Source organism: Myotis myotis, unplaced genomic scaffold, assembly GCF_014108235.1.
Source record: "Myotis myotis isolate mMyoMyo1 unplaced genomic scaffold, mMyoMyo1.p scaffold_m19_p_3, whole genome shotgun sequence".
NCBI classification, from domain to species: Eukaryota; Metazoa; Chordata; class Mammalia; order Chiroptera; family Vespertilionidae; genus Myotis; species Myotis myotis.
The window spans coordinates 112,694,291-112,766,379 of record NW_023416335.1 but is presented as its reverse complement, the minus strand read 5'-3'; the positions used below and the strand labels follow the sequence as shown (position 1 = coordinate 112,766,379).

The window sequence follows — 72,089 nt, the reverse complement described above, 5'->3', positions numbered from 1 at the left end:
AGTGCTTCACATAGTGATTTATAGTAGACACTCAAATGAACTTCATTAATTGAATTATAAGATAAACTGTCTCTCTGTTGCTATAAGAAAATTCTCACTTGGGGAGTCCATGTGGCTGAAGGCAACTTTGAAATCTTGTGAAAGAGCTGCTTTTCTCCATAAGTAATGAAGTCTGTCAGTTTCAAGCCTATAAGATAGTGCCTTAAAATTAATTTTCTAATACAGTATTGCCATACACCTAATAGGAGGCTAGTCAATGATAAAAAAAAATATAAGGAGTCACATTTAAAAGTGTGTGCCCAGAGGATAACAGGTGATGTGCTGCTTCTACTCTAAATATAGTAAAGACAGAAGCCCTGTAAGTCCTCTTCCACTAGTCATTTTTCTTACCACTATTCAAGGTCAACACTACTATCTTTCCTCTTAAACAAATTTTAGACATTTTTATATACTACATCTTCCTTTCCCCAAATGCATATAATGAAATTCTTAAGCTTCTTTCTCCACTTTAGTATAATTTTTCAACTTGGATCCACTTTTCAAATCCCACAATGATAGATTCACTTTGATATATTGTGAAAAGCACTGGATTGATGTCAAGAGGCTTGGAGACTTAAATTCTGGTTCTGTGGTCCCATTAGGCAATAAAATGCTATTAATTCTATGTTTTCTTGGATCACCTAAGAACACAAATATGACACACATGAGGCTGCAGGATCTGAGTGCTAACAATCCCTACTGCTTGAATTTCTTTGTTGTTTTTTTTTGTTTTAATATATTTTTATTGGTTTCAGAGAGGAAGGGAGAGGGAGAGGGAGAGAGAAACATCAATGATGAGAGAGAATCATTGATTGGCCGCCTCCTGCATGCCCCCTACTGGGTATCGAGCCCGCAACCTGGGCATATGCCCTTGGCTGGAATCGAACCTGGGTGCCCTTGGCCGGAATCGAACCTGGGACTCTTCAGTCTGCAGGCTGACACTCTATTCTCTGAGCCAAACCATCTAGGGCTTCTCTCTTTCTTTGTATTCAGGGATGAAGGTCTCTTATTTCTTAAGTGTCCCTGTTTTTCCATTTACCTCTTATTTTCCATGTTTGGCAGTGCCACCTCTTTTTTCCCCTCCACATAGTTTCTCTAGGTCAGTGGTTCTCAACCTGTGGGTCGCGACCCCTTTGGCGGTCGAACAACCCTTTCACAGGGGTCGCCTAAGACCATCCTGCATATCAGATATTTACATTACGATTCATAACAGTAGCAACATTACAGTTATGAAATAGCAACGAAAATAATTTTATGGTTGGGTCACAACATGAGGAACTGTATTAAAGGGCCAGAAGGTTGAGAACCACTGCTCTAAGTGATCAGACTCAAACTGTGGTTTAAACTGCTACTGCTACCTACGTGCTGATTCCTCATCTCACATCAGCAACTATCTCCTGAATGCTTTCTAGGGCCTTCTAATTTACTATAGCTCCAACTGAACTGTTCATCTCCCCAAATTGGCTCCTTTATGTCCTCTGTGAGAAACTCCAGAGCCATCCCAACCTCTTCCTTCTCCCTTGCATTCCACATCAAATAAATCACCAACTTGTGCTGATTTTATCTCCTAAATACTTTCTGGAATTGATGCTATGTGGACTGAATGTTCGTGTACACCAGCAAGGAAGTAACTAAGGTTAATTAGGGTGGGAGTCCTGATTTTAAAATTAGTGTCCCTATGAAGCATCAGAGAGCCTGCTTTCTCTCTCTAAATGCACACACACAGGGAAGGCTATGTGAAGGCCTAGGAATAGGCAGTCATCCACAAGCCAGACAGACAGCCCTCACGGAACACAACCCTGACCCTGACAGGACCTTGATCTTGGACTTTGAGCTTCCAGAGCCATGAGAAAATAAATTTCTGATAGGCCACCCAGTTTAGAGTATTTTGTTATGACAGCCCAAGCAGACTTTCCTCTGTCTGCTACCATTACCCCAGGGCAGCTCATCATAATTTCTTCCCCACATTTACCTTGTACCGTATCCCTGTAGATCTGCCACAAATGGTGTAAACTTGAGAAACAAGGCGACTAATGTGAAATGTTATAATAGTTGCTGAGAACATTATAAGCATCCAATGAAAGTTAATTATTATTCCTGATCCTTGGATAATGGCGAAGGTGGTGTGTTCCTGGCTCCAGGACTTTAGACAGTGGCATCCTATGCAGCTTCTAGAGTCACCGTCTTCTGACTGAACCAGAAATGCTCTCCTTGACAGGATCTATGGTCAGAAGAATATAAAATGGCGGCCGAATAGGCAGCAGTGTCATGCACCTCCTCCTAGGGCCAGGCCAGAAAAGCAACTAAATCAGAGAACATTCTGAATTAACAAATCAGACATGCTGAGGGGATAATTTTCAATAAGGAAGGGCAGAGGATGCCTAGAAAACACCGCTTGCCAGCCATAACCCGCGTGAAACCACCACCGGGTGTGGGCAGTAAGTAGTGCAGTACTTCCTGGCAGGCTCCCAGATGTCTGCAGGGAGCACACGCCACCAGAGTGAGCTCCCGCACCAGGCCTCCTCACCAGCCCCCTGGGACCCAGTGTCCTAGGATCTGGCTCCAAGACCCCACAGTGAGTGCAAGCCAGGGGGAGCCTGTGCTCCACCCCCGCCCTGGACCCCACAAGCGTGCTGCTAGCCTGACTCGGAGCCATCCAGCACCTGCTCCACCCTAAGCCCTCGGACCTGCTGCAGGGACAACTCAGAGCTACCCAGAGCACACCACACTCTGGGCCACAGGAGAGCATGGACTGTGCAACCCAGTGCAACCTGTGTGACTCAGAGAAACTGGTGCCTGTTGAACCCCGGCCCCCTGGACAGCCCTGCTGGGGTGACCCGAAGCAACCCATTCCCGCTTCACCCTGGCTAGGGAGGAGTGACCAGAGCAACCCAATGCACACCTCACTCAGGGCCACAGGGGAGCACTGACTGTGCAACCCACCCCCACTCCACCCTAGCCTCAGGACAGTGCTACTGGGGCCATGTGGAACAACCCAACGCGCACCTCACTCTGGGAGACAGGAGAGCATGGTCTGAGTGACCCAGGCAACCCTCCCCCACTTCACATTGAGGAGGGGTGAAGTGGAGCAACTCAGTGCGCACGTCCAGAGCAACCTGTGCCCACTTCACCCCAAGCCCAGGATCTTGCTGCCAGGGCAACCCAGAGTAACCCAGTGCACGCCCCACTCAGGCTACAGGGAGCTCTGACTGTGAAATGCAGGGCAACCCACACTGCTTCTCCCCGGCCCCAAGGACAGTCCTGCAGGGGCTACCTGGCGCAACCCAGCACACACCTCACTCCAGGCCACAGAAGAGAGCTGCAAGGGCGACTCGGGGCAAGCTGGTGTGCCCAGCCAGGGGCCAAAGGGCCATGCTGCAAGTGCGCTGCCAGAGGAACCTAGGGTACCACCCTGCCATAGGTGCCAGGGCCACATGGCGAATTACATGCCAGAGGGCTCTGGATCCTCACAGGGAGTCACACACCAGAGTTACTGTGCATGCGGTCCCACCACCCTGAGCAGCTGAAGCACACAATTGAGGGACCAGATCTGTGGGAAAGGGGAATACAACTCAGAGCAAAGACAATAAAGGTGTGAGACTCAAGACAGACCTAGCCGCTGGGCTAGCAATTTCCAGACCATTGCCCTGAGAGTGACTTCAACCTCTCAAACCCCATGCAGGGTGTCCAGGGCCAGAAAGAGACAACAAAAATGGGGAGACAAAGAAACAATCCCCAAAGCAAAGAAAAGGGGAGAAATCGCCAGGAAATGAACTAAATGAAACTGAGGCATGCAATATGTCAGAAAAATAATTCAGAGTAAGGGTCATACAGTTCATAAACCAGATGGATGAGAAAATAAACAAGTTATATAAGAATCAAGCAGAAGTAAAAAATGATACAGGTACAGTAAAAAACACAATGCAAAGTTTCAACAAAAGACTAAAAGAAGTGGAGGACTGAATTAGTAAGTTAGAAGACAGGGCAGAAAACACACCCAATCTGAACAGCTATTGGAGAAAAAACATTGGAAAGCAGGAGGAGAGCCTAAGAGAGCCTTGGGACAAGATGAAATGAAGTAACATACTTATAATAGGGATGCCAGAAGGACAAGTAGGGGAGCAAGTTTTAGAAAACCTATTTAAAGAAATAATGACAGAAAACTTCCCTGATTTGGAGAAGAAAAAAGTCACACAAACACAAGAGTCCCAAACAAGATGAACCCAAAAGACACACACCAACACGTCATAATTACAATGGAAAACATTAACGACCAAGAGAGAACTTAAAGGCTGCAAGAGAGAGACAGAGGGTTACCTATAAAGGATCTCCCATTAGATTATCAAACGATTTCTCAACAGAAACACATCAGGCCAAAAGGGAATGGAATGAAGTATACAACATGATGTAAAGCAAGTGAATGAACCCATGAATACTCTATCCAGCAAAGATATCATTCAAAATTGAAGGAGAAATCAGGAGCTTCACAGACAAAAAAAAAAGGCTAAGGGGATTTATCACTACCAAGCCAGCAATGCAAGAAATACTAAAGGGACTATTGTAAAAAGAAGAAATAGAAAGGAAAGAAGGAACACAGGCATAAAGAAAAATGGCTACGAATAAGTACCTATCAATAATAACCTTAAACTTAAATGGACTAAATGCTCTAATCAAAACACAGAGTGGCTGAATGGATAAGAAAACATGACCCATATATATATATATGCTGTCTTCAAGAGACCCACCTCAGAACAAGGGACTCACACAGACTGAAAGTGAAGGGAGGGAAAAATATTTTTTCGGGCAAATGGAAATGAATAAAAAGCTGGGGTAGAATATTTATATCTGAAAAAACAGACCTCAAAGTGAAGGCCATAGCAAGAGATAAGGAAGGGCACTTCATAATACTAAAAGGATTGATACAAGAGGATATATCTCTAGTAAACATATATGCACCCAATGCAGGAGCACCCAAATAGATAAAAAACCAAACTGCTGGGAGATGTCAAGGGATAGATGGACAGCAATACAATCATAGTAGAGAACTTTAATACCCAATTGACATCATTGGATAAAACCTCTAGACAAAAAAATCAGCAAAGAAACAGCAATCCTAAACAACTCACTAATCAGATGGACTTAATTGACATCTTCAGAACACTTCACCTCCAAGCTACAGAATAAACATTCCTCTCAAGTGCACATGGGACATTTTCAAAGATAGACCACATATTGGGACACAGGCAAAGTCTCTTCAAGTTCAAAAAGATGAAAATCACATCAAACATCTTATCAGATCACAATGGCATAATATTAAAAATAAACTACAATAAAAACAACCACAAAAATTCAAATACTTGGCCTTTGTTTGAAGTCTATTTTGTCTGCTGTGAGTATTGCTACCTCAGCTTTTTTTCCCTTTCCATTTGCATGGGATATATTTTTCCATCCCTTCACTCTCAGTCTGTGTGTATCTTTTGTTCTGAGGTGGGTCTCCTGCAGAAAACATATATATGAGTCATGTTTTCTTATCCATTCAGTCATTCTATGTCTTCTGACTAGAGCATTTAACCCATTTACATGTAAGGTTATTATTAATAGGTACTTATTTATTGCCACTTTTATTTTCTTTATGCCTATGATCCTCTCACTCTCCTTTTCTTCTTCTTAAAGCAGTCCCTTTCACATTTCTAGCATTGCTGGTTTGGTGTTAATATATTTCTTTAACCTTTTTTTGCCTGGAAAGCTTTATAACTTCAATTTAAATGATAGTATTGCTGGATATAGTAGTCTTAGATTTAGGCCCTTGATTTTTATTACTTTCAATACTTCATACCACTCCCTTCCGGCCTTAAGTGTTCTACTGAGAAGTCAACTGACATTCTAATGCAGCCGTGGGCAAACTATGGCCTGCGGGCCGGATCCGGCCCGTTTGAAATAAAACTAAAAAAAAAAAAAAAGACCATACCCTTTTATGTAATGATGTTTACTTTGAATTTATATTAGTTCACACAAACACTCCATCCATGCTTTTGTTCCGGCCCTCCGGTCCAGTTTAAGAACCCATTGTGGCCCTCGAGTCAAAAAGTTTGCCCACCCCTGTTCTAATGGGAACTCCTTAGTAGGTAATTTTCTCTCTCTTGCTGTCTTTAAGAGTCTTTGTCTTTAACGTTTGCTATTTTATTTTTTAACTAAATCTTTATTGTTCAGATTATTAGAGTTGTTCCTCTTTTTCCCCCCATAGCTCCCCTCCACCCAGTTCCCACCCCACCCTCTGCCCTTACCCCCCCCCCCCACTGTTCTCATCCATAGGTCTACGTTTTTTTCAGTCTCTTCCCTCACCCCCCACACCCCTTTCCCCCCGAGAATTGTCAGTCCACTCCCTTTCTATGCCCCTGATTCTATTATAATCACCAGTTTATTCTGTTCATCAGATAATTTATTCACTTGATTTTTAGATTCACTTGTTGATAGATACATATTTGTTGTTCATAACTTTTATCTTTACCTTTTTCTTCTTCTTCCTCTTCTTAAAGGATACCTTTCAGCATTTCATATAATACTGGTTTGGTGGTGATGAACTCCTTTAGCTTTTTCTTATCTGTGAAGCTCTTTATCTGACCTTCAATTCTGAATGATAGCTTTGCTGGGTAAAGTAATCTTGGTTGTAGGTTCTTGCTATTCATCACTTTGAATATTTCTTGCCACTCCCTTCTGGCCTGTATAGTTTCTATTGAGAAATCAGCTGACAGTCGTTTGGGTACTTCCTTGTAGGTAACTGTTTTTCTCTTGTTGCTTTTAAGATTCTCTCTTTGCCTTTTGCTCTTGGCACTTTAATTATGATGTGTCTTGGTGTGGTCCTCTTTTGATTCCTTTTATTTGGGGTTCTCTGCACATCCTGGACTTGTAAGTCTATTTCTTTCACCAGGTAAGGGAAGTTTTCTGTCATTATTTCTTCAAATAGGTTCTCAATATCTTGCTCTCTCTCTCTTCTTCTGGCACCCCCATAATTCGGATGTTGGTATGCTTGAAGTTGTCCCAGAGGCTCCTTAAACTATCTTCATATTTTTGGATTCTTTTTTCTTTTTGTTTTTCTGGTTGGGTGTTTTTTGCTTCTTGTATTTCAAATCTTTGACTTGATTCTTGCGATCTTCTAGTCTGCTGTTGGATCTCTGTATAATATTCTTTATTTCAGTCAGTGTATGCTTAATTTCTAGTTGGTTCTTTTTCATATCCTCAAGGGTCTCACTAGATTTATCAAGGGTCTCACTAAATTTATCGGTGGTTTCTAGAAAATTCTTGAAAAACCTTATAACTGTGGTTTTGAACTCTATATCCAATAGTTAGCTTTCCTCCATTTCTGTCATTTGTGACCTGTTTCTTTGTCTCCACATTTTTTATGCTTCCCTGCGTTGAGAGAGTGGCTTTCTGTGCTAGGTGTCCTATAGGGCCCAGTGGCTCAGCCTCCCTAATTACCTGAGGTGGACATTCTTGGTGCACCCCTTTGTGGGCTTTGTGCACAGCACAGTCTTGTTGTAGTTAAGCCTTGATTGTTGTAGGTATCCCTGGGAGGAATTGACCTCCAGGCCGATTGGCTGTGAGAATCAGCTGTGTCTACAGTGGGAGAACTTCTGTGCTAGAGACACCCTTATAAGGCAAGACTTGCTTCAGTGGGGCTTTAGTGCTCACTGAGTCTGCCCCCTGAATGTGTCCCTTATGGATCTGAGAAGTTGTAATCTGGATGGTTCCACTCTGACCACTGGGTACACTGGCTCTTGGATCTCTAAGGAGGTGCTAATCTAGCCTCTGCTAGAGACTACCCAGCAGGAGCTATGGAGAGATCTGCAGATTCCTTTTCTTTGTTTGGGGTTTGGAGGTGCCCAGATGAGGCCCAGCTGTGAAGCAATGCAAGCTGCTGTGGGGCCTTGGGCCTTCTTTTGGATGTTCTGGGTTTCTCTGACCCAGCTGCAGTTTGTTAGGTAATTTTAGATTGCAAAGGGCCAGGTCATTCATATGCAAAAGCCTCTGCGCACAGCTTGGGTGGGGTGGGGTCTCAGGGAATCAACAGGGCGGAGCAAACAGCTATGGCTGATCCTCAGCCCTGCCCTAAGAGACCCCGTGTCTCAGTGTCCCGTGGTAATCGCTGCAAGCACCTCTGAGAAAAAGCCTCCCTCAAATTCCGCCTGCTGCCAGAAAGTCCAGTTTCTCCCCGTATGAGTCTGGGTCCCCAGAGACTTGCCCAGAACTGGAGTTCAGAGCCATCGGGAGCTTGTGACTCCCTCCCGATTGAAAAAGACAACCACGTCCTCAGTTGCCAGCCCTTTCCACATGCGCCTCCATACCTCTGCACTTTACTTCCACACTTCCTCTGAGTCTCAATGTGCTTTTCTCTTTCCTTCTAGTTACAGAATTTCCACTCAGCCAGCCTTCCTGTGGTTCCGGATGATGTCCGTTTTGTCTTTTAGTTGTATTTTTGAAGTGGTTGAGCGAGGCAGAAATTTCAGGCGTTTACCTATGCCGCCATCTTGGTTTCTCAACGTTTGCCATTTTATATGTCTAGGTGTGGATCTCTTTGTGTTCATCTTGATTGGGGCTCTCTGTGTGCCTCCTGAACTTGTGTGACATTTTCCTTCAACAGGCTGGGGAAGTCTTCTGTCATTATTTCTTTTCTTAAAAAAATATTTTTATTGATTTTTACAGAGGAAGGAAGAGGGATAGTTAGAAACATCGATGAGAGAGAGAGGCATGATCCCTACTGGGTTCAAGGCCACAACCAAGGTACATGTGTTTGGCTGGAATTGACCCTTTAGTCTGCAGGCCAATGCTCTACCCACTGAGCCAAACCAGTTAGGGCTGTCATTATTTCTTTAAACAGATTTTCTTCTCCTGTCCACCATCTTCCCCTTCTGGCACTCCTATAATGCAGATGTTGTTATATGTTTCATGCTATTCCAGTGCTCCCTTATGCTATATTCCTGCTTTTTAACTCCTTTTTCTATTTGCTGCTCTAATTGGGTATTTATTTCTACCTTGTCTTCCAAGTTGCTAATTCTATCCTCTTCTTCATCCAATCTACTTTTAATACCTTCCAGTGTGTACTTGATGTCAGATATGTCATTCTTCATTTCTATCTGGTTCATGTTCATGGCCTTGATTTCCTTTTTTATGCTGTTGTAATTTGCATTAAATTTCTTAAGCATGTTTATAACCATTCCTTTGAACTCTATGTCTGATAAATTGCTAGTCTCCATTTCATTTAGTTCTTTTTCTAGTGATTCCTTTTCCCTCATTTGGGGGTTGTTTCTTTGTCTCCCCATTTTCGCTGTCTCTTTGTATTTGCTTCTATGTATTAGATAGAACTGGTATGCCTCCAGGTCTTTGTGGGAGGGACTTATATAGAGGGTGCCTTGAGGGGTCCAGTGGTGCAGTCTCTTTGTTCACCTGAGCTGGATGCTCTAGGAATTCCCCTGTGTGCGTTATTTGGGGTCTGCTGTTGTAATTGGGACTTTTGATTATTGGTGTCCCATTCGTGGGAGGGATCTTCCCTCTGCAGCTAGTGAGGTTCAACCCTAATGCTGTCATGCCAGCTCTTATACAAGGGGTGACAACAGAATAAAACACAATAGGGCCAAACTCAAAACACTATGAAAACCAAGCTACTCCATGCAACAACAAGATACACTAAGAAGGAAAAAGAAGAGAAAGCAAAGCAAAGAAAAAAATAAAAAGAATATATTTTTTTAAAAATATATTTTATTGATTTTTTACAGAGAGGAAGGGAGAGAGATAGAGAGCTAGAAACATCGATGAGAGAGAAACATCAATCAGCTGCCTCCTGCACATCTCCTACTGGGGATATGCCCGCAACCCAGGTACATGCCCCTGACCGGAATCGAACCTGGGACCCTTCAGTCCGCAGGCCAACGCTCTATCCACTGAGCCAAACCGGTTTCGGCAATAAAAAGAATATTAAAAAACAGATGATCAAAGACTTAGAGGGGATATAAAGAAAAAGGGAGAAAGAAGAAGATGAAAAAATGGCTATATGGAAGCAAGGAGGAAGATAAAAGAACGTTTAGGAGGAAAAAAGAGGAAACAGAAAAGAAATGAAATAATAATGAATTTGAAACATAGTAATAGTGGGGATATTAAGAAATAGACAGGAAAAGTAAAATCAATAAGAAAAAGGGAAAACAACAAAATAAGAAAAGTTAACAATAGACTAAAGTAGAATAGAACCAAAGGAAAGAAATCAGAGATATGCAATAAAAAAAAAAAGAAGAAGAAACAAAAGGGGTGGAAAGAAACAAACAATGAAAAACAAACAAAAAAAATCACTCACACACCAAAAAACAAAACCACACACACACACACACACACACACACCTTTGGGTTTGCTATTTGTGGGGCTCACCATATTTTGCTCTGTTGTTGAATCTGGTCCTTTGGTGTGTTTATCTATCCTGGGCCTCTTGGGAGCTTCTCTAGTGCAGGAGAATGTGAATCACTGCCCCTTTATAGCCCAGGGCAACCTGATTGAGGTCAGAGAGGTTGAAGCCCCTAGCAGTACAGTGGTCGGGGACTCCTTAGCCCAGATGCTGATTGTCCCTGTTCTGAGCTGTACTCCCTTCCCCCAAGGAGCTGGTCAGCTGCAGGTGCTTGAGGTCCTGCTGGCTTTTGCCTTGCTGCATGGTCCAGGGTGGTGTCTGTGGTGTTGGGTGGGAGAGGGGGGCGTACACGTGAGGTCCTGCTGGCATTCACCTCCCTGCAACATCTGGGACAGTGTCTGCCACGGGGACCCAAACACTATTTCTGGCTAATGACATCAGGCAAAAACTCAAAGCCTCCAAAGACCCACCTCTGCTGGCAGACTGATTGGATTCAGTCATGAGTAGCCTCAGGCAATGGTCCACAGGTGGGGTGAGGGTTTCCAATGGATGGGGCAATTGCTTCTGCCTGAAAGCTGATTGGTATTCTCAGTGTCTTAATGGATCTCAGGGACTCCACAGGGTAGGGCAAGGGGTTTTCCAACAGGGTGGAGCAACTGTCTTTCCCCCAGGCATAAACTGCCTGGATAGTAAAGGTCTGCCTGAGAAAGATGACCTCTGCAGCATGACAGAATGACTGAGCACAGGAAACCAAGGTATCTGCCTTTCTAGCTCTAACATCAGAGCCCTCAACCCTGGCATTTGCTTACATAGCTCCAGTCCACTCTATCCCCCTTCTGCCGGAGACAAGGTGAGTGGCTGCAAAGGAAATTTTGTGCATTGGCCTCTTAAAAGAGGCCAATTTCCAGCTCTCTCTTTCTGGCAGGCAGCAACCCTCCTGTTTTTCACAGCCAGATGTTATGTGGGCACCTCTCTCAGTTCTGCTGCTCTTTGCTGGGGGGCCAGCGTGGGGATTATACCCAAGTTCAGAGTGGCAACCCCCCACAGCTGAGATCTCTCTCCAGAACTTCAACTGCTGTCTGTGGGAACCTGGCCAGCCCTTTTGCACCTCCACCCTTCCTACCAGTACCTATGTAGTCTCCACTTTCTGTCCTTGGGTATCAGGGTTCTCTCCAGCTAGTCTTCAGTTGATTATTCAGGATGGGTTTTTTTTGTTTTGTTTTTTTTAGTTGTAATTCCAGTTTGGTTCTGGAAGCATGTCTATGTAGCATCCGTGTACTCCACTGCCATTTTCTTTCCAGTTTTTTATTTTTTCAAATCAGGACTTAATAAAAGTCTTTGCATTGCATTTGGTATCATGCTTCTTTTGTCTCTATAATGCCATTTTGAAAAAACCTGTCTTATAGAATGGAGCTGGACTGATTTTATCATGCCATTATTTAACTTGTTCTGTCCTAGAAGGAAAGCTTTTGAAGGTAGTAAATATATTCTTCCTGGCAAAATAGTCTAAAATTAACATTTCCCAACTTTCCTATATTTCTCTGCCCTTTAATTTTCAGAAAATCATTTGTCCTAAGTTTTTTTTCATTTAATTGCCAACTGAACAATTTTCATGGTTTATATACTCCATTTTCAGAAAAAAAAAATGTATTACCTTAGCTGGTTTGGCTCAGTGGATAGAGTGTCGACCTGTGGACTGAAAGGTCCTGGGTTCAATTCTGGTCAAGGGCATATGCCTGGGTTTGGGCTCAATCCCCAGTGTGGGGCATGCAGCAGGCAGCTGATCAATGATTCTCTCTCATCATTGATGTTTCTATCTCTCTCTCCCTCTCCCTTCCTCTCTGAAGTCAATAAAAATATATTTAAAGAAAAAATATATTACTACCTCTCATTTACTCTAAGAATTCATAGGAGATCTCATCTTAAAGCTAACCAGTACTCAAACCAAACATCATTTTATTGATTAATCATAGCAAATTACATTTGAAAAGTAAAATGAATTCTCTGAAATTTCTTTCCTGATTAGGAAAACAGTTCCTCCTAATACTTGAAGGTGAAAGGTGCTATCAAATATGCCTACATGACTGAAAATTATGACAACCAATGAGACCACTGGTCTGGTACTAGGTCACAAGCTCTATACGCTCTTCTGTCTGTGTAGGAAACAGTTTAAATACAGATAAAACATTTGCTCATTATTGCTTCTATAACTGGTCTTTCATGCATAATTTCTTTAAACAACTTAATGAACATTCTTTAGCAACTTAAAATTCAAATTGATCCAACAAATTTACGGCTAGAATTCCAAAGAACATTGAGGCAATGTCAGTTAAAATATTTGCTGCCATAATCTTCAAATTATTGTCTTTTCCACTATTGGAAAGTATTAAAAATAGAATTTTTTTTATATAAATGCTTTTTATATAAATCTTATATTCTGTATTTAATGAACATTTCAAGTTCCCCCTAAGTTATATTGCCTTTTTTTCTATCTTACAAAGCCTAAAATTATTTAGTAATGATATGAAGTCTAAAGTATAATGAAATAAATGAGTTCATCATATTTATGAGTTCAAATTAAATAAATGACTGAAATAAAAGGGTTCACCTCATATGATGAAATAAATGAGTAAAATAAAAATGGATACATTTTAAAAATTTTTATTAAGTACAGTTGGCATATAATATTAGTTTCAGGTGTCTAACCTAGTGATTCTATATTTTTATGCCTTACAATGTGATCACCATAATAAATCTAGTAATCATCTGTCACTGTATAAAGTTGCTACAATATTATTGATGATATTCCCTGTGTTGGAAGCATCATAAGTGTCCATCAATAGATGAATGGATAAAGATGTGGTATATAAATACAATGACTATTACTCAGAATAAAACCTTGCCATTTGCAACAACATGGATGGATCTAGTGGGTATTATGCTAAGTGAAAAAAGTCACACAGAGAAAGACAAATACCATATGTATATACGGAATCTAGAAAACAAAGGTTAATTATTTTTGACCATTTTATTTCACTTACTTGTACTTCTTTAGGTTTCTGGCATTAGAATTTTAATCAAACCACTGATGCTCGAGTGATTTTTCAATTCCTCTGGGCCTTGGACTACTGTAGTGAGGTAAATTACCTTCACTACTATCTAGTCCACCTAATTCTGATTATCACTGCAAAAAATCCTCACTTGACTAAACCAGATGCTGGAAGTCAGACTTTATAAAGCACCTCTCAGGAGACCAGAAGTAAATTATTAAATTATACTAAAATCAAAATTGTATCTATCACCCACTTTAGCATAAGGTACCTGTAGATCACCTGAACTTTTACAGACTATCTGAAGATCATGAAAATTAAGAGCAGTTCCTGATCACACTATGTAAATTTCTGATTTAGACACAGAGCTAGACAGGGAGGAGGGAGCATTAGTAGACAATCATCCTCTCAACTTATTTTCCAGCTAGGAAATTATACAATATATACAGAAAAATACAATTATCTCATAAAACTACCACTAACATTTCAATAATTTTAACAGGACACTAAACATCATTGAATTATTTGAAGCAATGCAAGGAAACAAAAATCAAACTAGCCCTAGCCAGTTTGGCTCAGTGGATAGAGCATTGGCCTGCAGACTGAAGCATCCCAGGTTTGATTCTGGTCAAGGGCACACACCTCAGTTTCAGGCTTGATCTCAGGCCCTGGTTGGGAGCGTGTGGAAGGCAACAAATCCATGTGTCATCGATGTTTCTCTGTCTCTCCCCTGTCCTTCCACTCTCTCTAAAAATCAGTGGGAAAGTATCCTCAGATGAGGATTAACCTAAAAAAAATTCAAACCAACTTGCTGTATAATTGTGGTAGCAGCCTCCATGATGGTCTCCAATGACCCCTGCCTCCCAGTAACCATTGTGTAGGTCCCTCCCATATTAAGTCAGAGTGGGTTTGTACAACAGAGTGATGCTATGTCACTTCTGAGGCTATAATAAAAGACACTGTGGTCTTTGCCTCTCTCAGTGCACTTGCTCTGGTGGAAAGCCAGCTGCCATGTTGTGAGGCCACTCACACAGCCTTCATATGACTGCAGCTACATGAAATGCCCTGAATTGGAACTACCCAGCTGAATCCACTCCCAGACTCCTGACCATCAGAAACTGTGTGAAATAATAAATGTTTGTGTTTTAAGCCATTTGGGAGTAATTTCTTACATAGTAAATGATAAAACAATTATATACACTAATTTAGCTGGTTAAAGCTGTAACTTTATAACTTCTCATTTAGGTATTAAAAATCACAGCATGCTGATTTAATGCAAGCAAGGTATTAAAAGAGCCATTAACAAATAACTACTCAGTACCTTTGAAAGCAAGAAAACTCATACTCCACACGAAACTTCTTTAAAGTAATATTTACAGCTGATCTCACTAACCCCTTCCTTGAGTAGAAGAAAGTAAATGGTCTGACAATTTTGAGAAGAAATTCTGAGGCTCAGCCACTTGCATTATCATTTCCATTTGGGATTTGTCTGACTGAAGAGAGCTATTTGTTCTGGTCTGCTCTCTGATACACTGTAAATGTAGTGGGACAAGCTCTATTCTTGTAGATAGAGAAAGGTAAGGTTTACATCTGCCTAATTCTAGAGTGTAATACAAGGAAGCTCATTGTGGCTGCAAACCTTAGCTACATTTTCCAAACAACTTTCTCAGTAATTAAACTCACATTTGAATCTTTACCTATGTGACTTCTGCATCTTATTTTTTAACTGTATCCAAACTTCAGCAGAGGAAAGAAAAAGGACATTACTTATCCTTTAACCTCTAAACTAAGTACAAAATAAAGTACTATGTAGTATTTTGCATCCTTGTAGAGTTTAAAGTGTATCTTGGGTGCAAACTAAAATACCTGAAGGGTTACTAATATTACAAGAATTACCTAACAAATATAAACTAGAAGAAGCACAGAATTATTAACAGTAAGCATCAGAAAATCTAAAGGAGAAAGATAAAAACACTAATGTCCAGACCCTATGCTGACCTCACAGAACCAGGAATGGGACCCGAGCAACTGCATTTTTAATATGTTCACAATATAATACTAACCCATGCCAATTTAAGACCCCAAGGTATATGTGATGAGTGCAACCACTTCAGAAAAAAGAGACTGCTATGAGCTAGCAAAGGAAAGATGATAGCAGACAGAACTTCAAGTAAATTTTGAAGGACAGATGAGATTTAGATGAGATGGGAGAGAGTCAGGGGAAACCAGTATTTGCTAAAGGCTTATTAACTGCCAGATACTGTTCTATATATTAGTATAACCTCATTTAAGATAATTTCATATATGAAAAAACTGAAGCTCAGACAAATTAAATAACTGACCTGAGCTCACAAAACTAGTTAAATGACAGTGTGAAATTTGTAAATATTTTCATTTTATAGATGAAATCGAGCCTCAGGGAGGTTACATATTTTGTTGGGGGTAACAAAATTGGAAAGTGGCAGAACTGTGATTAATAAGTGGCCAAGTTGAAATCATGTCTGTGAATATAAAGCTGCTTCTTTTCTTTTCTTTTTTTTTTAGTAAGAGGGGAAGGAGAAGGTCTATATTGCTTAGGAAAATACACAAGGTAGAAAAAAAAAGTAAACTTAAAGAAGAAACCAAACTGAACCATCCAAAAAATAGTGTACATTTTAACCTGTGACACAGCCTGAGAACCAAATGTTAAAAACCACCAATCGCTTAAAAATCACTTTTTACAAAATCATTCAACAGTTTGTCTTGATTAGTTTACTAAATAATTACTAATTTAAATTAGCAATCAATTAGAATACTATTATTAGATTAAACCAATAACTTAGCAACTAGTTGGAAAGCACCAACCTAGTCAAAACAGTCGAGTTGGTTTTATGGTTAGTCTCAATTTTAGAAGTGTAATGTTTAAGGCCAGAGTAATTTTATAACTGAAATTTTTAAAGGTTGCTTTATTTTTTTTTTAATGCTAGGTGTTTATTTTTCTTTATTAAGGTATTACATATGTGTCCGTATCTCCCCATTGCCCCCTCATCCCCCCACTCATGCCCTCACACCCCTGTTGTCTGTGTCCATTGGTTAGGCTTATATGCATGCATACAAGTCTTTTGGTTGATTTCTCCCCCTTACCCCCCACCCTCCCCTAAACTTCCCTCTGAAGTTTGAGCATCTGATTGATTCTTCTCTGTCTCTGGATCTGTTTTTGTTCATCAATTTAAGTTGTTCATTATATTCCACAAATGAGTGAGATCATGTGATATTTATCTTTCTCTGACTGGCTTATTTCGCTTAGCATAATGCTCTCCAGTTCCATCCATGCTGTTGAAAATGGTAAGAATTCCTTCTTTTTTACTGCAGCATAGTATCCCATTGTGTAGATGTACCAGTTTTTTAATCCACTCATCTGCTGATGGGCACTTAGACTGTTTCCAAATCTTAGCTATGGTAAATTGTGCTGCTATGAACATAGGGGAGCAATATCCTTTCTGATTGGTGTTTCTAGTTTCTTGGAATATATTCCTAGAAGTGGGATCACTGGGTCAAATGGGAGTTCCATTTTTAGTTTTTTGAGGAAACTCCATACTGTTCTTCACAGTGGCTGCACCAGTCTGCATTCCCACCAGCAATGCATGAGGGTTCTTTTTTCTCCACATCCTCACCAGCACTTGTCATTTGTTGATTTGTTGATAATACATTCTGACAGGTGTGAGATGGTACCTCATTGTTGTTTTGATTTGCATCTCTTGGATTAGTGACTTTGAGCATGTTTTCATATATCTCATGGCCTTCCTTATGTCCTCTTTCGAAAAGTATCTATTTAGGTGCATTGCCCATTTTTTGATTGGGTTGTTTATCTTCCTTTTGTTAAGCTGTATGAGTTCCCTATAAATGTTGGAGATTAAGCCCTTATTGGTGATAAAGATCGCTTTATGACAATGCTTTGTAAGATTTCTTTGTGGTCAATATTACTATATTAAGGACTTTTTTTTTTTTTTTAAGGGAAGCTAAACATTCCTTTCTATTCTGCATATAGAGACTTCAGTTCTATTTTTCTATCTTCAAGACCAAAGTTAAAATCAACTCCAATAGGGCCCTCCTATAATTAAAATTAATCATTACTTCTTCATTACTGCCACAGAACATTGCTTCTCTATATACCATTTACTTCATTTTGCCTTATATGAAAGCTATTTGTTTACAATGTTTCTACTTCTTTTTAGGAATAATGATTATGCATTATTCACCTTTGTATTTACCTGGCATTTAGAATACTGCTTTGGCATATTCATGAATAAGTTAATATTTTTCTCAATAAGATGAGCATGTAAGTTACATAACATCTTCCACCAAACCAACCCCGAAGTAACAAATTTAAGTACATGGGGTAATATACTCTTAAAAATCTTTCATTTTAAAAGTTTGGTGAGCCACCTAAATTGGGGATTGGGAACCACTAAGATCATTCACTCATTAACAAATATGTGCTATGTACTAAATGCATATGTAATGGTGAACGACATAGATGTAGTCTATGTGCTCAAGAATAAAGCAGGTGGTAATAATAAGGAATTGGAATGGGAGTGGAGGGCAGAGGCTTGCTCATGTAGACTGGACAGATTGATAAGTCAGCAGAGTTAAGGACTCAAAAGTGTGCTGGGAGCTTCAGGTGCTTTAACGCCAATTTCAAGAGAATAGTTAACTAGCATAGTCTCTAATCTATCACCACTTGTCCTTTTCTGATGGTTTAGATTTTCCTGGCTAAATTAAGCGATGGCATGAACTCTGCAATGTAAGACTATCCATTTCCAAATAATTCTAATTTCCTTCCAGTCCTTATGACTGATAAACTCATCTGGAAGTGACAACTATGTCCCGATTAAGAGTGTTTCTCCATTTCAGCTTTAATTTCTTTGATTTGGAGACCTCCTGATGGCTAATCAATATGTTGTGTAAATACTTCAATGATTACTTATAGAATGTTATTTTGTCATCAGAAGAAAGAACTGCCGCTTCTGAACTCCAGATTGTTCTAACGCAGGAGTGGGGAATGCCTGGTCCGTGGGCCTTATTTGCTCTGGCCCTGTCAAGGCAGTAACAGGCTAATTTTTAAGTTGATAATTTTGTGTGACCCATGAATGATGTTATAAATATCCAAATGGCCATTGGCAGGAAAAAAGTTCCCCCCCACCCCTGCTCTAGAGCTTAGGCAAAGTAAATGTATCTAAAGTAGTTCCTAACCACTGGGCATTCTCAGATCTACTGCTAGAGCCACGTTAATTTATGAGAGCATGTGAAATACTGGAAAAAAGTCCTGCATTAGAAATTAGATATAGGTTCTAGTCCCCGGTCTGCCACTTTGTCATGCAAATCTGGGTAAATTGTTTACTTCTTTTAGGCTAAGTTTTCTTATCGGTAAACGGGGAGTATACAGAAATGACATCTTACACAAATTCAACTACAGGATATGTGCTTGGCAAAAAATCTAAAAGAAAAATATCAATTTAAATAGCATTTAATGAGCATATGCCATGAAGTGAGCATGAGCTGGCAAGCACAAACCTATTGTTACATCAATCAATCTCAGTTCTTACATGCCCCTCAATGAAAGTCTTGCTGTGTATGCTACATGATTTGAGTGTTTAAATATTAATATATTTATTTGTATGTTTAGGACAAGTTCCCTAAACATAAGCCACTTGCTTCATCTAAGGCTCAAATGAAGAGATATGATTTATTTCATGTTTACTTTAGAAACTAGTAGGGTGTTGACTCCCCTATACCACTCTATTATACTAGCATGGGGAACATGTAAGTCAAAGTTGATGGAATCCTAGAAACACACTGTTGAGAGCCTGATTTATCAGTCTGTTTATGTTATTGGTTATTAAATAACAGTTTATCAATATGTCACTACCCCAACTGAGCTATGCCACTGTCTTTGGCACAAATATATACACATATGTGGAAAATGATGGATACACAAAGTTACTCATTGCACAAAACTTTTAATAAGGACCAGAAAAAAATTAAATGTCTAAAAGAAGAGGACTGATGAAATGAAACATATACAATGAAATATTTTGCAGCCATAAAAAGGAATGAAGAACCATCTTATATAATGATAGAACAACTTCTAAAATCAGTGAAAAATTAAATTATGTACTATTTATGTAAAAAGGAGGGGAAAGAAAAATAAAAAATATATAGTATTTATTCCCTTGTATATACATAAATTTTTTGAAGGGAAAACTATATAACCAACTGTTGGCATTAGGTGTTCCCTAGGCAAGGAACTGGGTAGTTTAGGAACCCGAGTTGAAGAAAGACTTTTAACTGCATATCCTTTCTCCTTTTTGAATTTTGAACATGTGAATCTATTACCTAATCCAAAAGGAAACACAAAATTTAGATCAGCAAGAAAGTACTTTGAGATGAAATAGGATCATGTTCTTAATGGGAAACATTTATAAAAAGTAGGTATAGCCCTGCTGGCAGAGCTCAGTGGTTGTGTCAACCCATGAACCAGGAGGTCACAGTTCAACTCCCGATCAGGGCACATACTTAGGTTGCAGGCTTGATGGTGGTGGTGGTGGTGGTGGTGGTGGTGGTGGTGGTGGTGGTGGTGTGTGTGTGTGTGCAGGAGGCAGCCAATCAGTGATTCTCTCTCATTATTGATGTTTCTATTTCTCCCTCCCTCCCTCTTCCTTTCTGAAATCAATACAAATGTATATATATGGCTTAAAGGAAAATAAATGCCTGCAGGTAGAATGTTTGGATTATAAGGGACCTTCCTTAAGAGACCCATCTATCCCAAACTTCTCAAAGATCTATAAACCAAGGTCTTGAAATTTAAGTGATTTGTGTAAAGTCACATAGCAGAAGAGTTAGGAATAAAAATCAGATATTCCAATATCTACTCTAAGACACTTCTTTATCATACTGTCTTCTAATTTCATATGGGCAAAACAGAGCCAGGTAAGTTTAGGCTAAAAAATAGGTTGTCATGTTCTATCTAAATTTTAGAGTTTAAAGTACAAAATAATCTTAAACCCTTGGACTACCAATTTCTTACGTAGTTTCTACATGGCTACACTAATAAGCTGTGCGTAGCTCTATCAGTGAACATATTACAGTATAAGTGTATTATTCTCTTTAAAAAATAGTTTATTGATTTCAGAGAAGAAGGGAGAGTGAGAGAGAGATAAAACATCAATGATGAGAGAGAATCACCAATCGGCTACCTCTTGCACGCCCTCCACTGGGGATCGAGCCCATAACCTGGATATGTGCCGTGACTGGGAATCAAATTGCGATCTCCTGGTTCATAGGTCGACTCTCAACCACTGAGCAACACCAGCCAGGCTAAATGTACTTTTTTCTATCCTTCTAACACAAGTGAATTCACTGAGGTAAAGAACTCAACTGTATTATGCTGTTTTAGTTTTTTAAATATACAAATGCCTAGCACAATTGTATTGCCCAAAACAATATCGGTTTTCATTCTTTAACCAAAACCTAGGGGATGGATATGTTTTAGAAGTAAATAATTTCTTGGAACTTTAAAAATGTTACAAGGTACACAAACCATTATGTAACACCTAACATACCAGGGGTCAAAGGACACATCCCATAATCAAACATAATCTTTCTTCAACAAAACATATGTGATACATGAAGACTATATATAACTTCTGGGTTTAGGTCATATTTTGCTACCAAATTAATTTTGTCCCCAAGCTTAAAAGGGTTTTGGTTTTTCAAAGCCTTCTGATGTTGGAATCAGGTGAGAGTTTATAGACTGTACTCACAAAGGTGCTGCTAGAAAATATGGTTAGACACTTCAACCAGCATTTTTTTGATGAGACTAAAACAAGCAGGCAGTTTTTACATCCTAGGTTCGGCCAAAGGCTTGTTTGTTATTAATGAATCTAACCTAGCAGAGGGGGCAAAAGCTGAAAAAAGAAAATTCTAATTGTACAACACTGTATTCCTATTGCAGCTGCTCATTGGTCATAAATTTAATAAAAGCTCCCTTTGATTAGATCATGCTATTTTTTAAATATAAATGAATAAAACTCTGTCCCACATTGCTGAAAAGAGACAGAAGCAATGAGCTTTAACCCTAGGAAGGTATCTGGACTCTTGCGGGGTCCAGTGTAATACACAGAAAGAGGCATTTAAAATACACTGGTAAGGAACAAGCAGAAATGTATATAATGTGTGTTTCTAACATGATACCATTCCTCTGATATAAATGAAAGGAGAATTTGTAGTTGACTTCTCTTGATTGACTGTTTATATATTAGTACCTTTCCTTTTATTTTATGAAGCCTTATGTGACTTTCTCTACCTTTTACAGGGGGAAAGCTGTGGAACATATACTAAAAATTCCTTCAATTCTTTTCACAATCCCAAGCTCCACCTTCATTTTGTTTGTTACAATTACATATTTTTTCCTGTAAAAAAAAAAAAAATCAACTTTACAGAAAACAATGTTTGATATAATTCAGTTTGGGAATGTTCATTTTTCAATCTTACAACTTCAGCTACACTTTAACTGAATCAATTATTTTGTTCAATTTATGAAGCTACTCAGCAAGTGTTTAATTACAAAAAAAGTGTACTCCATTCCAAAGAATGGAAATGGCAACGGTGAACAAGAAAAACCCTGAGTTTCAGCTACTAGTTCAGGAGGAAATACAACATTCTCATAATTCATTAAAAAAATCCTAACTAGCTGTTAGGTCGGAGAGAGCCCAGGATCGGATACATGCAGACATGACAAGATAATGGACTTCCCCTGGAATTTCTCACAGATCAAGGTGCCAGACACAGATACCAGCTTCTTCTCCCTGAATTCACATACCCCCACACAGATAAGAACTTCGTCCTGAATATTCCGCCCATTCCCTGCAGCAGAGAATTCCTCAGCTCATGTCCCCGCCCCTCACCCAACCGCAGTATAAAAAAGCGCCCCCCTCCCTGTTGGTGTGAATCCACGTGCCCTGTCCTTGGGGTACGTGGGTCTCCCGGGGACGCAGAATAAACCTTTTCCTTTCCTTTCTTTTCTGATTCACTGGACTCTATTTCTTGCGCCGCCTCCTGAGCCACCTAACCTAACACTAGCTAAATGTAATAATAAATATACCAACACATTAATAATCGTGCACAACAAAAAAGGTAAACACAAACTAACCTGCCTATATTTCAGTCTGGAAAAAGCAAAACAAACTTCCTGCTGGATTTCTTGACCATTTGCATTCAGAAGCACCAAAAACTAAAATGCTTTTTCACTTTAGAACTTCTCGGTGTACAGGACTCGGTCCCTCTGTGCCACCCTATCAACACGGTCAGCGTTCCTCCACAAGACCAGCTCGGGCGGCCATTCGGCCCGAGACCACGAAGAGAACCACAGCCCACACTGCCGCGGGTGCTCCGCGAAGAACCGGGCAGAACCTGCATATCGTTATTCTAGGACTAGAACCAATCGAACCACAGGACTGCGCTGCCCGCCAGGTTCGGAATGCAGGCTAGGAAGCAGCACACGCGGTCACGCTGCCCGGAACCACATGACCTTCCTACGAAAGCCGCCTGAACTCACAAAGGAGAGCTCTCCCGTTCTCCTCCGTTACAAGTCAGGAGACCGGAGTCGGCGTGGCAGGGACGGAGCCGAGGCTGACGGGCTGGAACCGGTCGTGGACAGGGTCCCTGTGCTTCTGCCCTTACCGTTAGAAGATCTGGGAGGGAGGGAAGGAGGAGAAACATCCCAGAATCCGGGCAGAAAAGCCCCTGGCCCCGAAGATGGGGCTTGGGGAGATAGGGAGGGGCAGCTCCGTGTGTGGTGACCTTTCTGAACACGCACTCGGGCAGCTCGAGTCTCACGGAGGCTTGAGCACGGCGGCCTATGCAGGCCTCGCGCGGCCCACAGTCGGAGAGACGGCGGTGCCGCGTGGACGCACCAGCCTAGAGCCTCCCGGGCACCCTCCGCCGCCCGGGAGCCCGCCCCTCGCCCGCCCACCAGGTCACTCAAGGGCGCGTCGGCTTCCGACTCGGGGTCTCGCGGGCCAGACCGCAGCAAAACACGTGCCACTCTCTTTCCTCAGCGAAATCCCTCCGCTGCCGGCCGCGAACTAGTTTTAATCACGCCCCACCCCCAGTGACGTCACCTCCGCCACTCGAGCGCTTTCCAGCAGCTTCCAGATCCTTCGCCTCCCCCAACGCAGCCATTCTCAGAGGGCGGGCTCTGCAGCCACCGGGCCCGCCCCCAGCCGCCGTCGCGGCTGAAACTGCGGTAGCGGAGGCCAGGCGTGGGGCTGAGCCTCAGCCGAGGCCGGACGGAAGTGCTGCGGGCCCCGCCTTCCGCCACGCTTACGGACCTAATCCTTTCGGGCCCCAGGCAGAGTCGGGAGGGGAACTCTTTGGCGGCGGACTGAAACCGGAAGCCGCTTTCCTAGCGGGAGGTCGGTGGGGGAGGAGCGGGCTGAGGTTGAACGTAGGGTAGACGTTGCTGTGTGCCGTGGAACAGGAATTCGGATCCAACGTGTGCGAAGAAGTACCCGCCTCAGGTAGGGAGAAGGAGTAGTGTTCTTCTGTGCCCCAAATAGGGAAAAGGGACAGAACTGGGTCGATCTGTGGAGCTTTGTGCGCGCTGAAAGGGCGGGCTGGTCCGGGAAGGAGCGGCTGGGACCAGGTTCAGATGGGAGGGTTTAAGGTGTCGAGTTAGAGGTGTAGGATCGTTTGGGCTCAGAGAGGTAAATGCTGAAGAGAAACCAGAGTTGTTCTCCCCTTTCCCGTGGAACGTGGAGATGGGGAGGGTGTACGGAACCCTGCGCCTCCTCGGGTTTCCAAGGTTGAGGTTTGAAACTGACCTCTTATGGGCCCTCTCCATTTCTGATTCATATCGGCTGGGTTTGGTATCCGACCCGGTTGGGCCCGAAAGCCGACCCTGTTCCTCGGTTTCAGTCTGTTGTGGCGTCGCCTTTGACAGTTCACGTGCTGAGCCCACTTGTTCTTGGAGGGCAAATAGGAATAAGGCTTCTCTTGGAACATTTTGTTCGCTGGGTTTTCCCATTTTGCACGTGGGACTGGGAATTAAGCTTAATTGCATCTTTTTCGCTTTTCCCAGGGCCAACTTGACACTATTCCCTGGGTCCATACTGGGTTAGTAGTTCACACTCGGGCTTCTGGAGTATCAGTGGCTCAGAGAAGTAATGAAAAAAGGGGCGTCAAAAGGACGATGCTGGAGGCGAAGAATAGAGGAGGGTCAGGCTGGGAGGTCACAATGCAGTGACCTTTCTTTTAGGTCATACCTTTAGGTCACACTGCGCTGTTATAATCAGCTGGTGTTAAGAGATGATTTTAAGCTGGGCAGGGACAAACTCAGACGTGGGCAGTGATACGGGGTGTAGATGGCCGGGAAAGAGGTGAGGATTTGAGACGCTTCCAAAGAACTGTCTACAGAACGTAGTGATTTATACTGGGTGAAGAAGAGGGAAGTGAAAGAGGAGAGAACCACTCAAATTTTCTAGTGTATGTGTTTGGAAGGATGGAGATGCCAAAATATAGATGATTCACAAAAGAGAGGAGCTGTTAGTTTTGAAGGGAGGACAAAAGAAATTGTATTTGGAAGACCTGAGTAGCCCAGTTCTGGTATTTTATTAAGTGAATTTGCTTCCGGGGGTTCTGCATATTTAAGATTTCAACCACCAGTCTACCTGCTATTTTCTTTGAAATGTTAGTGGTGGGATCAGGGGAGCAGGTTTGAAGGCTCCTCCTGTTTCAGTTTTATAATTGAGAGAGAGCCTACAAGAATCAGTGGAAAAAATGTTCTTGATCCCTCAAGCAAATGGAAATTTTCATTAAAAACAATTTACTCAAGATACATAGATTACCGATTTTTCTCTTGAATGATACAAGATGGGTTGCCTGCTTTCTACAGAATGAAGTGTAAAATTAGCACCAAATATAGCTAAAATTTACTGTGTCAGATGCTAAGCATTTTAAATGTATTAGTACATTTAATTCTTAGAACCACCAATTTTACAAAGAAATTGCTGGATCCAAATCTTCAGGTGTAAACCATGTCTTTAGCCACGCTGAAACCATAGAAGTTTGACTCTTTCCTATATACTTCCTTTTTGTAAGCAGATTATAAATAGAACCACCCAAAGATAATAAATTGGTATTGTGTGTGAGCAGCTTAAAAAGAAAACAATTTAGCACCAAACTCGTTTTTACCCCTTTGTCAGTGATTCTGGATAAGGCATTTTTACCGCCCAAGAGACACAATTGGGAATGCCTGGAGACATGTTTGATTGTCACAATTGAGTGGTGAGGGCTTTGGCATCAAGTAGGTAGAGGTCATAGATGCTGCTAAACATCATGTACAGCGCACAGGGAAGCCCTCACAACAAAGAATGAGTTGGTCCAAAATGTCTATAATACTATAGTTGAGAAATCTTGCCCTGTGGATATTTCTTCAGGAATAGGAAAATGTGATTCACTAACACTGGCTTTTAAAAAACACTTTATTTTTAAAAATTATTCATATCCACATCAACTCTACTTTTAACAATCACTTTTCTTATGCTGAGTTCCAGTCTCATAATTTTACTTCCCTGAGTGTGATTCTAGGCCGTGGGACTAACACTCGGAACAGGCTTGTTATACATGTAATTTGTACTGTAATAGTGTTTATGTTTTCTGTTATGGTACAGATCATTTACTTTAATAGGAAATAGTATTTTGTTGGCAACTTTTAAAAAGTGGCATTATTCTCAGTTGGTGAAGTATATTCTTGGTGGTTGAAAGTGCTAGGAATGTATGGGGTTCTTTGGTCCTTGTCAAGTAATGGCACAATGGATCTAAGATTTGTTTTTTTTTTTGTTTGTTTTAATTGATTTTAGAGAGAGGAAGGGAGAGAGAGAGAAAGAGAGAGAAACACCAATGTGAGAGAGAAACATCGACGGCTGCCTCTCACAGGCGCCAAACCACGAGACGGAACCTGCAACCAAGGTATGTGCCCTGACCAGGAATCAAACCCACAACCCTTCGGTGTACGGGATGGTGCTCCAACCAGCTGAGCCACACTAGCCATTACATTTCTTAATGTAATGCTGACATATTTGTTTCAAATTGTACATAGACTCTGAAAACTTAAGCTTTCAAATTCTGGTCAATAAAAATTGGCTTTAAATAATAGTTACCTCTGTTACAAGTTTTAATAAAGTTGCTTACAAATGAGTCTATGAAAACCCGTCCTGTTGCCAGTCTTCTCCCTCTCCCCACAAACTGTCTAGATTTATAAATGTAGTTAAGTATTTTTTTCACTTCCAGATTACAGTTTTATAATATGTTTATCCTAGGACATATAGTTCTCAAAGTATACTTAACACATCTTATAAAATAGCATTATTTCTAGTTAAGTAGGATTTTTGTTTAATTGTCTATTGACTTTTATTTTTCAGGATTCATTGAAAAAATCCTTAGTGATATTGACATGTTTCAAGTGACATAAATTAGCCAGTGACTCGGAATGATGGATTCCCCGAAGACTGGAAATGGTTTGCCAGTGATTGGACCAGGGACTGATATAGGGGTATCTTCACCCCACATAGTGGGGTATTTGGGAAAAGTTAGTCAATTTATTTTTTGCCTCAGTGCAAAGTTGGTATTTTTTCCTCCTGTTTTTGAAACTTGAATTCGGTTTTAATTTGACCAGTTAACTTATAAATAAATTGTATCATCTTCCACGGAAATCTTACAGTATTGGCGAAAGATTGTTTTAATGTATTTACCTCTCTGTGTTTTATTAACATACGAAAGTAGAAATTATACAGACTTTATGGTTTACTATTCTTTGAAAATATGGAACATGCATTTTCCCTTACAATTAACATTACCTTTTTTCTTGCAAGTAAAACATTATTTTTGACACTTAAAACTTAATATTTAAAATAACAATATATTCTTTTTGGATTAATAACTACATTTAAGGCCTGTATGCATTTTTTTTATTTGCCATGTTGAAAATATCATGCCAGGATACTTAGGGGTGAAAGTTGTAATTCTTTTCTGGTTGCTTTTCCACTTAACATTTTGTAATTTGGTATTATCTAGTAATGTCTATATTGTAATTTACTTTATTTCTCTTTTAGAATTATGATTCTGCTAACATCCTGTCAGATGGGTATTGCCCTGCTTGTAGAGAGAAGGGAAAGTTAAAAACCTTAAAGACTTACCGAATTAGTTTTCAGGAATCTGTCTATTTGTGTGAGGATCTACAGGTAAAGTATTAATTTTATCTTTTTTAAAAATTATTTTTATTGATTCCAGAGAGGAAGGGAGAGAGAGAGAGAGATAGAAACATCAATGATGAGAGAGAATCATTGATCAGCTGCCTCCTGCGTGCCCCACACTGGGGATCGAATCCGAAACCTGGGCCTGTGCCCTGACAGGGAATCGAACCATGATCTCCTGGTTCCTAGGTCTGATGCTCAACCACTGAGTCATGCCAGCTGGGGCTAAAGTATTAATATTAGAGTATTAATTTTATTTTTTATTTTTTAAAAATATATTTTTATTGATTTCAAAGAGGAAGGGAGAGGGAGAGAGATAGAAACATCAATGATGAAAGAGAATCATCAATCAGCTGCCTCCTACACGCCCCCCACTGGGGATCAAGCCCGCAGCCCTGGCATGTGCCCTTGACTGTAATTGAACCTGGGACCCTTCAGTTCGCAGGTCGACACTCTATCCACTGAAGCAAACCAGCTAGGGCAGTAGTCAGCAAACTGCAGCTCTCGAGCCATATGCAGCTCTTTGGCCCCTTGAGTGTGGCTCTTCCACAAAATACCGACTTCTGCGCATGAGCCACGAAGTTTCAGTTGCACTGTACGTGCGTGCCCGCACGTAGTATTTTGTGGAAGAGCCACACTCAAGGGGCCAAAGAGCCGCATGTGACTCTCGAGCCGCAGTTTGCCGAACACTGAGCTAGGGCAAAGTATTAATTTTAGATCGTATTGAGGTTTTGGCCTTTTGCTTTTTTTCTTCAATTTTACATTAGTGCTCATTTTATACTTTTTCTACTATACATTTTTAATGTTTAGATAATCAGAATTTCTAAATCTGTCTAGTACTCTTAAATATTTTCTATTTTAGGAAACCACTTGGTTTCTTGAATTATTGCAAGAAGATGTTTGTTTTTACTGTTACTAGACTTGTGAGAGGAAAAGAATATATTTCAAGATTTATTTTTTTTAACATTTGTGGGAGCTTGTTAGCTGTTGTAGTTAATCTCTCTTCACTTTGATTTATTAACTTTGGGACTTATTAAAAAAGTTATGAATCTCTACATGTTGTGTACTTAAGGTTCTAAATATCTTTTAGGATTAATTGTAATTTATATCTGTGGTACAACTTGAACTTGCTTAACTCCATAATACTCTATGTTTTATTGTATTTGACAGTTATGAAACTTATTACAAATTTAATTCTCAAAACTTTGCAAGGTAGGTGTTTCTATTTTGTGAATAAGAAAACAGGGGCTGAGAGTTTAGGAACTCAAGATCTCTGTAAAGCGGCAGAGCTGTGATTGGAACACAGTCTTCTATTTCAGATTCTTTTATTCCAGGTAAGCTAGCAGTCAGAATTACCTGGAGTGCTTTTTAGAAATTCCTGGGTCTCATCCCCAGATGCTTATAAAGTAGAATTGACCTAGAATTCTGTAGTTTTGTAACTTTTGAGGGTGAGTCTAAAGAATAGCCAATTTTGGAAAATACTAGATTAAGTCACACTTTTGGTGATAGATTCTTTGCTGGATACAACTTGAAAAAAATCCCAGGCATTCTTGCAATTAGGGATAAATAGTTTTTGCATTTATTTGATAAATATTTTTTCTGAGCATCACCTTGTTGGCATTGTTTCATATGCTAGGATACAATGAGTAAAACAGAACTTCTTGCTCTCAAGGAAGTTATGTTCTAGAGCGGGGAAGAAAATAAACAAGTAAAGTATATATTTTTTGTGTGAACTGATGAAAAGTGCTACAGAGAAGTTCCAGTTGGAGGCTTAGTTGGTTGGAGTGTCATCCCTTAAACCAAAAAGATTGCAGGGTCAGTTCCGGTCAGGGCACATACCTAGGTTGTGGGTTTGTTCCCTGGTTGGGCTGTGTATGGGAGGCAGCTGGTCCATGTTTTTGCTCTCATGTCATTGATGTTTCTTCTTTCTCTCCCTCTCCCTCCTTTTCTTTCTCTCTAAAATCAATAAATAAACCTATTCTCAGGTGAGGATTATTTATTATTTTTATTGATTTTAGAAAGGAAGGCGGGGGGGGGGGAGAGAGAGGGGGGGGGGGCATCAATGCTGAGAGAATCATTGATCAGCTTCCTCCTGCATGCCCCACACTGGGGATCGAGCCCAAAACCTGGGCATGTGCCCTGACTGGGAATCGAACTGTGATGCCCATCACTCAGCCATGCCAGATGGGCTTGGGTGAGAATCCTTTTTTAAAAAGAAGAAGAAAAGTGCTGTGGAGAAAAATAAAGCCACAGGGATTGAATTTCAAGGAATGGGGAGATCTCAATTTTAAATAGCATGGTAAAGGAAACTCTTTCTTGAGAACAAGTAACATTTGAGCAAAGACCTGAAAGATGAAGACGAACGAGCCTCATAGGCAGGGGAAGTCACAGGTATAAGGAAGGCCCAGAGAGTGGAGGCTGCCTGTCAATATTTGTGCCACTGCAAGGAAACACCAGAGCTGGATCTGAGTACATGAGCAGTCATAGGATATGGGTCTGAAAAATAATGGGGAGGGGGCTAGACCAAGTAAGGTCTTTATTGGCCATTTTAACATCTCTGGATGATAATCTGACTTACATGTTAAAAGGATCACAGTGGCTGCTGTGTTGAAAATAATAGGTCATGGGCAAGACCTGAAGCAGGGTGACTAGCTGGAAGGCAGGTGCAATATTTCAGGGGGACCAAGTATGACCAAGGTGATGAGGTATGATTGGATTCTGTATATGTTTAAAAGTGAAGCCAAAAGGAATTGCTGAAAGGTTGGATACATGATAGGAGAGGGAGAAATCATGGATGATTCCCAGAATTTTGGCTTAAATAATTGGAAGAATGGAGTTGCCAGTTACTAAGATGAGAAGGCTTTGGGGAGAGGAAAATTGGGGGGAAGACCAGGAGATTGGGACCAGTCAAATATGAAACATCCTACATAATAAAGAGGTAATATGCAAATTGACCATCACACCCTTACACAAGATGGTCGCCCTCAAATAGTCAAAAGATGACCACCACAAGATGGCTGGCAGGGGAGGGCAGTTGTGGGCGATCAGGCCAGCAGGGGAGGGCAGTTAGGAGCAAGCAGGCCAGCAGGGGAGGGCAGTTGAGGGGGACTGGGCCTGCAGGGGAGGGCAATTGGGAGTGACCCCAGATAGCAGGGGAGGGCAGTTGGGGGTAACTGAGCCTGCAGGGGAGGGCATTTGGGAGGGACTGGGCCTGCAGGAGAGGGCAGTTGGGGGGACCAGGCCTGCAGGGGAGGGCAGTTGGGGGCAGTCAGCTGTCAGGGGAGTGGTTAGGGGATGATCAGGCAGGCAGGCAGAAGCAGTTAAGGTTCAGGCAGGCAGGCAGGCAGGCTAGTGGTTAGGAGCCAGCGGTTCTGGATTGTGAGAGGGATGTCCGAGGGGCCCCAGATTGGAGAGGGTGCAGGCTGGGCTGAGGGACACCCCCGTCCAAGTGCATGAATTTCATGCACCGGACCTCTAGTTTGTCTAATAAAATACTTTGCTGGTTTTCAAACTTAGGGGAAATTCATTGGTTATTATAGTGGCTTGTTTACACTGTTGCTGTTTGGCTGAAATTGTGTTAATGTTCTGTGAGATTTAATGAAGTCATTAAAATCAGCCAGTTTGACCCTTAAACACAATAAGGATGTAAAATTGATGTTCTTATTACTCTCAGGTTAATATTCAGTTTCAAAATTAAGAAACAAATTACTCCATGCAACTTATATTTGAAAATACTTTTCTCATTTTTAGTGTTACTCAGTTTACCTGTCCCAAAAAGAATAACACTCATAATACACTGTTGAAATTTTTAAATTTACTTGACATTAGCTTTTTATTGAGACAAAAGAATACATATTTTCCTTATTAGTTTAACCTAAGAATAAGAAAAATTATTCTTTTGGGAACCAAAATTTTAATTAAATAGTTGTTTATCCCTAGTTCCTTAAAATTTAGATTGGTTATATTATACCCTCTCATATAAAATTAATGCTAAAGTTTTATACATAGTTTTCATGACTTAGAAACAGTAAAGTAAACTTTGAGCTTATTTGAATTTTTGTAGTTTTATCATTTTATTTTTTCTTCCTAGTGCATCTATCCTTTGGGCTCTAAATCGTTTAATAACTTAATTTCTCCTGAGTTGGAAGATCTTGCTTCAAATAAGCCTCAAAAAAGAAAGCTCTTGGAAATCAGCTATAAAGATTCACCTTCTTTAGCAAATTCCAAAAAGATTAAAAGTGATACTGTTATTGATGGTGAACAAGTTTTGAACAGCAAACATAATGGAGAAGCATACGAGGAAACCTCATCAGACTTACCTGACTCACTGCACAGTGGTCAGCAGAGCCCAGTTAAGGCTGCTGATTTCTTGGGACCGGATGAGATTTTGGAAGCTGCTGTTACTGACTTGGCTGCTGAAGAAGATGCTACTGCAGTTGATATTTCTGGAACTGGAGAGACTGCTCTTCAAAATGAAGGAGGCACATCTGAACTGGAAATGCCACTGGAGAACAGATGTATACCATTTTGTCAGACTTCATGTGTTCAATGGAAAAATTCTGATGCCCTCTGTTGGTTAGACTGTCTCCTGTCACTATTGGTGCACTTGGAAGTGGTAAAAAAGGCAGTGATGACGGACCTGTGCTCTAAAGAGGAATCTCTGTTCTGGCAGCTGTTCGCAAAGTATAATCAAGCTAGTAAGCTTCTGCACGCCAGTCACTTGGATGCAGTTAAAGGTTGGTAATAATATTTTATTTCCCTTTAATTTGTAAAGAGGTTCAAGTTGAGTTTTGTCTCACAGTTTGTGGAAAAGATGCCATCAGTGGCCTCTGTTGAGCATTGAGACCTGGGAGCATTGTGTCCTGTGATTGCTTTTTTTTTTTACAATTTTTAAAATTCAATTCTTCACAAGCATTTTTTCTTTTGTCTTTTCTCTGTTCCTGTTTTCTGTTATTACAGGAACCCCAATACTGACTCGGTGACCATTCTTCAATTAATTGTTACATAAGAGCAGCAACTCTTGTTTAAGTTTTGACTTAAATATTAAATTAATTATATTTTTATATTTTAATCTTGTATTACTCTTTTACAGAATAATTGTTTTTATAATATGGTTGTAATTAATTTGTTTGAGCTGCATTACTTTGAATTGTGTTTGAGGAAATATATGATATACCACAAAGAGGGGAGGAAGAAATTTTTGTGTTTTGCATTTTGTCTATGCAAAATTTATTTCCTGATAAACTTTCATTCTTGGCAATGTCTTAATTTTCTTGAAAAGATATAGGTTGATGAGAAATTGATAATCTTCTGTATTTTATTTTTAGATAGAGATTATACAAAACTTATTTCAGTATTTGCAGAGATAGAGACCTGTCTGAATGACGTCAGAAGTAAGATTTTTATCAGGCTTCAGCCTCAGCTTGGGTGCACATTAGGTAAGTAAATTTGTGTAATTTAACTGTGTAACTCATCTACCATAAAGAAAAACTTACATCATAAAGAAATATAATACTGTTTTATTACTTTAATGATCCAGATCCTTGGGGGAAAGAATCTGAGTGGTTTCATTTAGGAATTGACCACTGGTTAAATCATCGGGGCAGAGCTGGTCCATATAAATATGCAGGTTGTGTTCCACCATAGAGTGGATGCTGGTCTCAGAAACAGGTGAAGACTCGGGTACCCTGATTGTTTATTCAGTACTTTCCCCCAGTAGGCTGTTCAGCATTTTCAGCACTGTCTGTGCATTCAAAAGCACCTAAGGAATTTAACAGTAGTGTTAGGGGCCAATTAAATAATCTCAAGATGGAGCTCAGGAATCAGGAATTTTAGAACTCACATGACTCTTACAGGTGAACAAGGTTGAGAATCTGTGGTCTAAACCAACCAGACTAATTCTACTTTATCTGCCAGTGATTAGTTTAGAAATGGACAGATGGTACAGTTTTTGCCAGTGGAATATGAAGAGAAATATGCTGATGACCTTTTGGGGACACTCCCTTAACTTTAAAATAGGGTACAAGAATAAGACCTGCTTTGTCCTTTATTGGCTTTTGGCTCGGAGCAGTATGGAGCAAGGGCACTACTAGTACATCTCTGTCTGGGCTTTTCTAAATGTTTTTGTAAAGAGGAGCTGTAATGATTTGTTTGTTTGTTTGGGGGGGATATCTTTTATTTCTCTTTATCCTTGTTAAACTCCTTTATTGTATTATAGAAGCAGAATATATGGTTCCCCTATTTAGTATATTACCCATTATTAAATTATGTAAAACACCAATGACTTCAAGTTTTTCTCTCAGTAAGTACATTTATTTTATCAGAACCAGATATTGTATCTGAAGCAGTGCTTTTTTTGCATGATAGTATCTCCTGCTTCTTTGTTTCACAGTTTTGTCCCCTAGTTTTACTATCTCGTTTTTCATGAACTCATATAGATAAGAGTTTATTCTGTTTTAATAATAAACTGATTTTCAATATGCCAAGTCTTTGGTATTGCCTCCTCTAGACCTAAAGGGTTCTAATTTATCATTAGGTGGGGTCTCAGATGGGATGATTATTCTTTTCTCTTTTTATCAAAGTATAAGAGTAACACCCTTTTTATTTTTTATTTTTTATTGTTGACAGTATTACAGATGTCCTCTATTTTTCTCCCCTTGGTCCCCCTCCACCCAGCCCCTACCCATCTCAGGCCTTCACCACACTACTTTCTGTATCCAAGGGCTATGCATATATGTGTGCAAGTTTTTTGGTTAATCTCTTCCTATCCTCCCCTCTCTACCCCCCCCAATCTTCCTCCCCTTTGAGTTCTGTTAGTCTGTTCCATGCATCCATGCTTCTGGACTTATTTTGTCATATCATAGTTTTGTGGGTTTTTTAAAAAAACTTTATTGTTGAAGGTATTACATATGTCCTCTTTTTTTCCCCATTGACCCCTTCTAGTCCTCCCCACCACCCCCTAGGCCTTCACTACACTATTGTCTATGTCTGTATATGCATACAAGTTCTTTGGTTGATCTCTTTCCACCCACCCACCTACCCCAGTCTTTCCTCTGAGATTTAACAGCCTGTTCCACATTTCTATGTCTCTGGATCTGTTTTGTCATCAGTTTATTTTTTCATTAGGTTCCACATATGAATGACATCATGTGATACTTGTGTTTCTCTGACTGACTTATTTCGCTTAGCATAATACTCTCCAGGTGCCTCCATGCTGCTTCAAAGGGTAGGAGATCCTTCTTTTTTACAGTTGCATAGTATTCCATGGTATAAATGTACCATAGCTTTTTTAACCACTCATCTGCTGATGGGCACCTGGGCTGTTTCCAGATCATAGCTATTGTTAATTACGCTGCTATGAAGATAGGGCACATATATTCTTTCAGATTGGTGTTTTGTGTGTTTTTTTTTTTTTTTTTTAATATATTTTATTGATTTCAGAGAGGATGGGGAAAGGGAGAGAGAGTTAGAAACATCAGTGATGAGAATCACTGATCGGCTGCCTCCTGTACTCAGCCCACTAGGGATCGAGCCCATAACCAGGGCATGTACCCTTGCTGGAATCAAACCCAGGACCCTTCAGTCCACAGGCCAACGCTCTATCTACTGAGCCAAACTGGCTAGGGCTATTTTGGGGTTCTTAGGATATATTCCTAGAAGTGGGATCACTGAGTCAAATGGCAGTTCCATATTTAATTTTTTGAGGAAACTCCATACTGTTTTTCACAGTGGCTGCACCAGTCTGCATTCCCACCAGCAGTTCCCTTTTCTCCACATCCTCATCACCAATTGTCATTTGTTGATTTGTTGATCACTTTTTATATGTAAACAGTTGTGTAACCATGACAATAATCAAGATATGGAATGTTCTATCACCCTAACATTTTCCCCAGACTCCTTAGTAGTCAGCTGTCTTCTTCACCTCAAATACTGATCTGTTGGGTGAACACTCATTTCAAGGAGTCTTTCCTAAGATCACCAGAGTACAGACTTGTGGGGCTCCCATGTTGCATTTTGCAAGTATCATTTCCCTCCTAGCATGACCTGAGATGTTTTATTCAGGGTCCACACTCCAGGTTCCAGTTGAATTAAAGAGTGGCTTCTTCCCCAGTCTGAATCATCACCCTTATCCCTGATAATTATGTTTGGAACAAAGTTGAATCTTGCTCACCGCCACCTTGGGCCTGATTTTCTTTCTTACAGAGAAGGGATTTTTAAATGATTATTTGTGCAATCATAGCAATTAGGCGAGCCCCCTCTCATTTGTGATCCTACTACTCACTCATTAGTGCTAGGTGTTACATTAGAGTTCTGACCTTACTAATGAAATCTAATCTTTGCTTCAGAGAGTACTATAAAATCTTACCATGTGATTTCTCATTCTGAATATTAATGTGTATTTTAAAGTACCAAAGAAAGAATAGAATTTGTTCTGACCCTGAATTTTGTTTAAATTTTTAAGATTAGCCACATTATCACTTTCATTATTGTTTTTGAAAAACACACTGTAAATTATCCTCTGTTCTCCCTCCCCATAGTTTAAGAAATATAGCATTACAAATACAACTCAGGCCCCCCTGTACTCTTCCCCAGTTTTTCCTTACCTCCTCACAAAGGTAATTACTGTCTTCAGTTTAGTGTTTTCTTTCCCTCTAATGCAGCGGTTCTCAACCTGTGGATCGCGACCCCTTTGGCGGTCAAACGACCCTTTCACAGGGGTCGCCTAAGACCATCCTGCATATCAGATATTTACATTACGATTCCTAACAGTAGCAACATTACAGTTACAAAGTAGCAACGAAAATAATTTTATGGTTGGGTCACTGAGGAACTGTATTTAAAGGGCCAGAAGGTTGAGAACCACTGCTCTAATGTCTGTATTCCTTTTTTGTTGTTTGTTTCTAAGAAAAAGCTAATACTATGGTTTCTACTTACTTTTGTGTAAGTTAACAGAGTAATTTAGTCTGCATGTTCCAGCATAAGGATAGGCAGACCAATCTATACTAATAACCGATACTAATAAAAGGGTAATATGCTAATTAGACCGGGCATCTTCCGGACGTCCTTCTGGAAAAAGCCATGGTGGCAGGGGCAGAGGTAGGTGGTTAGGGGCGATCAGGCTGGCAAGGGAGGGCTGTGAGGGGTGATCAGGCCAGCAAGGGAGGGCAATTAGGGACGATCAGACTGGCAGGGGAGGGCAGTTAGGGGCAATCAGGTCGGCAGGGGAGGGCAGTTAGGGGCATCAGGCTGGCAGGCAGAGGCAATTAGGGGCAATCAGACAGGCAGGCAGGCAAGCAGTTAGGAGCCAGTGGTCCGGATTGTGAGAGGGATGTCCGAGAGGTCCCGGATTGGAGAGGGTACAGGCCAGGCTGAGGGACATCTTCCCCCCCACCCCCACCCCCCGCCTGCATGAATTTTGTGCACCAGGCCTCTAGTAGAACAGAATAGCCCAGATCAGGACCCTCTCCTTTTGGTTACTTGATACCGTTAGGGAGGCAGTGATGCAGATACGTAGGAAAGAAAAGGCATCAATTGGTTCTTGATACAGGGGAAAGTTGGATCCCTACTTGACACCATAATCAGAAAGAAACTTCAGCATGTTTAAAGAGCTAAACTTGAAAAGCGGAATTGTAAAACTTTGGAAAAATATATAGGCGAATATTTTATCATTCACTGGGGAAGCATCCTATCTAATAAAAGAAAAACATGGTAATTAGTGTACGACCGCTACCCTTCCCATTGGCTAATCAGGGCGATATGCAAATTAACTGCCAGCCAAGATGGCGGCCAGCAGCCAGGCAGCTTAAAGCGAACATGAGGCTTGCTTGCTTCAGTGACGGAGGACTCCTACGTTCCCTGCCTGCCACTGCCGGCCTCTGAGCTGCAACTCTAAGCAACTATGTTCCAAATATAGAAGCTAAACAAAACCCCAGAAACCTGCTTTAGTTGCTGGGCTTCAGCCAGCAGGATCACAGCATTGTTTCAAATACAGAAGGTAAACAAAGGCCAGAAACCTGCTTTCAGCAGCGGAGGCCTAAGAGCTGGAGCCTCAGAGCTAAAGCTGGCCCAGAATAAAAAAAGAAAAAGAAAAAAAGGAGCGGTTGGGAGCTTCCATCACCCACCAGCCTGAAAACAGCCCTCAGCCCCTCACCCAGACTTGCCAGGCACCCCAGTGGGGACCCCCCCCCTGAAGGGTGTGTGACCAGCTGCAAACAGCCATCATCCCCTCACCCAGGCTGGCCAGGCACCCCAGTGAGGACCCCTACCCTGATCCAGGACACCCTTCAGGGCAAACCAGCCGGCCCCCACACGTGCACCAGGCCTCTATCCTATATAGTAAAAGGGTAATATGCCTCCCGGCACCGGGATCAGCGTGACAGGGGGCAGCGCCCAAACCCCCTGATCGCCCTGCGGCTCTGTGTGTGACGGGGGGGGCCACAACCTCCCTATCGGCCCTGCTCTGTTCTTGACAGGGGAAGGCGCCCCAACCCCCTGATCAGCCCTGCTCTGTGCCTGATAGGGGGGAGCTCCCCAACCCCGTGATTGGCCTGCAGCTCTGTGTGTGACAGGCTGCAGTGCCCCAACCCCCTGATCGGCCCTGCTCTGTGTGTGACAGGGTGCGGCGCCCCAACCCACCCCCTCCCCCATGGGCCCTGCTCTGTGTGTGACAGGGTAGAGCCATAACCTCCCCATCGGCCCTGCCCCGAGTGTGACAGTGGCGGCGCCCCAGCCCCATGATCCGCCCTGCTCTGTGTGTGACAGGCGGCGGTGCCCCAACTCCCCTATGGGCCCTACTCTGGGAGTGACAGGGTGGAGCTCCCCAACCCCCTGTTCGGCCCTGCTCTTTGCGTGACAGGGTATGGAGCCCCAACCCCCCTGATGGGCCCTGCTGTGTGAGTGACAGGGGGCAGCGCCCCAACCCCCTGATTGGCCCTGCTCTGTGCGTGACAGGGGGTGGCGCTACAACCTCTCCATCGACCCTGCCTTGAGTGTGACAGGGAGCGGTGCCCCAACCCCCCAATGAGCCCTACCCTGAGCGTGACTGAGGGTGGTATCGCAACCTCCCATTCCACCCTGCTCTGTGCATGACAGGGGCGGCGCCCCAACTCCCCAATCGGCCTGCTCTGAGCCTGACCAGGGGCTGCACCTAGGGATTGGGCCTGCCCTCTGCCACCCAAGAGCAGGCCTAAGCCAGCAGGGCGTTATCTCCCGAGGGGTCCCAGACTGCAAGAGGGCACAGGCCGGGCTGAGGGACCCCCCTCTTCCCCCCGAGTGCACAAATTTTTGTGCACTGGGCCTCTAGTTTTTTAAATAAGATACATAAAAGATTGTAGATATGATTACATTAAAGTTTAAAGCCTCCGGTAAAAGATAGAGCAGAGAAACAATATCCAGCATATCTTATAAAGAACTCTTGTGCATTAGTTAAAAAAGTGATCAGAAGATGTTAATGACCAATTAACAGAAGAAAAAACTTGAATCCTTAGACAGCAAAGTCACTGAAAGGTTTGCATCACAGCAAATGAAATAGTTGGGTAGGAGTTGGTGTTAGGTTATTAAAGGCAAAGAAAAACCACTTAACTGATTTAGGCAGGAGGTTATAAAAATTGGAATTTTCACTGGTATTATGTGTTCTCTAGTAGGTTGCTTTATATTTCATTTCCATAAAATTTATAATCAAAGGAAAAATAAGATAAATTTAGAAGCTATAGAAATTACCTAAAATGATCTTTGACCCCACAACTTATTTAAGAATGTGTTTTGAGCTTTTTTGTATTTTGACTCATTGAGAACTTCATGTATTTTTAGATTTGAAGATTTTATGTTGTCATTATGAAATGTAAATTATTTATTTATTTATTTATTTATTTATTTATTTTTTTAATATATATTTTATTGATTTTTCACAGAGAGGAAGGGAGAGAGATAGAGAGAGTTAGAAACATCGATGAGAGAGAAACATCGATCAGCTGCCTCTTGCACATCCCCCACCGGGGATGTGCCCGCAACCCAGGTACATGCCCTTGACCGGAATCGAACCCGGGACCTCTCAGTCCACAGGCTGACGCTCCATCCACTGAGCCAAACCGGTTTCGGCTATTTTTTAAATTTATCTTTAGTTACAATAGAGTAAGGATTTAAAGGCTGAGAACGAATTACAGACTCATGCTATACGGCATACTGTTTACACGTGTAGTGTTGCATATGTTCATTTTAGGAGATTGATTTGTATTTATTTCTGTTTATAAAAGTACATTGTTTTGCCTGGCTGGTGCGGCGCAGTGGTTAAGTGTCGACCTATGAACCAGGGGGGGGTCATGGTTCAATTCCCGGACAGGGCCCATGCCCAGGTTTCAAACTCCACCCCCAGTGTGGGGCATGCCTGTGCCAGCTGATCAGTGATTCTCTCTCATCATTGATGTTTTCTATCCCTCTCGCCCTCTCCCTTCCTCTCTGAAATCAATTTAAAAAAATTTTGTTTTGACTGTTTTTGTGCAAAAATAGCAGCGGGACTATACCACAAAGGTGACTATTAATACAGCCTTTGTAACTTCTGATATTATAGATTATGTTTAGGCAATAACAGCTATTACTGTTCTGCCTTTTGGTCTTGCTAAAGTGACTCTTCCAGGTATGGTTCTAGGCTGAGAGGAGAACTGAATGTAAGACTGTCCCAGGGAAAGGAGGGGATGGAAGAACTCAGATTTTTTTCTAGCATCTAAACTACCCTGAGGACAAGCAGGATAAAAACCCATTGGAGAAGGAATGTAAGGGGAAATGTAAATCCTATTTAACTTGCTTGCTGATCTCCACATTGGAAGATAGTATTCATGGTTCAGTTTTTGTTTTAATGACAACAAAATTCAGATCTTTGCTAGTCTTTTTGTTTTTTATATATGCTTTTATTGATTTTGAGAGAGAGAGGAAGGGAGAGGTATAGAAAAATACACTGAGTGGCCAGATTATTATGACCACCCCATCAGTATTTCATGGACACTTCCCAAAATACTAAAATATTGAAAACTTCCTAAGCAAATATTCTCAAGGTTTTATTATTATTATTTGCATAACTAATTCACTTCATTGTACTGATGGGGTGGTCATAATATTCTGGCTGGTCATAATAACCTGGCCACTCAGTGTAGAAACATCAATGAGAGAAGATCATCATTGATCGGCTGCCTCCTGCACACACTGCTACTGGGGATTGAGCCTGCAACCCTGGGTATGTGCCCTGACTGGGAATCGAACCAGCAATCTCTTTGGTTCCTGGGTCGATCGTCAGAAGAGTGGTCAGTAAGGAGATTTGAGATTGGTCCTTTTACCCATGTATGTCATGCTCTTGCCACATGGAGAATAAGAAAATCAGAATAGAAATGGCTTCTAAATGCTTTTATCCAACTCTGACATTATTCTACCATGGTTTACCAGTTATATTATTTTTAATATTTGTAGCAAACCATTGACATATATTTATTTTGTTTTTATAATACTCTAGAGCAGCGGTTCTCAACCTATGGGTCACGAACAGTGAAAATACATCCTGCAAATCAAATGTTTACATTACGATTCATAACAGTAGCAAAATTACAGTTATGAAGTAGCAACAAAAATAATTTTATGGTTGGGGGTCACCACAACATGAGGAACTGTATTAAAGGGTCCTGGCATTAGAAAGGTTGAGAACCAATGCGTAGAGTAATTATAGCTCGGAGGAATTTTTTCTTCCTGAGAAAAGCTAAGGCGATTTGAGAAGATAGTGTGGATCTTTTGTGTCTTGCTTTAAGGAGTTTTCATACATGTCCACCAAGAAAAATGAAAGATACTGAAGTGATAATTAAATCTTTATTGTGGACTTTATTTATGTTTTTACTTTTTGGTTAATCCTCACCTGAGGGTATTTTTTCCATTGACTTTTTAGAGAGATGGAGGGGCGGGGAGAGAGAGAGAGAGAGAGAGAGAGAGAGAGAGAGAGAGAGAGAGAGAGAGAGTAAGAAATAGCAACATCAATGTGAGAGACACACATTGATTGGTTGTCTCCTGCACATGCCCCTGCCCGGGGATTGACCCTGCAACCAAGGTACATGCCCTTGACCCTGAATCAAACCCGAGGCCCTTAAGTGCTGGCGCTGACGCTCTAACCACGGAACCATACCAGCCAGGCTATTATGGACATTTTTTTAGAAAAATGCTTTAAAATCTTACCCTTGCCCAACTGAATAGCATACTCTGTCACATATGAATATGAATATATAGCAGAGTATGTATTCACAGTTGGGCCAGGTATAGTGAGAAAAGACAACAGGTTCATAATTTGGATTTACCATTTTGGGTTCATTATGAGCAATCATTTTTCCTTTTCTTTTTGAAGGTGACATGGAAAGCCCTGTGATTGCATTTCCCCTGCTCCTAAGAATAGAAGCCTGCATTGAAAAGCTCTTCACGTACTCTTTTTCTTGGAATTTTGAATGTTCACAGTGTGGACACAAGTATCAAAACGGGTTCGTTTTTCTTTTTTTTTAATGGATTCATTCTATTGAAAATGGTTTTAAGTAATCAAATTTGAATAGAGCTTGTTTCCACTTACAACACCTCTTTCTCGATGGCTCCTTCTACCCTTGATAAAACTTCCCACCCTATCTTGAAGTCTATCTACCACTAAGGTTAAAAGGAAGAATTCGAGCCCCAGAAACTGCAATTTGCTTGCTTCTTTAAACTGGAAGAAAACCCATGGTTTGATAGATTACGAGTGGGAGTTTGCTTAAGGTTTTCAGTGGTGAGTGGGACAAATGGGAAAAGTAGAACCACCCTCTCCAATCCTTTGTGAATTCCCTGCTGAGTAATACTACCTCTCAGAACCCCTTGAAACTTTGTTTTTGTTTACTCTTCTGATAGAGACCAGGTTTTTGTTTATGTTTTTAATATCATGGAAACTTATTTTGGTCTCCCAGAGTTTGGCAGCAGCTCTCAGAGGTAGTAGGTGCTTTCCTATACCTAACCTTAGTCCCTGAAAGACCAGCCAGCCCCCAGAATCCTCCATGTACTCTGTCAGCTATACTTTCCACTTCCCTGCCACCTATTGGAGGGGTCATGGTTGGTGTACATGTGATTAGTACTTAGGAGAGGCTGGAGAAGAAAGCAACTGCAGGATTCTTTTGCTTCCACACACGTACCAGATAATGCAGGAGATTAGGTTTTAGAAGAGGTGTTATAGGGAGAGAAAGTTTCCATCAGACAGGATACCCTCACTTTGTCAATATATAAGAAAGTTGCTAGCTGAAGGTTGAGAAGATTACCAAACTGGTTTTGTTAGTTATTTATTCAAAATTTTCTAATAGAGATAAATCCTTTCTTATTTCTTAAACTCACCTACTTGGTAAATTAGAAAATTTGAAGTCTTTCAAAATTATTTGTTAAAATGAGAAGAAAATGTTACTTAGATGTTTATTATCTAAATTGAGATTATTTTTATATATTTCAGGATCAGTTGAGAGTAAAGTCTATGAGAGAATGACCTAGGGCAGTGGTCGGCAAACTGCGGCTCACGAGCCACATGCGGCTCTTTGGCCCCTTGAATGTGGCTCGCCCACAAAACACCGACTTCTGTGCATGAGCCATGAAGTTTCAGTCGCACTGTACATGCGCGCCCGCACGTGGTATTTTGTGGAAGAGCCACACTCAAGGGGCCAAAGAGCCGCATGTGGCTCTCGAGCTGCAGTTTGCCGACCACTGACCTAGGGAATGCAAGCAACAGAACCAGAAAACTTTTTTTTTTTTTTTTACCAGTTAGCTCGAAAGTACTAGAATAGAATACGAATTAGCATTTCACTCATACCTAGGACTTAATATAATTTTGTGTAAGTGAATGAGTATGAGAACAAATATTTGTTTCCTGATCTTCTATCACTGATTATATAAATTATCTGATTTTCTTCCCATTTGGCAAATGCGGAAAGTGAAGCTTGAAAGCGGTTATTTAAACAGATGTCCAAGGGGACACACTAACTTGTAAGTGGTAGAATTCAGGCTTAAGTTTTCTTGCTCATTGTGGTAAACTCCCTAATCACAACCTGGATTTTACATAATATAAACAAGCTTGATTAAAATTAGCTCAGTTCTACTTTTCTAAAATCTACATCTCAGTTTGACAGTTTTTCATTGAATGTATTCTGTGTGCCAGGAATTCAACTTGGCTTGGCCAAATTCAGACTAGTTAGGGCAGGGGTGGGCAAACTTTTTGACTCGAGGGCCACAATGGGTTCTTAAACTGGACCGGAGGGCCAGAACAAAAGCATGGATGGAGTGTTTGTGTGAACTAATATAAATTCAAAGTAAACATCACTACATAAAAGGGTACGGTCTTTTTTTTTTTTTTTTAGTTTTATTCATTTCAAACGGGCCGGATCCGGCCCGCGGGCCGTAGTTTGCCCACGCTGGTAACCTATGAAAATTATTTCACAACTAATGTTCTAACTTTTTAAGGATCAAGAAAATTAAGTTACTGTCACATTATTTTTGGCTGCCAAAAAATACAATATCACCCTGAACTCAGTTGCTTGGAGTGTCATCCTGTAGATTGGAAGGTTGAGGGTTGTGGGTTACAGGAGGCAACCGATCAATGTTGCTCTCTAAAATCAATAAGAACAATATCCTTGGGTGAGGATTATAAAAAAAAGAAAATTAAGTTGTATTCCTGATTCTCTATGTGGAAATGCCCCTTTTGTTTTTGGGAGTCACAATCTGATAGACGGATTGTGAATTTTTTGAGTAAGGGATGCAGCTCTTTTTTTTTTAAATATATTTTATTGATTTTTCACAGAGAGGAAGGGAGAGGGACCGAGAGTTAGAAACATCGATGAGAGAGAAACACCAATCAGCTGCCTCCCGCACACTCCCCACTGGGGATGTGCCCGCAACCAAGGTACATGCCTTTGAACAATCGAACCCAGGACCCTTGAGTCCGCAGACCGACACTCTATCCACTGAGCCAAACTGGTTAGGGCCAGGGGTGCAGCTCTTAATAAATTTGAGAGCGTAGGACAGTGGGTCTGAACTAGGAATGACTTTGTGTGCCATGGGTGGGACAATCGGCAATGTCTGGAGATCGTGGGAACTGCAGCTGGGGGCTGTTACTGGCATGTAGTGTGCAGAGGTCAAGCATGGCACAGTGCTCAACATCCTACAGTGCACAGGACAGTCCCCACAACAGAGGAGTACGCAGTGCAAAATGTCAGTGGTAGTGCTCTTGAGAAACTCTCCCTGTCTCTAAAATGTTCTTGTAGCTAGAAAACGATAGGTAATTCATGTGGAGAGTCATAACAACGTGTTTTACCAGGGTTAGGAAGCAACATCAGTCTATTTATTAATGTTTTGGGGGATAAGTTAAATATGAATAAGCAAGTGAAGGAAAGTACCATCTATTTTAATAACCTTCTTTATTTAATTCTCACCCGAGAATATGTTTTTACTGATTTCTGAGAAAGAGGGAGGGAGATCTTTGTGAGAAAGAAACATTGAATTGGTTGCCTCCTGTATGCACCCTGACAGGGACTTGAACCCACAACCTTTTGGTGTATGAGACTGCACTCAAACTAACTAAGCCACCCGGCCAGGGCAGTACCTTCTATTTTAGACATTGATTTAAGTTAACATGAATGAATTTAATGTAAATGAATTTATGCCTTTTTTTTTTTTTTTTTTTTAGATGTATGAAGAATCTGGTCACCTTTACAGATCTTGTTCCTGAGTGGCACCCACTTAATGCTGCCCATTTTGGTCCCTGTAGCAATTGCAACAATAAGTCACAAATAAGAAAAATGGTATTGAAAAAGTGAGTTAAAATTAATTTACTAATTTTAAAATAAAATGAAGGCGGATTTACATATTTTTTTAATGTGTAGTATTGAAAGTGATGACTGCAAACTACTTCTCAGGAGTTTGAGTTAACACATATTTATGAATTGCTAAAATGCTTTTCTGTTAGGAACTTTGGCCAACAAGTAAGCTCTTTCCTAGGTGAAATGAAGAACACACTCAGGGTGATTATCTGACCCCACTCTCCTACTGTCTTTTGTTCTTTTGCCTTTTTCTCCCTTTAAGAATATTAAACATCATTTTTTCTCTCCTCTGCCAAGTGCCTGCAGTCACTAGAATTCTGGCATTTCCTTAATCTAATTTTAAGAACTCGTGATTCAGAGATGAGCTTACAGGCTCATCAGTCTGAATTTCCATTGCCCAGACCTTGGCCCGCTGATTCCTCATCCTCTTGTAAGCTTTCTGCTGCCCTTAAGCAGATGTCTTTTATTATGTTCTGCCAGCTTTTCTATTTATCCTCAGTGGGAGGACTGGTCAGAATTACCTTTTCCAGTGGCACCAGAAGCCCATGGCTTTAAACTCACAGGCTAATTCCATTTTAGGTAGTTTGTCTCTCTTGTCAGTATTCTCACGTAGGTGTACATCTCTTTAATCTTCATTTTCTGTTGCCTTTATCTCTAAGTCTACAATCAGGAAATGTTTTGAGATATAATTTGATGTAATAAAGAACTAATGATATTCTTACCTTTTCTGATGCCTTTGGATGTGCCAAGAAACCCCTCAGATTTTTTTTTTTAATTTATTGATTTTAAAGAGAGATGAAGGGAAGGAGGGGGAGAGAGAGAGAGAGAGAAAGAGAATCACTGATTTGTTGTTCCACTTATTTATACATTCATTAGTTGACTCTTGTATATGCCCTGACGGGGGATCAAACCTGCAACCTTAGGGTCTCAGGATGATGCTCTAAACAACTGAGCCACCTGATCAGGGCCTCTAAAGGTTTTTTTTCATCCAAGTAATAAATTCCCAATCAGATAGTGCCAAGACTTAAAAAGGAAAAAAAGAGCAGTGCCCCTCATATTCCATCTTCAGGCATCTACTTTAAACCTATTAGGTAGTATTTACTTTGACTTTTCAAAACAGTATGCTTATTCCACCTTTATACAGTCTTCTTTTATAGTAGTTAAGTATTAGGGCTTTTAACCGACATCTGGGCCCAGTTCTAACTTTTCCCTTTCTATGTGATTGCATTTTGGATAAAATGAGTACTCATTATTTATTATGAATATGCATATATTCCCTCCCTAGCCAAGCAGTATATTTGGTTCTGTTTTATTTCTTTTACAACTCTTTGTTTTTCCTGGAATTATTAATTGCCTTGTGTTTTTATTTGCTTTATGTATGCATTGTGATTTTTTCCCAAATTCTTCAAATGCCTATTAATACTTTTTTAAACACTCGAATGCTTCACAACTTTTGAGTCTTCCTCCCCTTTTTTTTCTTGGAAACCTCTCTTCTGCCTTTCATCCTTCTGCTCCAGTGTTTCAGTCTATACTGGTTCCTCTCTGGGCCTGGGCATGAGAGTGCTCTATACACTTTCTGTCACTGTTCCAGTTTTTAGTGCAGGGCCTTACCACCACTCTTACACATTGAGTCTTTTAGGGGTTCTCTTCTCATGAATATGCCTGCTCTGTTGCACTTGTGTCATAACTTCGTCCATTCTGCTGAGTTACCACTTTTCTGTTTGCTTTTTGTCTTCTAACTATTTATAGTCTCTTGTTTTGTTTTTTTCATGACTTTTTGTCCTTTCAGTTAATTACCTTTTTTCGTCCTTCACTATCATATGATAGCATTCACATGGGAGGGCAAATTGGGAAAGAAGAGACAGAAGGCCATAATCTGTCTTGGCTGTCTGCAGTGAAAGTTTTGAGATCTAAGTGTCGAAGGAGCCTCATTTCTTTTGTTTTCTTTCTTTTTTTTTTTTCTTTTAAGCCCTCTTCCTAGATGAGGTAGAAGGGCTGCAGGTGTAGGTGTGTGGCATCTGCAGTGGACCATTGAGTTACTTGAGGCTTCTGGTGTTTATAATTTCATCTAAGAGTTTATACATGCTTTTTTTCAAGCCCCAGCACTGAAGATAAACTCATATTACTATTTTGTTTGATCTGTTAATTGGTTGTATTGCAACATATTTTTTACATAAACATGTTGCTTTACTTACATTAAAGATTTGTGCTCTGATCTGGAAATGTATCTGCAGGGTGTAATGGTGTTTGAGCAAGAAATGTGCTTAGAGTTCTAGTGGGTCAGTTTATAAGCAAAATTTATAATTTGGACATTTATTGTATTAAAAAAAAAATGGAACTGGTGTGTAAATTTCACTTAAAACTTAAGTGACTAGGCCTTTATAAAGTTCTTCGTAGTTTTTTACTTTGAAATTTATATAACTTGATTTTTGGCATTTAATGGAATTTAGAAACAAACTTAATATAGTTTTTAGGGATGACTTAAAAGTAATTAGGTTGATCATGATATCATGCATAATTCAGTCTTATAACATTTTAAAAACTAATAGTGTTATTAAGTTCCCTGAACATCTTGTCTCAGGTAATTCACATCTCTAATATGTTCCCATTAGAAAAAGAATCCATTGGGAAATCAGATGAATGATAATTTAGTGGGTTCACATCTACTTTAAGTAACTTGTTTGGGAATTCCATTCAGAGCATGGTGGTGACATGGAGTACCAATTTAGAATCTGATTTAATTTTACTTCACCAACTCTAAAATTTTTTTTTAATCCTTATCTGAGGATATTTTTTTCAGAGAGGGTGGAAGGGAGGGAGGAAGGGGGGAGAGAGAGAGAGAGAGAGAGAGAGAGAGAGAGAGAGAGAGAGAGAGAGAGAGAGAGAAACATTGACTTAAGAAAGATGCATCGATTGGTTGCCTCCTGCAAGCGCCCTGAGTAAGGCTGGGGATCAAACCTGCAACCAAGGTACGTACCCTTGACCAGGAATCAAACCCGCAACTTTTTTTTTTTAAATATGTTCTTTTGATTTTTTACAGAGAGGAAGGGAGAGGGATAGAAAGTTAGAAACATCGATCAGCTGCCTCCTGCACATCCCCTACTGGGGATATGCCCACAACCAAGGTACATGCCCTTGACTGGAATCGAACCTGGGACCCTTCAGTCTGCAAGCTGATGCTCTATCCACTGAGCCAAACTGGTTAGGGCAGTGGGCGGCAAACTGCAGCTCTTTGGCCCCTTGAGTGTGGCTCTTCTGCAAAATACCACATGTGGGCGCGCAAGTACAGTGCGATTGAAACTTCGTGGCCTATGCGCAGAAGTCGGTTTTTGGCCTGGGCGAGTCTATTTTGAAGAAGTGGGGGGTGTCGGTCGACAGGAGACGCGGCACAGGTGGGCTGCGGGATACACAGCGCGGGGGAGGTACATTGTTTTGAGGTACGTTTGCTGAGGTTGACCCCTTCCAACTCTCCCATCCACACTCGTCTATCTGAAACAAGTATACAAGAGGAGTGTAGATGGGAGAGTTGGAAGGGGTCGACCTCAGCGAACGTACCTCAATCAGACTAAGGACATTTTTAGCAAAGGCCAGCTTAGAAGTAACCTAATCTACACTAATAAAAGACAAAGATGCTGTTTGGTTGCCCGGGCGATGAAAAAAGCCAAGCTTCCGGCCTGCCCTGAGCCGGCTGTGGCCTCCGCTCATGGCAACAAAGTTTCAATTATAGAAGAAAAATAAATCCCAGATATCTGCTTCTAGCAAGCCTCCACTGGGAGCTTGGGTGGCTGGGGGCTGTGGCCAGCCTGCAAACAGCCATCAGCCCCTCACCCAGGCTGGCCAGGCACTCCTATATAATAAAAGGGTAATATGCAAATTGACCCTAACAGCAGAACAACTGGGAATGACTGGTCACTATGACACACACTGACCACCAGGGGACAGGTGTTCAATGCAAGAGCTGCCCCCTGGTGGTCAGTGCGCTCCCATATTGGGAATTCTTCTCAGCCACAAGCCAGGCTGACGGCTGCCAGTACAGCGGTGGTGGTGGGAACCTCTCCCGCCTCCTCAGCAGCACTAAGAATGTCCGACTGCAGCTTAGGCCTATTCTCCACTGGCAAGTGGACATCCCCTGAGGACTCCTGGGCTGCCAGAGGGATGTCTGACTGCCAGCTTAGGCCCAATCCCCCCAGGGAGCGGGCCTAAGCCAGCAGGTGGTCATCCCCTGCGGGGTCCCAGACTGCGAGAGGGCACAGGCTGAGGGACCCCCCACCCCCCCGAGTGCACAAATTTTTGTGCACCGGGCCTCTTGTTAAGTTAATAACAGTTTACCTACCTATATGGTTTAAGTTTTAAAAATTTGGCTCTCAAAAAGAAATTTCAATCATTGTACTGTTGATATTTGGCTCTGTTGACTAATGAGTTTGCCGACCACTGGGTTAGGGCAAACCTGCAATTTTTTGTCCATGGCCTGACGCTCTAACCACTGAGCCATAGGCCACAGCTTCACCAACTCTTGAAATGACCATCTCATTTTCATTACTGCCACTATCTTTAGGAGTCTGGTCATACACTATCCTGGATTGTCATCTGAAAAGCATATTTATTTAAATTTCAATGGAACCACAAGGAAAATAAACTGGAAAAAGGGGAGGAGGCATATGGTTTATTTTATTGACTCCAAGATGCCATCATTTATAAGTTGTACTGTTTTTTAAATAATGCCATTAAGAAATGCTGCCTGTGTAACATTTTCCATGTGTAAACTCACACTACTGAGATTGCAAAAATCTAGGGATCAACAATAGTAACTAGCCTCAGAAGATAACTTGAAAAAGTATCATAAGACCAAGAGAGAACTAAATATTAGTACTTACAGAGTCAGGCAGGTGCCTATAGCCTGCCTTTCCAGCTGTGAAAATATATCTCTAGTTTTACTGTGGATGGTTGATTCAAAGATACACTCTTCATATTTTAACATACTTGAAATGGGAATACATCTAAATTGTATAATTTAATTGCAATATTATTTTATAGTGGTACATTTTACAATCTGTGGCATCTTAGATTGATGTAATAGGTCATTGGGAGTTGAGCGTTAGGATAGTTTTGCAGGACTTTTTATTTGTAGGTACTTAAATTTTGGAGATTTCATTATTTTCTAACAATGATTGACAACAGATAATTTACAAATTGTCCTTGTCAGTCTGAATAAGCGGTATTTTAGACATTGATTCAAGTGCATTTTCAACTGAAAAATTTTTACAAACTACATTTTGACAGCTGTTTAAATATTCCTTAAACTTTTCTTAAATCCTGAGAGCTTTGTTAAATTTAGTTATTTGAGGCTTATCTTGAGTTCTGTTTTCTGGCTAGTCATGTTTTTGTAATGATGTATTTTTGAAGTTATGCGTATCTTGAAGTTTATAGTAGATTAACCAGTATGTTGTATTTTCTTCTACTTAGTTATAAATTAAATTTTTCCTAAATAGAGATTTTAATTTCATGGGCCTCTCTACTTCCTGAGATAACGAAGTTGTTAGCATGTTGGGGTTTTTAAATGTATGTTTGAACATCTTGGGCTTGTTACTTTGTTTTACATATTACCTATCCCCTCTAACAAAAGCAGTTATTTGGGTACTCGATGCCAAGAAAATTCCAATAGGTCTGGATTTTTCCTTTGATTCTACAAAGTAGTTACCAGTAGATCATCTTCTTCTCCTTCTCCCTTCTTTTCTTCTTCCTCCTCCTCTTCTTCCTCTTCTTCCTCTTCATCTTCTTCCTTCTCCTTCCTCCTCCACCTTCTTCCTCGTCTTCCCTCCCTGGCCTCACTCCTCTTCCTCCGTTGTTGTCTTCTACCAGGATGGAGCCTGTAGCCTGGGCATGTACCCTGACTGGGAATCGAACCAGCAACTTTTTGATGCACAGGACTATGCCCGATCAACTGAGCCACACTGGACAGGGCCTAAGAGATCTTTAAGCTGAAGCAGCACCGTGGTTTACTGAGCAATTTTTGTTTAATGGTCTGTGGCCTTATTGCATGATAGCTTCCAACTGTCAGTGATCCCATTCTGAGATGGGTTTAAACATTACCCATGTCTTAGAGTGAGTTCTCCATTTTTAATTAAGGCTCAAGAAGAATTAGTGTGGTTTGCCTTGAAAGCACTGTGTGACTTACTAACACCAGACCGTCTTTTGTATTACCACAGCAGTTATCAACCTGTGGGTCACGACCCCTTTGGGGGTCGAATGACCCTTTCACAGGGGTCGCCTAAGACCATCGGAAAACACATATACAATTACATATTGTTTTTGTGATTAATCACTATGCTTTAATTCAATTAAAATAAAAATACATCCTGAATATCAGATATTTACATTATGATTCATAACAGTAGCAAAATTACAGTTATGAAGTAGCAACAAAAATAATTTTATGGTTGGGGGTCACCACAACATGAGGAGCTGTATTAAAGGGTTGCAGCATTAGGAAGGTTGAGAACCCCTGTATTACCAGGTACATTATTTGATCTCTTTTCTTTCTCTCCCACAGAGTGTCTCCCATATTCATGTTGCACTTCGTAGAAGGCTTACCACATAACGACTTGCAACACTACTCATTTCTTTTTGAAGGCTATCTTTACCAAATAACTTCTGTAATTCAGTACTATGCAAATAATCATTTTATAACATGGATTTTATGTGTTGATGGTAAGTGTTCAAAATTTTTTTCTTTTATGATAATTCTAGAGGCCCAGTGCACAAATTCATGCACGGATGGGGTCCGGCCAGCCTGCCCCAATTGGGTTAGGCCGGCTGGGGGGAGGGGCCATGGGTGGTTGGCGGGCCAGTCCCGCCCCCGATCGGGGGTTTTGGGGGTTGATCGGGGGCCAGGCCAGCTGAGGATGGGGCTGATCAGGGTCTGGATCAGGCTGGTTGGCTGCTGCAATGTGTGTCATAGCCACCGGTCATTCTGGTCGTTCAGCCGTTCCGGTTGCTGGGCTTTTATAGATATATAGATTCATAGAGAGTAAACTCTATTGTGTGCTGATGGTAAGAGTTAAAAAGTTTTTATTTTATGATAATATGTATAGAGTCTAAACTCTATTAAAAGACAAACTTTGCTTTGACTCTTCTTTCTTTCTTCTTGCCCTTGCCTTTATTTTTCTGCTCTTTCCTATACCCTGTCACTGTGGTTTAGAACCACTCCTAACTTTTCATTTGCTTATGTCAGCATATTTATGTGCACACATATGCATAAGCATGTTTCTTTTTTAGACAATGAGATCATATACTACCAGTGGTTTACAGTTTGCTATTTTCCACTTAATATCTTTATTTTTTTATTTTTTTATTATATGAGTAATATATGTTCAGTATAGAAAAATGAATGGTGGTAATTTGATTTTTTTGGTATATAACCTTGTATTTGTAAAGAAAGTGCAAGTAAAGGTTTTTAATTGAGAATGAACAAAAAGAACAGGTTTCGCTTACTTTGTAATTGTTAGTAATATAAATAAAAGTAAACATCTATTTCTGAAACTATTAGACCTTACAAACTATGTAGCCTTCTTTCACTGTGAAGTAGTTTGCTGAACAGTTTCAGTCAAGGTAAATAAAGCCTTTAGTTAAATAATTAAACTTTTTAATAGAAGGATAAATAGTACAACTCATGGATTTTGCCAATTTTCCCCTCTCATTTATCTAATGTAGTTTACTCTTGAGTTTTTTTCCTCGCAATGTTCACTTTGTCTTAGGCAAGACAACTCAGTTCCCTTAAAGTGTTCTATCGGGCCATTGATATTTTTTATTTTTCTATTTTTTATTGTTTTGATATTGTTTATATTTGATATTTTTCTTCTGGGATGGTTTGGATGGGTGAGACTATAATGTGTTATAAATGTACTTTGCAAACTAATACTTGCATTATCAATGTAATTAATTACCTTAAAGTTTTACCCTACTTCGGAATTGGGTGTAAGTTGTTCTCAATAGCAAACAAAAACTAAAAAAACCATTTATTTCAATTTATTAATGTATTCCAGGGAAGGAAAAATCCTCTTTAGGTAAAAGAGGTTAGATGCTTTCCATCCTTGGCAGCATATAAAAATCATGGTTAGCTTATTAAAAATGTCCTGGTTCTCCCCTAGACCCGTGGTCGGCAAACTGCAGCTCGTGAGCCACATGCGGCTCTTTGGCCCCTTGAGTGTGGCTCTTCCTAAGCCTCAGGAGTACCCTAATTAAGTTAACAACAAGGTACCTACCTGTATAGTTTAAGTTTAAAAAATTTGGCTCTCAAAAGAAATGTCAGTCGTTGTACTGTTGATATTTGGCTCTGTTGACTAATGAGTTTGCCGACTACTGCCCTAGACCAGTGGTCAGCAAACTGCGGCTCGCGAGCCACATGCGGCTCTTTGGTCCCTTGAGTGTGGCTCTTCCACAAAATACCGACTTCTGCTCATGGGCCACGAAGTTTCAATTTCACTGCACATGTGCACCCGCATGTGGTATTTTGTGGAAGAGCCACACTCAAGGGGCCATAGGGCCATATGTGGCTCGCGAGCCGCAGTTTGCTGACCGCTGACCACTGCCCCAGACCAATGGTTTGTCTCTGGGGATTGGGCCCAAATATTAATCAGGTGTTTCTTATGTGCACATGTGGTGGGGAACCACTGGCTAAGGCAAACAGAAGATTCTCAAAATTTTAATGGGTATAGATTGTGAAGCAATGTGTTCAGGTAGTTTATGAGGGTGTATTAGTATTCACATAAACTTAGTGAATGGTTTTGTTTGGGGTGGATTTGTGTGTTGAGGGGGTTAACCTCTTCTCTTATATTCATCATCCCATTCCCTCTTGACAAATGAGAAAACTTAGGTTCAGAAATAAAAAGTAGACACCTAACTTCCTAAGCTTTATTTTGTTAACCAAAAAGTAAAAGAGAAAATAAGAATTGGAACAAATGTTGGTACTTGAGGTAACAGCTTCATTTATCTTAAGGTCTCATATATATGGGAAAAGTCTGTTTTCTGATGTTGTTGGATAAATTAGGTGATATTGTATTCTAAGTTCCAAAAGTTAAATATGTCTATCTTGACTTTTGCATTTCAAGAAAGAGTAAAAATTCTTTTTCAAATTTCTGGATGTTAGTCCATAACTTTCATTATCCAGTAAGGACTTTAAGATTTGGCAGAGAAAAATGGTGACATGAGGATATGGTCATGATTTCTATTACTCTCTTCAGTGGATATTCAATGATATAGCAGTTTCAGTGGCCGGAAGAAAGTTAACCTAGGGTGGTGGTTTTAAATGTCTGATCTCTTTCACTTTCTCCCTCATTCCCCAGGAAGTTGGCTGGAATGTGATGACCTAAAAGGCCCGTGTTGTAAAAGGTATAAGAAATTTGAAGTTCCTGCTTCAGAGATACATATTGTTATTTGGGAAAGAAAAACAGCCCAAATGACAGATAAAGCATCTGCCTGTCTTTCACTTAAAAAGACTAATGATCAACATGCTTTCAGTGATGAGAAACAGCCACCTCCAGCATTGCGTTTTATGGGTGATGCTTCCTCAGCTGAAATACCTTCAGGAACGTACCCCCCAAATACATCAGTTACTACTAATACTCTTTCCCAGGATAAAGCTGTAGTTCATCAGCCTCATTTACTTTCAGTTCCAAAAGGTTTGATTGGCAATGATATTATACCTTTGACACTTGAAAAAGTACAGGTTAACTCTGAAGGTTTCCTATTAGAAAATATACCTGTGGCAGAAAATGGAGTGGTCATCAAAACAAATACTTTGCAACAGCAAGAGTCACTAATGGCTTCTTTAGTATCAGCTCCATGTAAGGAAAAGTTTACCCAAGACCAATTTGTAGACTTAAGCTTTCCTTCTCCGATTGTAAGTACAAATGTGCAATCAGTACAGCCAAATTCAGAAAATACTGTAATTACTAACTCTGTGACTAATATTCATGCTACTGGTCCTATACAGGGAGTAAAGTCAGTAGAAATTGAAGGTAAAGTTGCCCTAGAGAAGGATGTTCCGTTCAACCATTTTCTTTCACCAAAAACCGAGAAATTAAAAATAGAACAACACATTACACCTCAGGTATCTAATTTGGAGAGAAAATTTTCTCAAACCATAGCTGAGTCATCACAGAACCCATCTCTGAAAGAAAATCTGAAGAAACCATTTATGGGAAGTTGGGTTAAAGGCTTATTAAGCAAGGGTGCTTCTTTTTTGCCACCTTGTGTTTCAGCTCATAATATTAACGCTATTACTGACTTGCAGCATTCGGTTAAGGGGGCACGTAATTTTGGTGGCTATAAAACTAAAGGGGTGAAGCAGAAGGCTCACCGGGCACCCAAGAAACCTCGTAGGTGTGCAAGTAAGCCTTGTCCAGCCAGTAACCTTCCACCAAGTCTTCCATCATCAGGTAGCATGGCTCCTCCACATGCTGATGTTAATGCTGACCTGGAAGTTTTGAAGAAACATGAAAATGCCTCATATGGGGTTCACCTCAACCACAGATCTGGTGGAAACGAAAATGGTGTTTCTTTAGCAAACCATGAAGACTCCGTTGAGGGTCAGATTCATAAACTTCGTCTAAAACTTCTTAAAAAACTTAAGGCAAAAAAGAAGAAATTAGCTGCTCTTATGTCTTCCCCCCAACATGGAAAACTTCCAAGTGAAAATTTAGAGCACGTTTCTCATTGTGGGTCTCCAAATGATGGCCAGTCAATAGAAGATGTGTTAAAAGAACTGCAATATCAAATTGATATTGCTGATAATAAATCTGGAAGAACCACTGTTGCTAGTGTTTCTCCATATAGTGGTCAAACTCATGAAGAAATTTTAGCAGAATTATTGTCTCCTACAACTGTTTGTTCAGAACTCTCAGAAAATAGGGAGGCTGACTTTAGATATTTAGAAATGGGAGATAACCATATCCCAGCACCAGTACCTAGTGAATTAAATGGTATTCCCCCAAACACACTCTTGAGACAGGACCATAATTACTGCAGCCCTGCCAAGAAAAATCTGTGCCAAGTTCAGCCAGACCCACTAACAAATAATGAGTGTGATAGAACATTGAACTTGGAAAGTTCCCTGAAGACTGATGTTTTTGATGAGTTTTTTTCCACTTCAGCATTAAATTCTTTAGCAAATGACACATTAGACTTGCCTTTTTTTGATGACTATCTGTTTGAGAGTTGTTGAATGTTTATTAACTCTTTAATATTTATTATTGTCTTGGAAAAATGTACTATGTTCTTGAGTAGTGTTTATACACTGGCCTTGTCATGAACAAAATGTAAGCAGCTGAAGGTTTTACCTTCAGTTCTGCCCATAAAGCTTGTAATTTGTTTTACAAATTAAAAGGACCAGGAATCTGTTCTCCTTGTCAATTTCATTTTGTATTTTTAAGACAGTGAGGATTTCAAAATGCTACAAATGAAAAGTGTCTAGTTTCTGGCAATTAGTATAGTTTGGGTACATTAAGTTTCTACATTTCTCAGGAAAAACTAGTTTATATAAACTTAAGTCACTGTGTGTATATATATATATATATATATATATATATATATATATATATACATACAGTGTGTGTGACTATTTTGCTAATGGTTCTGTGGTCTTGTATAAGAGTGGAATGTAAACTTCCCCCATACAACTAGTCTCCTTACAAAGGGTGGCAGGAAACCTGTTCCTAGAAATTTAAGTAATGGTAGTAATCAATAAATGACCTATAATAGGAAAAAGTAATCTATTTTTGCATTGATGGGCAAAGAGTTTACATTATCCTAAGAGTTTACTTCTTTCTCTCCAAGAAATTTATTTCTGTAACCAAGTAGGGCACCATCCACCAATTCTGTTTTGGAGAAAATAACTAGTGCTTACAAAGCTTGCGATGTATCAGGTTCTGTTATTTATGAAACAATTCATTTAAACCTTGACATTCCTATGAGCAAGATACATATATCACATTTAACAGATAAGGAGACAGCACAGAAAGTTGTAGAGCTAAGACTGGGAAGTGTGGTTACTACAGCAGTTGAAAGTGCTAACCTTGCCAATGTAGTTCCCCCTTTCGAACCTCCTTGAAAGTTGTGATGCCCAGCAGCACTGCTGCTGCAGTGACTTGGTAGCAGTAGTTACTAAGGTTTAAGGATGGCAATCATGGAGTAAAATACTTTACCAGGGACCCAATATTTTATAATTGATTTGTCAAATTTACTCCCAAACCTCCCTCTCCTTTTATTTTTTAAACTAGTGGCCTGGTGCATGAAACTCGTGCGGGGGGGGGGGGGGGGTTAAGGGGGGCGGGTTGTCCCTCAGCCCGGCCTGCACCCTCTCCAATCTGGGAACCATGAGTGATTGGGCTATATCTGGGTTCTCTCCAAGCCCATTGTCTGATGTGTATGCCATTCTATGGTGTTTATTTATACAAGCCTTGTAAACACATTTTAGTATCTGAAATGACTAGTTGTCATCTTTTTTTCAAGGTTTTCCTGTCATAGGTCATTTATTGATTTCAAGGACATCCCTCTCACAACCCAGGACCGCTGGCTCCTAACTTGGGAGTGCCAGTGGGTCTTTCTTTTCTTAATTTTTTTTAAAGGGCAAAAGTCTATGATTTTTTAAAAATATATTTTACTGGTTTTTTACAGAGAGAAAGGGAAAGGGATAGTTAGAAACATCGATGAGAGAGAAACATCAATTCAGCTGCCTCCTGCCCACTGCCTACCGAGGATGTGCCCACAACCAAGGCACATGCCCTTGCCCGGAATCGAACCTGGGACCCTTCAGTCTGCAGGCTGACGCTCTATCCACTGAGCCAAACTAGTCAGGGCCAAAGTCTATGATTTTTAATTAAACCTGAAAAACTGTCAGGGACAGGAATGACAGGACCCATCTTAGGTGAATGGGATCCTGGGGGTGGGGAGTGGGGAACATTGTTGACACAGTTGTCAGAATTCAAATGGGGTCTGTGGATTGAACCTTAATACCATTTGAATGGAGATTTCTTCACGTGGTTGGGTAGAGAATTGTTATGTAGGAGTGTCTGCTTTTGGCAAATACACGGGTGTATCCGGGCATCCTGTCATGTGTAGAGCATGCTCTCAAACAGTTCAGAAAAAGACTGGAGGAAATGGGCATATGTGTGTATAAATGCACACACACAGTCTAACCTTACTATTTTCGACTCCACCTTTGTGCACCTGCCTACTTGCTAAGTTCTGTAACTCCAGAATCAAGGCTTGCAGAGCTTCCTCAGCCATTGGGCCATGGCCAGGGTGCGGGAACCCTACAGACAGACCCGCAGGCACAGTTCCAGCTGAGGACAACAGGTGCCACTGTTTTCTTGTTTCCGCTCCAGTATGTGAACTGGGGTCTGTTTCGCGACGGGTTCCGTTGGGGCTTTGGCATTTCTGTGCTTCCTGGTCGTGTAAGGCTGTGTGGGATGGCCAAGCTGGTTCTCCAGTGGCTGCCGGTTCCCTGAGCCCAAGAAGACTGCAATAAAATATGGAGAAAAGATTGCATCGTAAGCAAGTTCAGGCTGCCCCATTTCAACCTTAAGGAATCAACAGCACCCATCACATACGGTGTCATTTCAACAGAAACACAAAGAGCGCTGCCCCAAGCACGCACGGTGCTGGCTCACGGGCCCACAGACCAGCAGCGATGGCCACTTGAGGGTGACGTTGTGAAGTCCTGATTCTGAGGTAACTCCCAGGGTGAGTCCAACTGCCACGGCCACGTCCTGGCCCACATCCGGGCCGATGCCCCATAGTGAAGCCTGTGGTTGGGCACTGACAGGCAGCTTGAGGAACTGACATAGCCATGTCAGTACTGCCGCAGTTTATGCACATTTAAACCATCCAAGTTGTTCTGGAAAGAAGGGCTTTTTCTCCCACTCTGGACGGCCACGCTCTCCCGGCGGCGCCCGAGGACCTGGGGCCTACCTGGCACCCCAGCCTTGCTGACCCTGTGGGCCAGTGTCCTAACAGCTGCGGCCCGCTGCGCTGCCCGCCGGCGCTGTCCAACACGGTCTGTCCATCTGCATGGCCCACGAGGCTGTCCGGCCACACGCGCTTGGGCTGCTCCCGCCCAGACTCTGCTTTCCTGTGCCTGGCGGTGGGCCCAGTGCACATGCGTGGAGCTCCCACCCAGTCTCCGCTTTCCCGTGTCTGGCGGTGGGTCCAGTGCACATGCGCGGAGCTCCCACACAGACTCCGCTTTCCCACACCTGTCGGTGGGTCCAGTGTGCCTGCACAGAGCTCCCGCCAGGACCAGTCATCTGTCTGTTCGTGACGGTCCTAGTCTGTTATTAGTATAGATTACAAAAGTAATGTATGTTTATTGGAAGGGAAAATATAGAAATACCAACACTTTGGATCATCCATCTTCATACTTGGTAATAACTACAAACATTTTCATATTTTTATGCATATGGACTGTAAGAAATAAAAGTGGGATTCTATTTGATCTATTTTTACTTAATGTTTAGTGAGCCTTTTTTCCATCTTACAGTTTTTGACAATTTTTGGATAGCCATGTAATATTACGATTTTATTTTTTTGTATTTGTTTTCTTTTTTCACCAATTTTTAGATGTTGAGGTCATTTGTAATGTTTTATTATTCTTAGTTGCACTACAGGGATTATTCCTGTTGATAAATTTTTGCACAGATGCAGGTCTTATTTCCTGGGAGTGGAATTGCTGGATCAAAGGATATGTACTTTTAAAAATTATTAATAATTGCAAATTGACTTTAAAACTTTTTAAAACTTAAGCTACTGAAGGTTTTACCTTTGGTTCTCCTTGAGAGTTGTTGAATGCTTGTTAACTCTTATTAGTTTAATATTTATATTTCTCTTAGAAAAAGTTACTATGTTTTAAATAGTGTTTATTGTGTCGGACGGGCACAGCCAAGGATTCAGTGAGCCTGATGGGGGGTGGAGGAGGGCGGCGAAGGATTAAAGAAAAGACAAAGAGAAAATAGCTGGGCTCGGTGAGTCTCCTGTGCCTGGCTGAGGCCACAGAGAAGGATCCAGACAGTAAGCTGAGGCTTTATTTTATAGTCAGAGTAAAACAAGGTAGTGGTCACCATAGTTACAATGTTCTTGTGAGTTTCACTTGTTTTGGCAGCACTTGCTGCATCTCCCACAACCCATTAGCTACCCAGGAAGGATCTGGGAGGTGGCCATAAGGTCAAGCTTAATTGTGCTAAGAGGGCTCTTCCCTCTAAGCTGGGACGTGTTTGTGGCTCTGCCACAGGTCAATCTGAGGCTTAACTCTATAGCCACTCCTACAGTTTATAATACACTAGCCTTGTCAAGAACAAAATGTTCCTGAACTCTCACCAACATGAGGTAGTAGCATTGATGGAGGAAAACTCTTAGCTGTGTTTGTTTACACTTGCATGATTACTAGCAAGATTGGATATTTTATATAACTTTATTGGCCAATTGAGATTTTCTGAGGAACTGCCTATCCATCCTTTACTTGTTATTGTTCATTCAAGGATTTTTAGATTTCTGCTTAGTGCTAATGCACTGTTCTAACCTTAGAGATAAGGTAGTAAAAAAAAAAAAAAAAAAAAAGTAAGTTAAAAAAAAAAATTGCCCTTTAGGAGTTACACCTTTTTAAAAAAAATTTTTTTAATATATATCTTATTGATTTTTTACAGAGAGGAAGGGAGAAAGAGAGAGAGAGAGTTAGAAATATCAATGAGAGAGAAACATTGATCAGCTGCCTCCTGCACACCTCCCACTGGGGATGTGCCTGCAACCAAGGTACATGCCCTTGACTACAATCGAACCTGGGAGCTTTCAGTCCGCAGGCCAATGCACTATCCACTGACCCAAACCAGTTAGGGCAGGAGTTTTACCTTCTAAACAAGGAGATACTTTTATAATATTAGGTGGTAATAGGAGATGCGAACAGTCAGTTCTTGTTTTTTGTGGTAGTTCTGTTAAATCACCGTTAAGGCTGAACCATTGCTCCTAGGGGAAATAGAAGGTTTTTGTGAGCCTCTAGTCAACATTTTTGTCAACTTATCAACAAATAAGCTTGTTGTGAGTTTCTGTTTAAAGAGACCTTATGGAATACAGTGGTTCCTTCCCAACCTACAGATAGTACCAACCTCTATATGGACCTTTTTCCTATACATACAACCTATGATAAAGTTTATGGCTTCTCTAGCACTTCTGAATTGCAGCATCACTGCTTTTGCTCTTTGGGGTCATTTACACTAATAAAGACAAAGATGCTAATTGACCATACCTTGGCTATGCCCAAGCTACACCCACCGGCCACTCAGAGTGACTATATGCAAATTAACCCAACCAAGATGGCGGCCGGCAGCCACGGAGCTGGAGCAAGCAGGAGGTTTGGTTGCCTTGGCAATGGAGGAAGCTCCCTGGCAGGCTGTGTCCTCTGCAAAAGGCAACAAAGTTTCATTTATAGAAGCTAAATAAATCCCAAATACCTGCTTCTAGACAGCCTCCACTGGGAACTTGGGTGGCTGGGGGCTGTGGCCAGCCTGCAAAGAGCCATCAGCCCCTCACCCAGGATGGCTACACCCTCATAGGGTGAGGGTCCCTGCTGGGGGGCTTGGCCAGCCTGCAAACAGCCATCAGCCCCTTACCCAGGCTGGCCAGGCACCCCATCAGAGACCCCTACCCTAAAGGGGCTGTGGCCAGCCTACAAACAGCCAACAGCCCCTCACCCAGGATGGTCACACCCTCATGGGGTGAGGGTCCCTGCTGAGGGGCTTGGCCAGCCTGAAAATGGCCCTCAGCCCCTCACCCAGACTGGCCAGGCACCCCAGTGGGGACCCCTACCCTGAAGGGGCTTGGCCAGCCTGCAAACAGCCATCAGCCCCCCACCCAGGCTGGCCCCACCCTCATGGTGTGAGGATCCCCTCTGGGGGGTGTGGCCAGCCTGAAAACAGCCCTCAGCCCCTCACCCAGGCTGGCCAGGCACCCCAGCAGGACACCCACCCTGATCCGGAACACCCTTCAGGGCAAACCAGCCAGCCCCCACCCATGCACCAGGCCCAGCCGTGGGCAAACTACGGCCCACGGGCCGGATCCGGCCCGTTTGAAATGAATAAAACTAAAAAAAAAAAAAAGACCGTACCCTTTTATGTAATGATGTTTACTTTGAATTTATATTAGTTCACACAAACACTCCATCCATGCTTTTGTTCCGGCCCTCCGGTCCAGTTTAAGAACCCATTGTGGCCCTCCAGTCAAAAAGTTTGCCCACCCCTGACCAGGCCTCTATCCTATATAATAAAAAGGTAATATGCAAATTGACCCTAACAGCAAAACGACTGGGAATGACTGGTCACTATGACACACACTGACCATCAGAGGCCAGACGCTCAATGCAGAAGCTGCCCCCGGTGGTCAGTGCACTCCCACAGGGGGAGTTCTGCTCAGCCACAAGCCAGGCTGATGGCTGCCAGTATAGTGGTGGTGGTGGGAGCCTCTCCAGCCTCAGCAGTGCTAAGGATGTCTGACTGCAACTTAGGCCTGCTCCCTGCTGGCAAGTGGACATCCCCCAAGGGCTCCCAGGCTGCCAGAGGGATGTCTGACTGCCAGTTTAGGCCCAATCCTCCGGGGAGCGGGCCTAAGCCAGCAGGTGGTCATCCCTTAAGGGGTCCCAGACTATGAGAGGACATATGCTCGGCTGAGGGCCCCCCCCCCCAAGTGCACAAATTTTTGTGCACTAGGCCTCTAGTCTTTACTAATAAAAAGGTAATATGCTAATTAGGCCAGGTTGACTGGACGTCTTCTGGATGCCTGACTTCCGGACAGTTAGGGGCAACCAGGCCGGCAGGGGGGTAGTTAGGAGGCGACCAGGCCAGCAGGGGGCCAGTTAGGGGGTGATCAGGCTGGCAAGCAGAGGCAGTTAGGGGCAATCGGGCAGGCTGGCAAGTGGTTAGGTTGATCAGGCAGGCAGGCAGGTGAGCAGTTAGGAGCCAGAGGTCCCAGATTGCGAGAGGGGTCCTTGATTGGAGAGGGTGCAGGCTGGGCTGAGGGACACGCCCCCCCCCCCCCCCGCATGAATTTCGTGCACCGGGCCTCTAGTATTAAATAAAAGTTTCCTCTAACATAAACACTGCAATACCAAGACAGTTGATCTGATAACTGAGATGACTACTAAGTGACTGATGGATGGGGCATAGAAACACTGGACAAAGGGAGGATTGATGTTCTGATCAGGATGGAGTGGGATGGTGCAAGATTTCATCAAGCTACTCAGAACAGCATGCAATTTAAAAAGTATAAACTTTAATTCTGGAAATTTATAATTTTGGACCATAGGTAACCACAGAAAGTGAAACCACAGATAAGGTAAGATTGTGGGTGAGGGGGTGAGATTAATGTATATGTTGTTCATTAACATTGACACAAACCTAGTAGCACTGTACCTGGTGTGAACAAAGCTTGTCTAACTTTTTTCTGCATTTTCTCTATCAGGCACGTCACACCTCGCACTTAGAAACACTGGACAGCACTTTAGCACTACACTTGAGAGTCATTTTAAACAGTGGAATCACCAACAAAACACAAAAAAGTGAAAAATGTGACAAAATATACTGTAAACAGAAAAGTATAAGAACTTGTTAGGTCAACATGCCGACCCTCACGGTGGGAACTTCCTCAGCTGAATACCGTGATGACCCCCATGGTGGGAATTTCCTCAGCTCATGCCCCCCCCCGCCCCTCATTAAACACCTGTATAAAAAGGAGCCCCCCCTCCCCTGTTGGCGTGAATTCACTGGCCCTGCCTTTGGGGCTCATGGATTTCGCCTGGGGATGCAGATTAAACCTTTCCTTTTCTTTCTTCTCTGGCTGACTCAATTCTTTGTTTTCCTGCTTCACTAACTTTACATTTGGTGCCGAAACCTGGGTGGTGCGAGCACCCCATTTGGCCGTCCCTCCACAGCTCGGGATGCCCTCCTCTTCCTCCTCGTGGCTCAGGACCCCTAAGGACCGCATTTCCTAGGCTTAGCAGCTCTCTTGGCAGCTTTCCCAGTTTGGCAACATTAGTGGTAAGTCCTGCCCTGTCGATTCCTGAGGTCGCCCTCCGGCGTCTGTCTGTAAAACGCAGCCACATCAGAGATTGCCCTGTTCTCCGGACCCTTCCAGGAAGGGCTCCTCTGGATCCCAGAAGATAGCGGAGATGTCCCTATCCTCCCCGGTTCCTCCATCCGTCCGTAGCCCTAGCCAAACCTCTGGGACGCTGGCCCTTTGGCCCCGGCTACTGGCCTCAGGTATCGAGCATGGGGAATCGAAATTCCAAATCTGATCTGAGCACACCTCTAGGGTGCCTGCCCGCCAACCTGGCTAAACACTAGGCCTGCCCCGGACTTGCGTCCTAAATGCCTCATTTATTTCTGTAACGTAGCATGGCCTCAGTATGAAAATGGAAACTTTGACTTTACCATCCATACCGATCTCAGTAATTTCTGCCGACGAACCAGGAAATATGCCCAAGTCTCTCTCTCTCTCTCTGTCTGCATCCCTGTCCCTTCCCCCAAAGTCCCTCCTGCCTTGCCATCCCCACCCTCTCCTCCTCCCTCCACTCCCCCCCTCTGGCAACACCTTCTCCTGTACCTGCTGACCTCCCCCCTCTTCCTCCCACTGCCAGGGACCACTGCAAGCTCAACTCATCAGGCGACCCCACCACATCCCCCACCCTCGCAGCCATTGCAGGAGCCAGAAACTCAAGTTGCCGGGCGACCCCCCCACCCCCGCCTGCTTCCCCAGTCAGTAAACACACGCATTCGCAGGCCCGCCCCCTCCCCCCCCACACCCAGAGGTTGCGGCATCTGAGGGTGATTGAAAAGTGGCTGGGGTCCTTCTCCGCCAACCTCACCGCATTCGTCAAGAAATTCTGATACCTCTCCTGGGCCTGCCCAGGATCATTCATCTCCACCTCTCCTGCTCCCGCCCCCGCCCCCCTTGCAACCCTGCCATAGAAACCTGTGCCCTGTTATGCCCAGATTTCAAGATTCCCAAGAGCCCACCAGGGAGCCAGCGAGTCCGATGCAAAAGCAAAGAGTCCTTTATTTCGAACTAGTTCGGCTCCCCGACCACACTCACCGATGCAACGGTAAGCCCAGTGGCAGAGAGCGAAGCCTGATGGGACAAGGAGTTTTATAGGGGGGTGGAGTAAGGGCGGGAGAGGGGACTGTGGGCCCCGCCGATTGGCCAGGCGTGAGTCGGTGTCTCATTATACAGGATGTGGTCATAGTGATGGCGTGTACTTCCCTTGATTATCATTGGTTAGTCCAGAGAAATCCTGGGTGTGGCTAGCAGAGGCTTCTTGCTGAGAAGCTTTGCTGAGCACATGGCTCTGCCCAAAAATGGAGGACCCAGGGTAAGATGGAGGGCGTAGTCCTCGCCCTTTCAGCATGCTCCTGCTGGAAGCGCTGAGCTGCGAGGACGCAGCGTTTGGGGCCGGGGAGAGCCAGGAGCCGGGAGGAGGTGGGCACGGGCTCCCGGCACCTCTCGGCCTTTGACTCCAGTGGGTCGCCCTGAAGAAGCGGAGCCCACTCCAGGGTTTTCAGCCGCTCAAGCAAGCAGTTCCCTTACTGCGCGGGGTAGTCAGGGTGGTCAGAGGAACCGGACTGACAGGTCTCTGCGCTTGGTGTGAGCCATCCTCTGCACCCTCACGCTCCTCAGGTTCTGTCTCTGGCCTTGATGGCCCGCCTGACCCCCGGACTGAATGTCCGCCGCCTCCCAAGTCCACCGACCCGGCCCAAACGGGCGTTATTCCTGGCTCTCTCTCCGCCCCTGCCTTTATTCCTGCATCGGAGAGCGAGCCTCATTCAACCTCTCGCCGGTCCAGGCTCCGCCTCCTTGCGGGGCCTTACCAAGGGCACCCCCGTCTTCCCGGGACCAGCTCCTCGGGGCGGCATCCGCGCCACCGCAGCCAGGTCAGGCGCTCTAGGCTGCCGCGCCCGTCAAAACGCCTCCTCGGCTCACTGCTGCAGGCCCCGGTGACCACTCTGGCCGTCGGTGGCCTCGCGACGCCACCCCCTCCAGTGGCTTCTCTGAGGCCGACCCCCCTCCTCGGCCCGGACTCCCGCTGGGGACGCAGCCCTTTCATGCCCCACACTGTACCCTCTAAGAATTCTAAGTGCTCGCCTTCCCCTGTGTGCTCCGCCAAATCTCTGCCCCCATGACTGCCAGCAATTGAATTCATAGGTGGCCAGCCAGTTCCCTTTGTGAGAGGTTGCAGCTGAGAAGGATATTATCTGAGTAGCCATTCTCTCTCACTTTCTGATCTTCCTCAAATTGAAAAAATGCCTCGGCTCTTTCTCTTCAGACCCTCTTAACCAGAAGCCACCTTCTCCCTTATCCCTGAGGGCCCAAATCCTGAGAACGTGAGCTCCAAAACAGCCTTTCCCAACTAACACTCATTCTCAGGCCACCCAAAGACTGCCTTCCTCAACAGCCTCTTACATTTCTGCATCCATTCTAACCCTGAGGAGGCAGCAGAAACTGAGGGCATAGTCCGAGTCCACACCCCATCCTCTCCTTCCAGCTCCTAGCCACCCACTTCATTTCGCAGTTGGCCCCAGATATTTGGAAAAAAGTTTAAAAAGGCTGAGAATGGCCCTCAGATCCTGGTCCAAGATCTAGTGAACATGGCCTTTAAAGTTTTAATGCCTGTGAGGAGCAGGCAGAGTCATATCGAGAGGCCTGCCTTTGACAGAAGGTAGACCTGCAAACTCAAGTCCTGGTTGTGGCTCTGCGGCCGACGGCAGCTGCCCATGACCCCAAGGGGGCTGTGCATGGTGGGGGTGCAAGGACAAACACCACCCAGAGAATGCTTCAAATGTGGAAATGAAGGCCTCTGGGCAAAGCAGTGCCCGCAGCCCCGGGCTCCAACCAAGCCCTGCCCGGTGTGCGGTCAAAGCGGTCACTGGAAAAGTGACTGCCCCTGGAAAAGTGGCGGGCCCTCTGTGCCCCTGCATGGAGGGGCTGTCCTTCCAGGTCATGACCCGCTCCTGGCCATGCTGGGACTGGATGAAGACTGAAGGAGCCTGGACTTGATGACCCCCATCACCCTCGCTGAGCCCAGGGTCACGCTGAAGGTAGTGGGTATGCGGGTCTCCTTCCTGGTTGACACGGGGGCTACCTTCTTTGTCCTGCCCTCCTTTTCAGGGCCCCTTTTTCCTTCCACATTCTCAGTCATGGGTATTGACAGCAAATTCATCTGCCTGCTGACCACCAGACACCTTCCCTGTCTCCTTGATGATAGCCCTATAACCCACTTGTTCTTAGTCATGCCTTCATGCCCCGTGCCCCTTTTAGAACGAGATATTCTCACCAAACTAGAGGCCACTCTGCAGCTCACTCAGAGCCCTTCAGCCTCCTTGCTCCTTCTGCTTCTGGCCCCCTCCACGAGGACGCCAATCCCCCACTACCATGCATCCCCTTATGGGGCCCAGTTGTCCCAGACCACAGTCACCTATCTCAGTTTCACTCTCTCACCCCACAGGGCTGCGCCATTCCTTGGACTGTGGATGCCTTATCTCCTTATCACCTCTGTGACTGTCCCCTCCTCTGAACAAGAAATGTTCTCCTTCCTCAGGCTCACTAGGTACTCTCACCTCTGGGTTCACAATTGTAGTCTTCTTGCAAAGCTCTTCAATGACGTGACATGGTGAAGGGACCCCCTCACTGAGCCCAGTAGATCCCACGGCCAACTTTAATGGGCATTAAAGGGCATCCCCTTTAATTCCCTTAAAACTGCTCTGACCTCAGTGCCTTCTTGCCCCTCTGCCCTCCCCCACTCCACCCTTCTTAAAGGAAACTTCCTTGACTGCACAGGTTTACTCAACAGTCCGGCTATTATCAGAAACTGAGATCATTATCTCTAGGAAAAAATGTGGCAGCTTTAAAATCCAAGTGGCTAGAGGCTTGGGAACAGGGGAGCCTGCTCCCTCTCTCCCTCTGCCCCTCCCCGCCCCCTGCCTTTTCTCCAGTCTCATATCCAGGTCCCTGGATTCCATTGCTCCTTTCCTTCCCTTTCTCTTTTCCCTTGGATAACAGCGCATTCTAACATTCCCTCCCACTTTCACTGCAATACCTACCTCTCTCAGGCTCACCAAATGCCTCCCACCATCCCCGAAGAGGACTCAGCGACACCATCCAGAACCTGATGACCTATCATTCCTCACAGGCTCTTACCTGGCAAGGGACCCTCCAATTTTTACTCTGGAAGAAGCTCATGTTTTTAATATTTTAGGTGAAATGGACATGGAATGATAAGGAAGTCATCAATTCTACTGTCTGGGATGGGAAATCCTCTAGTGTCACTCTGTATTTACGAACCCTGGAACTACTCCTTTGCCCACCCTCATCAACACAACTTTCCATCTACTCTCTAACATCATTCCCTCATTCTCTACATCCTGCTGGATTTGTCTGTCACTGGCTCGAACCCTCATCATAGCCACTCAATTCCAACCTATTGGACCATCTAACTAAACTCTCTTTCTAGAAATGCGCATCTCTTGGCCAAACCTCCTGCTCATGGTCTTGACAAGAATCTGGGCTACACCAAGGAGCCCCACCTTCTTAAGCCCTTTTTAACTCCTATATGGGAGACCCTTCTTGCTCAACCACTGTCTTCCTACTGATCCTCCTCCCCTGGGTAAGTATCTCCCATGTCTGTCCTTACTTACTCAGGCAGCTGCTCTGAGGACACACAGACAGGTTTCTGCCCAAGCCAGAGCCAACCGACCAGGGCTTGCGAGGACCAGCCCTTCACCCTGGTGACGCGGTCCTCCTTAAGAATCTACATCCAAAAAAAAGCAACCATGTTTGTTACATTTGTTGCTTGGTGCTAAAAAAAAAAAAAAAAAAAAAAAAGAATCTACATCCAAAAGCCTTGGAGCCTAGGTGGACGAGACTGCGCACTGTAATCCTCACAACCCCCACTGCGGCCAAGCTGCTTGGCGACCCATCATGGCACCACCTCTCCAGACTCAAGAGGACCCCGGAGCAGCATGACGTCTATAAATATGAGGTGTTGGGCCCCACTAAGGTCCCCCTTAGTCGCCCTCCCCCTCCTCCTTCTCCTCCTGGCCCTGAGTAACCTACACCCACCCCCACCCACTTATCTGTGGAGGTTCAAGGTCCATAATGACTCCCGAAACTCCAGAGCCCACCCTGCCCCCACGGATATGCTACCAGACCACTAATCTGGTAACTGGGGGACAAGTCACTTGGAACTGTACCCAAAACCACAACGCAGCCAGTCTCACCAAGGCCAGCCTAGGTACCTTCTTTTGGTGCAATGGTACCTTAAGAAACTGCATAAACTCCTCTGATCCCGGGCCTTGCTTCATAGTCACAGTAGTTCCCCAGCTAACCTTGTATGGAGAGTTGGAGCTCGCCTGGCTGCTCCCTTCATCCCGCCCCCGGGCCCGCCATGTTAGGGGTGAGTATCACTGCCTCGGTAGGCCTCGCCAGGGGGGCCCTCGGGAACAGTCTGGTCTCTGCTCAGGATTTCATGACAAGCTCCAGTTAGCTCTGGAGTCTAATACCACCTTTTTAGCCTCCCTACAGAGGCAGGTAACATCAGTAGCCCAGGTAGCCCTACAGAACCAGCGTGCCTCAGACCTTCTGACTGCAGAAAAAGGAAGAACCTGCATATTCCTTCAGGAGGAATGCTGCTACTAAATCAATGAGTCCAGAGTAGTGGAGCAAAACGTGCAGAAGAACTACATGCAAGACACTCCCAGGACAACTCTCTTTTCAGCTGGTTCCAAAGCCCCTTAGCTACCTGGGTCCTACCCATGATAGGGCCCCTGATTCTCATCTGTGTTTTTTTTCTCCTAGCCCCCTGCCTCCTCAAGTTCATCTGCTCCTGGATCGTGGAGATGTCACGGGTGACTGTAAATCAGCTCCTGCTCCATCTCTACACTCGGCTACCCTCCGACCTGCCTCTGCCTGACCCTTTAAACCGCCCCCCTCATCGTCCCTGGTCAGCTGGAAGTAGTCAGAACAAACCGGCGCCCCCATCACCAAAAGGCTGGGATGTTAGGTCAACATGCTGACTCCCGCGGCAGGAACTTCCTCAGCTCATGCCTCCCGCCCCTCATTAAACACCTGTATAAAAAGGAGCCCCCGCTTCCCTGTTGGCACGAATTCACTGGCCCTGCCTTTGGGGCTCATAGATTTAGCCTGGGGACGCAGATTAAACCTTTCCTTTCCTTTCTTCTCTGGCTGACTCAACTCTCTTTGTTTTTCTGCACCACTAACTTTACAGAACTAAAACAAAGGCAGTGTTGGCTTGTTAGACCTCAGCTAGGAACATAAGTGTTGGGCAACTCAACATTTTTCTAAATTTTGGAAAGGCAAATTCACAAATATAAAATCTGCAAATAATGACATCACATGGCCTTATTGAGAAGAAAAGTGGATGGTGAATTGGGAGGACTATTTTAGACCCAGTGGACTTGGAAGGGTTCTTGGAGGTGGGGACTTTGAGCAGGGACTTCAATGAAGTTAAGGAGTTGCCTCTGTGACTGGGATGAAGAGAACAAAAGTCCTGAGGAATGAAAGTACTTAGCATGAATGAGGACAGGGAAGAGGCCAGTGTGGTTAAGCAGAGTGAGCAAGGGAAGAGTTAGAAAATGAGGTTAAAGAGGTTGATGGAAGCCAGATCTATGGCTCTGTGGGCCATATTGAGGCCCCTCTCTGCACATGAGAATAATGGGAAGCCACTGGTGGTTTCAGGCAAGCGAGTAACATGATCTAGTCTGAGTTTTAAAAGGATCACTGGAGTGTGAAACATGACTACAATTGGTCAGAGTAGATGCACTCTAGTCTCCTTAGAGTTGGGGTGGGGGGGGGGGCCTGAGAGGGATTGATAACTGTGGAGGTGTGAGAAAGTAGTTGGTTTACTCTCATCTGCATTTCAAAGAGCCAACAGGATGTGCTGATGGGTTGGATGTGGGGTAGAAAGAGCAATCAAAGATCATTCTCAGGTTTTGGGGGGATTTGTTTTTGGAGGGGGGTATCCAAAAATTTATTTTCCAACTGTCAGCATCAGCAGGTTTTCTCCATAGATCATACATTCACAAGGTATAACAGTGAGAAAGCATCCAGTGTGTCCTCTAACTATATCTACTTCACAGTGTAAACAGATACTAGTATTGTGTTCACTCACAATTCCAGAAGGAAAGGCACAACTTGGGAAATACATATATATTTTTTATCCTAAAGTCAGGTGCAATAACTCAGAGACCAACTTTTGATATGTCTTTTGGTTTTTTAAATCCTCACTTGATATTTTTCCATTGATGTTTAGACAGAGGGAAAGACAGATAAATGTCAATGTGAGAAAAGCACACCCATTGGTTGCCTCCTGCACGAGCTCTGACCAGGACCGGGGCTAGGGAGGAGCCTGCAACCGCAGTATGTGCCAGAGGTCTGTGC

At 42.7% G+C, this 72,089-nt stretch overlaps 1 protein-coding gene across 7 annotated transcripts; it reads left to right on the top strand.

Moving 5' to 3' along the window:
• The first annotated feature begins 23,663 nt into the window (after positions 1 to 23,663).
• On the top strand, positions 23,664 to 64,473 carry USPL1 (ubiquitin specific peptidase like 1). 7 transcript variants are annotated; one of them, XM_036298239.1, is made up of 11 exons: positions 23,729 to 24,036; positions 26,377 to 26,485; positions 26,938 to 27,104; positions 27,628 to 27,756; positions 31,859 to 32,504; positions 33,096 to 33,206; positions 42,140 to 42,269; positions 45,473 to 45,598; positions 52,156 to 52,313; positions 63,948 to 63,977; positions 64,104 to 64,473. In XM_036298239.1, the coding sequence occupies exons 3-10, from the start codon at positions 27,006 to 27,008 to the stop codon at positions 63,962 to 63,964; spliced, it is 1,416 nt and encodes a 471-aa protein (XP_036154132.1). In that variant the 5' UTR covers positions 23,729 to 24,036; positions 26,377 to 26,485; positions 26,938 to 27,005; the 3' UTR covers positions 63,965 to 63,977; positions 64,104 to 64,473. The 7 variants fall into 7 exon arrangements, 6 of the variants coding, with proteins under 6 accessions (XP_036154134.1, XP_036154133.1, XP_036154132.1 ...); XM_036298235.1 differs by lacking the exons at positions 63,948 to 63,977; positions 64,104 to 64,473 and adding an exon at positions 54,947 to 57,003 and having other exon boundaries at positions 23,730 to 24,036; XM_036298240.1 differs by lacking the exons at positions 52,156 to 52,313; positions 63,948 to 63,977; positions 64,104 to 64,473 and adding an exon at positions 54,947 to 55,082 and having other exon boundaries at positions 23,726 to 24,036.
• Positions 64,474 to 72,089: the final 7,616 nt, after the last annotated feature.

What these genes read in the sequence shown, in the direction of transcription:
- USPL1 (XM_036298236.1), top strand. Translation starts at nt 27,006, where the DNA reads ATGATGGATTCCCCGAAGACTGGAAATGGTTTGCCAGTGATTGGACCA. An exon ending in GGACACAAGTATCAAAACGG is followed by an intron (nt 42,270 to 45,472) that starts GTTCGTTTTTCT and finishes TTTTTTTTTTAG; the next exon opens with ATGTATGAAGAATCTGGTCA. An exon ending in AGAAAAATGGTATTGAAAAA is followed by an intron (nt 45,599 to 52,155) that starts GTGAGTTAAAAT and finishes TCTCTCCCACAG; the next exon opens with AGTGTCTCCCATATTCATGT.